A 72,089-nucleotide genomic window follows, 5' to 3' on the forward strand; every position below is an offset into this window, starting at 1 on the left:
CAGAAAGGTAGGACGAACAGTCGCGCAAAAGGGTAGGCACCGCGCCAGGCACCAGCGACGGCTTTCCACGTGGAAGTCGCACTTCGGTGCCATTGATAATTTGGACGTAATCCCTTAAAATATATCGAGGCTCGAAGTGGCGCTCACATACCGCTGAAGATGCAGTGAGAGGCTTGTCTGACCTTCGCAGATTGCGCTCGCACTTCTTCCGAAGTTCTTCTTCCGTTGATGCGGAGAACAATGACGCTTTCGGAGCACCCGGATAACCACTGTGGCAGCCCGGAGCGTAGCAATAGGAGTCCGTCTTTCTTTTTAGCATCGTGCCTCCTGTGGTGCATTACATGCAGAGAGACGCCTTCTTCTTCAAAACAGCCAGTTTTTCACCAGAATGACCACGTTGGACGTAAGCCAGCTCGAAAAACACACGGAGCAAACAGCCGCAGAGCGTGTCTGAGCCAGCCCGACCGCGCGCCGGCCGCTAGAAAAAGGCGCTGCAGCGCCACCGGCGGCGGCTACTCGCGTTTGCTTCAACCGGCCCATTGCCTCTCCCCATAGAGTTTCATATTAGTATACCTAGAGGGAAATCTGGCGCTGCGATCGTTCAACCATCATGGGAATGATGGGAAGTGCAGGCTTCGGATTGGCGTTCTGTTGACTGGCGAACCAGTCTACAAGTTTTTCTTTTCAGTTTTGGTTTCGCTTCAACCTCAATTGCTATAACCTGCAGTGGGACAGTGCAACGCAAAGCTCTCTGCCTTTGTTATGTTGCTCGAAGTGGCGATAGCGCGCTGGGCCAGCGACTGAGACGATGTTTGTGTCGCGGTGTGGTGTCGAAGTCCTGACGAGAAAGCGACGGCATCGTAAACATTGAAAGAACATGTTTTGAGCGTTTGGACTTTGGTTTGTTAAGTGTGTTAGGTTGACGCTGTAGCGTTACGTGCTTTATGAAACTTCAGAATAGGGAAAAGAAGGCATTACTGACACAAGACATATACAGTTGTACTTCTAGTGGCTTGACAATCAAATTTTATTCACGGCTTCATCATGCATTGCTGGTTTATGTGCTCATTGAAATGCGTGTTTTAGGTCTCTGAGAACACAAACTTACTTGTGGTAGGACAGGTTGCTGCTTCCTGGCTGTAGTCTAGGGTCGCAAAATGGGTAATTTCAAAGCCATGCCATAACGCTTCGGAAGCGGTATCTCAATATAATGTATGATGAAGCATACTCGTTTGAGGCCACTAGCGTCCTAGCTAGCACTGCAGCAGATGTGCTTAAAAGTACTTGAAGATGTTCAGCAATCGTGACAGCTGACGCAGCCTTTCGAAAGAGCAAGAGAGTTCGCAAGTGCCTGTCGTCTGCGAGAAATGTCTCGCGTTTGTAGCGAGCAGGTGTCGTAGCAGACGACACCTGCAGCATTCCGCTCAAGGGCGCAAAACTTTCTCACAATACAACATTTTTATTTCCAATAATACTTGACGAGTATTTTTATATAAGTAAATGCATGGTTGTTATAGCTGTTGCAAAAATAAATAAATAAGTATTCTCTGGCGTTGAATCGGGAACATAATCGCACAAGAATGCATACCCTGGTGTGTCCTGCTGATAAACCATAGTAAACCATGCTTCCATCTCATAGTCATACAAAGTTTATGTAGCGTGTTGTACATTATGTGACATACTGCAGAAATAAAATTAGTTTTTATGCGATAATATTTGAGTATAGCTTCATTTAATGCGCCGCAAGCAAACGCCACTAGTCTAAAGATCGAAGTCGATCCGAAGCCTGTACTTCCCATCATTCCCATGTAGGTTGAGGCAACGCTCATAAGAACCTCCGTAGACACTAGCGCCGCATTTCCCTCTAGGGTATTATTAGAAACTCTATGCCTCTCCCTCTTGCTCGCGCCACTAGCACATATTCTAGTACGCTATACTGGTGAGTGTACATCGCTTGCTGTCCGGCCAATGAACTCCCTTGATAGGCCGTCGACCACCTTGACCAGCAAAAGGCTGTTGATTCACACACAAAAAAGTGTTTGCAGCATCGGCGCGGAAACCAAACGAACCCATCTGGACATCGCAGCCTTCGGCAGGTACAAACGAGTGAGCCAGTGAGCTGACTGCAGCGCCGGCTCTTCGGACGCCAGCGTCGGTTGCGCGTCCAAGGCATAACCGACGCCATACGGCTGCTTGGGAGCTCCGACGCAGGCTTCAAGGTTCGCTGTACATGACTTGGTACATGTCGGATGTGAACACACATTGATTCACGTCGAGTTAATTGTATCTGCCTTCACTAAAGAGGCTGTGCGAGGTTGCCGAAACCGATGCCGAGCGCGCACGGACTACATTGCGTACAAATACGCTCATGCGCAGAAGCTCCATACCCGTAGCTTTCGCTTCATAGCCAACAAAAGTTGTCCGGGAGTATAATAAAGATAGGGCCCTCGGTTTCGTTTCTTCACGGTAATTGAATCATATAGAATAATAGTTACTGGTGGTTTCATTATAATACCCTTAATAACGTGCACGTAGCTTTGTTCCCGTAAATTATGTCGTCCTTCCCTTGTGACTTGGTGCATATTACCTCGAACACCCAGCACACGTCACTGCCAAAATGCACAGTCACAGTTTGTTTTACATATTTGGAAATTCATGCTCTTGCGCATTGTCGCTAAGTGACATAACCGTCAGTTACTAGAAATTACCGGATACATATGATACCCTACACCAGAGCACTAAATAGTATACAACACATATGCATTTTACAGGGAGTTTTGCAGTGGATGTTGCACCCGCAAAATTTTCTTTGGGAAAATTCACGAACTTCAACCTCCCCTCCGGCCGAGCACGGAATGAACGAGCAGGTTGCACCTCTTTCTTTCATGATATGGTAGCGCCTATTATTTGGCACAGCTTGCCAAAACCTAGTTCTTAATTTTTCATGTCGGTGAGGGTTCTTATTTTGAATTTGTGAAAACATCTGGGGAACTGTTGCTGAGTCTATGCTCTCCTGGAATCATCCTTGTGATAGGTGTAACGATGACACGACGAAAACGACACTGGTTCGTCCTTTTGCGCGAGCGTCCTGCGGTTGCACTTCGCAAAAAAATTCAAAGACGATTTTTTTTTTCAGAAGCAGCAGCCACTGGCCGTTCAACACCTGCTTGTATTGTAGCAACCGTATTGCAAGATGTGTTTCTAATCGTTTGTGAGCTCTTGCAGCTTTTCATCGGAGATGCCACACTGCGCGCAAAAAAGAAAAAAGAAGCCTACAATACCTTCCTCACTGAGCTATTGTTAAACTGAAAAAAAAATGTCAGACAGCGTGCGTCACACCCAGGTTTGTATCGGGAGCTGTGCGTGTGAACCATTTGCCCTGTCACTGACTGAATCACACAATTCACAATAGTAGGCCACGCAAAGTTAAGGCGTAGATAAATATCCGAAATATATCTGCAAATACCTACACGGCAAACAAGCCTATAACGTTAGCCGTTTATATACAGCAGCACTTCACCATAGGTAATGGACACCGTAAGGATAGCTTTCATATATTGCCTACCTATCGTCATTAATGGAGCAACTCTTCATGATCTTAAGGATGTAAGTATATTTTGTTCATATTTACCCGCATAGCTCTAGGTTCTGTTGATGATGCATTGATGACGCCCTTGATTGTCTGTATGCTGCCGCTTACTTCTCTTCTATGGAGCTTCGAAATGGAAATTAGCAGATTGTTGTGGACCCCATGGCCCCAAAGAAAACAGCTTTTGTAGCTCCTTATAGGGTTTCCCAGTTCAAGGTCATGCCTTTCGGAAAGGGCAATGCCCCTATTTTGTCTCTGGTCCCCAGTTGCCGTAGAATAAATGAAATAAAAGTGGGGAAACCCGTTCGAATTGGTATGTGATAACAGGTTTAGAGCCAACAGACATTAAATAAATAAGACGTTGTTAAAATTAACCCGAAACGCTTATATTGAGATACCAAAGAATTAGAAAAATAATATGGGGTCAGAGTCACTCCTACTGTCCTCGCTTAGAGGTGCTTTCGTAGAGCGTTTAATGAAGCTGAATACCACATATGTGTATGAAAAGTGCAGTGGTGTGCCAGGATCAAAGTGCCCCTGTTATGAAGGCGGTAGTAGTACAGTCCTTAGATCCGACTCATCCCGCCTCCCCATGGTGCCATTTCCAGAAAAGACGTCCGAAACAACTTCCATCGTGGATTACATGACACGGGAGAATGACTGCCAGATTGCAATTTCTGTACGAATCAGACGGCGATTGCCTGAGTAGAGGGAAATTCCTACAAAGATAGGAATAGAACAATTTGGCATATGCTAAAATATGACAAATGGAACAAAGCAAACAGACACAGGTAAACATGGAGCGGGATTGGCAGTCGTGGCAGCAAGAGAAGAAAAAGAAAACTTTTCACAGGTTCAGTTAATGTGAGCGCGCACCAATATCAGCAACTTCAGCCTTCGTCCGTTTCACCCGCACTCAGCTCACGCAGGAGCAGAAAATAAAGAAAAAAAAACGAAACAAAGAAGACCAGCTTAAAAGAGCAAGAAAACAAGGAAGGAAACACTAAACAAAAATATTTGAGTTGTGAATCCAACGACCGATGGGATCCTGAGCCAAAGCAGATCAGGGAGATGCCCCCACCGTTGAGTAGAGTGCTGGGACCTGTATCCGAGGGCACTGGATCATGTCGGAGCCTTCAGGCGAACACGAGCGTCGCCCCACCACGCGGCGGACGCCGCGGCCGGACTGTGAACAGCGGGCCCAGAGCTTAGGCCGAACTAAGCAAACACGTTTCACGCTTGTGAATTGCCAATGTATATGTCCATTCGTGGTGCCCTTTGTAAATGCAAGGTAAGATGATCAGACACATGCACCTGCAACCGCATTCACCTTCTGGGCTTACAGATGCTGCCATCATCATCATCAGCATCATCATCATCATCATCATCATCATAATGTTGTGCCGCATGCTAGTGGTAACTCGCGCCCGTTTTCATCCGCCAACAGGGGTAAAGTAAGGCACAACTACGCTTCGTTGCGCTTCACAGAGGCATTTTTTTTTGGTCCTGAAAGTCGCTGGAGCGTAGGGTCAGCTACCGTCTCCCCAGCCAGCTGGCAAAGAAGAACAAATACCGCTTTTCGTTCCTTTTCCTTTCCAATGCCTACTTCCAAGAAGCTGGATTCGCAGGGCCAGCCACGGTCCCAGCGAATAATGCCCCAGCCATATTCGAGTGAATGATAAACTGTCTACTTCATGTATTCAAGCGGTATACGTGATTGTGGTATTTAGACAGGTAATTCTGTTTTAGCCTACATTTTATACGCACTACGATTGCGTCTCAGCTATTCCTGACGTATTCCGCCGTGCCGGCCTTCAGCTGAATTCATCGAAGTGCCGTTTTGGCTGTAACCGCATTACGATCCTTGGTCATATTTTGGACGCTGGCGGCGCAAAACCATACCCAGAGAAAATTTGTGCGTTTAAAGACTTCCCTGTGCGCAAATCTGCCAAAGGTATTTGCAGATTTGCGGCACTCTACACCTAGATTTGTCAGCTTGTGATGAATTTTGCAGTGATTGTGACACCCGTCACAGATATTCTGAAACAAGACGGCCCTTTTGCCTGGGGTGCTACATATTCCTCTGCTTTTTTTAGAGTCAATCATGCTCCTAAGAACGCTTTCCACATCGACCAGCCCAAATCGAAGGCCGCAATGACGCGACTGGTTACAGAATAGGCGCTGTTTCGGCCCAACGTCAAAGTAGAGTGTACTACGCCGTCACTTATTAGAGCAGGCTACTACTGTCCGAATCGCGGCCAAATTACTCAATTACGGAAATGCACGCAAAGTAACATACAACACCGCTCACCTTTTCTGGAGTCACACAGCAGCGCGACAGAATTTTGCCAGTAGACGTGGTGAGTACGCTATCCACCATAGTTTGTTGTTCGCAGCACTCTGGGTTGTGCGAAGTGAGTGTTCACTGCAGACGCACTAATACCTTCTTTTTTTCGAATCGGACGTGCGGCAAAGCGTCAATAGACAAGGAAAGCATTTCATTCGCCGCAGGTAACTGAACCCCAGCGTAGACGCCTTAAGTTAAAGATTTACTGAACTCCTTAGGTTCTATTTCTTCGAGTGTAAAGATCTTTTTTTTTTTTATTCATATGATATAAGGAGATGTTGGCGCGCAATTTAAGGCGCCGGCTACTCCTTATCTCTTGGGTGGTTCCGTCATACATCATTCAGGGTGCACGGTTACATATCAAATAGTCTTTTCACACAAGCACACCTATGGCTCCACACCTACGTAGTCGAAAGTCTCAAAAGTACAAACGATACTGTCGCCTAATAACACTGTCGCCTAATAACACTTAGCACACTATGTCTCCACACCTATGTAGTCGAAAGTCTCAATAGTACAAACGATACTGTCGCCTAATAGCACATTTTCTAGTCAGAGGGTCAGCGGGTCTCGAAAGTACAAACGATACTGTCGCCTAATAACACTGTCGCCTAATAACACTTAGCACACTATGTCTTCACACTTATGTAGTCGAAAGTCTCAAAAGTACAATCGATACTGTCGCCTAATAACACGTTGTCTAGTGAGCGGGTGGTATATACATCGTGTTAAAATATTAGCACATACAGTCACAACAAAGCAGTCAACATAACATAATTCCCAAACAGATGGATATATAGAGTGACATTCAAATGAACAGAACAATGAAAGCACTAATAACGTCCAACGATGCCACTGTCTTTAAAAAAAGTCTTTAGTGCTTTTAAAGCGCTCTTCTGCAAGGCCGTTGTTGGCCAAGGGCCCAAAAGTTTCCTTAAACTGAAAGGTCTGCGGTCTAATTTACTTAGCGCTGATTTAAGTCGGCATCTTGGTGTGTCGTGATGTGGGCAATCTAGGAGGAGGTGATATATATCTTCATCTACAAATCCACAATCACATTCGGGGGTTTCCGCTCGGCCAATTCTGTGTAAGAAATGCTTTGTGTAGGCAGTGCCTAGCCGTAATCGATGAATAAGCGTTTCCATAGTTCTATCTAATGACAATGAAAATTTGAATTCAATAAATGGATCAATATGATATAAGTCAGAGCTCTTAGAATTCTGGTCAAACCAAGTGTTTCTAGACATGTTGACAGACGTTGTCCTTATAATGCAGCGTAATTCATTTTTTGATATTGGGAGCGGAGCCGTATCATCTTTCAGGTGCGCTTGTCGTGCTGCTTCATCGGCTGCTGTGTTGCCAGGAATGTTGCAATGCCCTGGTATCCACTGGAGTGCTATTGCATGTTTCGCTTCGCTTGCCTTTGTGAGGTTTTTAAGTGTTTCATAAATTATACTGTCGCTGAATGCTGTCCCCTTTGTGCTGCAGAGTGATGTTAGAGCCGCCTGTGAATCGCTGAAAATTACCCATTTTTGCGCTTCTGTTACTGACAATATAAATTTTACCGCACATAGGATTGCGAACAGTTCAGCCGTTGTGGACGAAGTCGCACGAGATAACTTGAATGATTCTTGTTTGTTGAGGTGCGGTATAATGAATGATGAAGTTGAAGAGGTTGCTGTACTGGAGCCGTCTGTATAGACGTGTGTGTATCCTGAATACCACATATATATCTGGTATAGTGCGAGTTGTTGAGCAGCTTGAATGAACATGTCTCTTTTGCTGAATATTCCTTCTACTGACAATTCGATTTTTGGAACTGTAAGCAGCCATGGAGGATATTCGATGTCTGAGTTCCAAAATTCATTTCCTGGCAATATGTGAAGATTTTTTTGAATTTCTATATGAACATAACTTCTATCTCGTTTCATTATGTCTAGAGCCAATGGGTGGTTTTTATGCTGGGTTTGAAGACGGAAATAATGCCGGCATGTTTCTGTAGTTCGCATAACTGGAAATGGTGATTGGCGAGCCTCAGCTATTACAAGAGAACTCGAAGTCGCTCGTGGAACTCCTAGACATAGGCGTAGTCCTCTAGCTAAAAGTCTTTGAAGTCTCTCTTCTGACGTGTGGGAAAGTCCGTGTAAGATGGGCGCGGAATATGCAATTTTTTGTCGTATTAATGCATTGTAAACAGTCAGCATGGACGATACTGATCCGCCCCATGATGTGCCTGTAAGTCTGCGAAGTACAGTCACTGTGGCATTGACCTCGTTTTCGAGTTTTTTTAAGTGGGGTGCCCAGGATAGCTGCCTATCAAGTATTACGCCAAGAAATCGATGCTGTGTGACAATCATTAGAGGGTGTCCTTCCAGATTAAGAGTGAAATTTTTTAACTGCCTCCGAGTGAAGGGCAATACAGCAGTCTTTGCGTGTGATAGTACCATTCCTCTTTCTCTCAAAAATTGGTTGATGATATTTATGCCGTCTTGCAATGTTATCTGGAGTAGTTGAGCATTAGATCCAGATGTCCAAATACACACATCATCTGCATACAGAGAAAACTTTAACTGTGATGGCAGTCTTCGTGTTAAATCAGCCATGACGCAGTTAAAAAGGAAGGGGCTGAGTACGCTTCCCTGTGGTACTCCCTGTTTGACGAAATGTTCAGCACTCTTTCCTTCACCCGTCTGAACAAATATTTTGCGCCCTGATAGAAATTCAGAAATCCATCGCAAGGACCTGCCACACAGACCAAGTTCCAACATGCTTAGCAAAACATGAACGTGACTAACAGTGTCAAATGCCCTCTTGATGTCTAGGAATACTGCTATAGTCATGTTTCCACATGCACGCTCGTGCTCCACACAGGTTACTATATCTAATATTGCATCCATTGTGCATCTATGTTTTCTAAAACCAACTAAGTAGTTGGACAACACATTCGTTTCATTACACCACCATTGAAGTCGCGCGTCAATCATTTTCTCCATTACTTTGCATAAACAACTTGTCAAACTAATGGCGCGGAAGGATTCAAGGCACAAGGGCGTCTTACCAGGTTTTAAAATTGGTATGATCCGAGCGACTTTCCAAGAGTCAGGTACAGTTTCCTCTATCCATAAGTTATTATAGATGTCTAAGAGCGCATTTGTACCTGTCGGTCCGAGGTTTCTTAGCATATTGTACGTAATGCCGTCCGGCCCAGCAGCGGACTTTTGGCGACATGATGCAATTGCACATTGGAGCTCGCTTAATGTGAAAGTGTGATCTAATTGAGGATGTTGGGCCCAGTAGCAAGCAGTAATTTTTCGCTTAGCCAACTCTACTGAAATATCAAATTCTGCACATTGGGATGAAAAAGCAGATCTCGAAATAAGCTCACAAAATTCATCTGCAACTATTATTTCACACGTGTCCCGGGCTACAGCGAGAGCACGAAATGGGAAGCTTTGTGTTACAGGTCCGCTTAAAGAACGAATTACAAGAAAAATTCGTGGGACAGACGTGTGAGGAGACAGCGTGCCGCAGAAATCGCGCCAGCGCCGTTTGCCTAAGCTTTCCATTCGTCTGCGCATTACATTGTGTATTTTCTGAGCGTTTCTGTATGCTTCCAAACTTCCGCTCCGTCGGTAAGCTCTTTCGGATCGGCGTCGGATGGCTCTTAGGTGTTCATATTCTCCGTCAACTGCAGCATAATCTTTTGGTATTGGGACCTTCTTTGTGCATATGTTCATATTATCCTGCAAAAATTCTGTAAATTTTTCCACTGTTGCATGTTGGTTAACTTGATCCGTTAGGCGGTACCGAAAAGCTTGCCAGTTGGTTAGTCTGCTGTAACGCCTGATATCATAGTGCATGCTAGGGTGGTTAACAAGGATGGGAAAATGATCACTTCCGCGCGTTTCCATATCTGTTGTCCATCCCACACCATTCACTAGATCATGTGAACACAGGGTAACATCTATGCAGCTTGAGTAATTATATCCACGAAGGAATGTTGGCGACCCATCATTTAAAACAGTCAAGTTGCATTTATCTATGGCGCACTCAATAACATTACCCCGTGCATCACAATGATCACTGCCCCAGATGATGTTGTGTGCGTTGAAGTCGCCACATATAAATACATTAGAATGAGCTATTTTGAAGATATCCACTAACGCTTCTACTGAAACCCGGTTTGAAGGTTGTAGATATAGATTAATCACTGTTATACAGAGCTTGCCAAAGGATACTTTACATGCGATGAATTCCGGGAAGTCTGAATCACTGGACTGAATTTGATAAGATGGTAGGTCCTTTCTGACGCACAGGAGCACTCTGCTAACATTACCTTGACGAGAAGTCTTATATATCACATAATTCGAGAGGTGAAAGTCGTCAGTGATTCCCGCCTCTTGAATGCAAAGTATTGGGAAGTTGTATTGTACAAGCAATTTACGAAAGTCAGCGCACTTTCTTCGAAGACTGTTGGCATTCCACTGAAATATGGAGACATTTTTGTAGCGGTTATTCATGTAGTGCCTGCCGCAGTTTCGGCCCGGATTGTTGACACAACAGTGCTTCTAGAGGCAACAAGGCTTTTACTTCTGGTAGGTTGTTTGCTTCCGGCAAAGCAGATAGGATTGCCTTAAGAGCTGCGAAAAGCATCGGCAAAATCAGTTGTGTCACCGATGCTGTGGTATGTTCGCTATTAGCTGGTGTTACTTCTGCAGTAGATGCGTAAGGTCGCTGAGAGAAATGTGTGCGAGAACAGGAGCTTTCTTGTGTATTACTTTCTGCCTGTTGTCCTGTGGTTTTCCGTAGCACTGATGCATAAGACTGGGCGCTTGACTCTGATCCTCTTGATTGGTCTCTTGATTGCACTGTTGGTTGTTCTCTAGAGGAGGGATATCTTGTTGGTGCTCTTGGCTGTGGTGGTTCCGGTGCCCGCTGAGGTGGGTGATCTGGCACTGGATGCACGATCTCGAGGTTTGGTGCGGGTTCATTGCGTCGCGGTTGTCTTCCATGAATTAGTTCATGTCGACGCATTTGTGCCGCTGCTTTTTTCTGTGGGCAACCTGAGAAGGAGGCGGCATGGTTCCCCGCACAGTTTGCACATTTAGGTTGAAGAAGTGACTTGCACTCCTTGTGGTCATGGTCTTCTGAGCAGATTTTGCATCGACGTGTGTTACGGCAGGTTTTCGCTATGTGCCCAAATCTCTGGCAATTATAGCAGCGAAGTGCGGGTCCTAGGTATTCCTCGACAGGGTGACTGGTGAAACCCAAGTAAATTCTTCCAGGAATAGGGCGGTCGTCTCTGAAAGTCAGGATTACCGTGTGAAGTGGATATGACTTCACTGCTCCATCTTCTTGGCGGGAATACCTTATCTGTCTGCGTGCTGATATAACTCCTGCGTCTTTCAAGAAGTCTAGGAGTTGATCGTCTGTGTACTGCAGAGGCACATGTTTCACTTTCCCAACGTTTCGCGTGTACGACTGTGGGATGAATGGCTTGACTTCCAGGCCGCCTACACTTGAGAGCATCAAAAGGCGTTTCGCCGATGCTAAGGAAGCAACGCTGACACTGAAACTTCCATCTCTGGTCGTCCTGAAAGACTGTACTTTTTCTTTGGCAGCAGAAAATATTTCGGCAGACACTCGGTTTGGATTTACTTGCCAAAAAGTAGCACCTTCACTTGTTGGGCGAAAGACAACCGGAATGCCTTCGGCTCGCTTTTTCTTATACGTGACCACAGTAAATGGTGCATCTTCACCCATCTCTTCTTCATCACTTAGCTCATAAGTCGATGTTCTATCATCGTACTTGCTGTCTTCTAGGCGAGGTTTCTTGGTCTCGGCCTCACCATCAGCCATCATTCCTGAATTCGCTGAAGTTGATTCTGAGTTGGGGAGAACCAAACGTGCCGGCTTTATGAAGCTCTGTGACGCTTGCAAGCCTCCAGGCTTTTCATTACGGCCCGTAGCGTCATTCATATGGCTTGTTACGTTTGGACGAGCATAAGGCTCGTGACGATGTTCTCGGCTTCCGACCACCGTAGCGGCAGGGTAATAGTCAGGTCTTCAAAAAAGAAATGTCGTACCTGTAAGGCGCCTGGCTCGTTGAATCTTCACCCGATGTCTTGTTAATCAATCGTCGTCAAAGGTAACCGTAACTATCCAAAAAACCAGAAAACTCAGAGCACCACATAAAAACAGCGACCGAACAGATACACTTCTTCTTCTTCTTCTGTAAAGATCTTAAAGGTTTGAAACATGCTTTATGGGGCAGCTTTTTTTTCTTTACTTGATAGAAAAAAATCGCTGAACTTCGAATTAGAAGTGCTGGCGTGACATTCTGGGCCCATAGAAAAGACTTGCGTGCGCCATGCGCTCAACGACGGGCTTCAAGCTCATCTGAGGATATACGCATAGCGAGACGGAACGAAGAGTTTAGAGGGCATGTATGTGTGTGCAATTGAGCGTAGCCTTTGCGCCTTTCAGAAATGAATGCGCGTATCATATTCCGCCGCAAACGTTCCTGACTATTCGATAATAACAAGACTGCATATTTTACCCATCCGTAGGCGCTGGATACGCATCAGAGAATTTGGACTATTACAAGAAGTTACCATCCAGAAGGCTATGGTAATAAACACAAGTGCATATATTTTGAAGCACGTATAACAAAACGCGCGTACTACATATTTGACGTCCACTACGAGACTGATGAGATTTGGTAAGGAATTTTTATTTAAGCTGCTCCATTGGGGAGGGAGGTGCACATGAAGATTGCAATCAACTATATTGGCATCCACTGACAATCACATATTGTTTGCGCACTGTGATTCTAATAGGTGCATGCATATCAACGATTATTTCGACAACATTACCTCAGCAATTGAGTTATTCGCCAATCGTTGTTTTCTTCCGTGAAAAAAAAAACAATGGAAAACACCACTATAATATTGAGTGCGGTCAAGTAGGCAAGTAATTATGCTCGATCGATTTGAACATTGACCCCTTTAGCGGAGGAGTTCGTTCTAGAGAAACGAGACGGCGCTTTTGGCGGCGCGCTGCACGTCACCTCAGCGAGATCATTATTCAAAAGACTAGCGCAAAATAGCAGGGACAACGACAGAGAAGACGACAGGACGAGCGCTGTCTTCTCTGTATTTGTCCCTGCTATTTTGCGCTAGTCTTTTGAATAATGATGACACACCAAATAGCCCAGCTTTCTGCCTTGACCTAAGCGAGAGCGCGCGAATACGAAACCGTTGTCGCTACTACCTTGCTTGTGGGTGATCAGTTGTCGGCAATGCAACTGAGCTTTCGCTAACGCAATGTGCTCAATCATGCGGGATGGAATCATGTGGATTGAAGACGTGTGCAGTAGTTGGTTGCAAAAATAGTGACTGGCATATTATTATGTAGTGACTGACATGGAATGAATATGTAAGGCCAAGTTTGCGGAACGTTGCTACAACTATCCACACATCTTACCGGCACTTAGAGATGTACGGCTTTTTTAAAGGATACGGAAATTCGCTTATCCGCCAGTGTTGTATCGCCAACCTTCAACGAAAGAGATTCAGCCCCGGAACGTCGTCAAGAGTGAGTACCGCACGTTACACATTGACAAAGGGATCAGCGCCGCTTCCTGTGATAGTACGTTTCGCGCGTAGTATCTACAGACATATACCCTAACTGGCATGGAATCTTACGCCTACTCTATAGACAACGTGTGAATAAGTGAATGGGATCACACTTGAATGTATCTGCACAATGTACGCACAAGAAATTGTGGACTACACCGACAGAGCACGAATATTTAGCTAAATATTTCTTGATGGTTCACAAGAGTAAGCGGGTAACTAGCGATAATACATCTTTGCTACAATATATTACAATCTACTAAACGGCTACGTTTTAAGCCTTGCGCGCAGCAATAACAAATCCATCGGAACTGAGCACACCTGCGGGCTATTAGCCGGAAATAATCAGATAGTGACCGCACCAAGGAAATTTATCGAGTCAGAAATATGACAGCCGCTGCATCGAAATATTTGCCAAACAATGAACAAAGATCAAAATACAGTATTGCTTGTGCAGTTCATGAGTGGAAAGTTTGCATACCTTGGAATATATATTTAGCGTACATTTTAAAACAAGCACTGTATACGCTGCTCACACCGTTTGGACATAGTTGCAAGGTAGAAAACGCACTGCCGCAGCGTTTTTTCTCTCCAAACTATTCTGTTCTATAGAGTAATTCCTTTATAACGATTACCGTGGCGAAGTTGGAAAGCAGGCTAGCGCTTGTGCAGCCAAGAAACGCGCGGATAACACACGCTTGCGAGAGCGAGGGTGACTTGACGTCACGGCGATTTCTTCTCCCCTCACGCTACATATGGCGTGCCAGCACGATAGCAGGTGTTCCTGTTCACCTTCTGTGCTCCTTCGTCGTGGACACGTGACCTGGCATCACAAGTGATCGGAATTCAGGTGCCGTTTCGCTGCTACAACAGCTGGCTTTTTCGCACAAAGGTACATTGAAGATTTTGCATGAATAATATAGCCTACTTACACAGGCGAATCTGAGAGTCCTAAACTCTCTCCATGTTCATTTGCAACTCACAAAATGAATTACTATGCCATACAGAAATTCAGATTATCCCAAGAGACATCCTCCACCATGGCAGAACTGTTTGCAATCCTGTGTGCTTTGGGTTTCATAACATCAGAAAAACATTCGAAAAAATGGGTTATATTTAGCGATTCGCAAGTCGCTCTTACATTACTACAGAGTAATAAGAAAAATTCTTTGAACACTTTGCTATTGTATGACACACTCAAAGAACTTAGAAAATCAAGCGCAATGAACCACCTAATTGCATTCCAGTGGATACCTGGGCACTGCAATATTCCAGGTAATACTGCAGTGGACGCAGCTGCAAACCGGGCGCACAATAACGTGGAGACAACCAATCTTCCTCTATTGCGTAGGGAAGTCTGTCTGCACCTGAGACAGCTTTTTTGTCGCCTCAGCAAAACTACCTGGTTTGATCAGCAAACGGTGTCTGTAGTCCGCAGTGTTCTTGTGGCCATCCAGACGAAGATGTCCATCATCTTCTTCTCGAGTGCACGGTACTGCAAGCTAATTTGTTTATATTAGACAGAAGACCATTCACTCTAAAAAAGATACTTGGCCCATGGCCAACTGCGGGCCTTCTAAAAAGAGCGTTTCTTGCTCTGAAAAAGTTTTTAGAGGACACCAACATTTTGGGAAAATATTAGGTATCAGATGATCGGAATACGCTAAATGAGTAACACAAGCGTTGTTCGTGGTTCATAATCGGTTTATGCGGTGATCGCAACTTTTACGCACTATGTATAATTATGTTCTGTACTTGCATTGCATTACATGTGTTGTGTGTTTTGGCTGTTCAAAACATCTGACTTTATATAAGCTTATGTGGACTGAACTAATGCACAGAACTTGGCGACTCATGTACTGTTGGACTGTATATTTTTTATTCATCCAGTGTTGTACTGAGTGCCGTATTTCGTGTCACTATTCTCCCTTTTTACGCAAATTTGGTTCCTTCGCCAAGTGACAAGGAGTAGCCGGTGCCACCATAAGGGCGCCAACCTCTCCTAATATGCATTTCAATAAAAAATTGAAGTTGATGATATGTGGCATTTATTAGCGACAGGGCCAGCTATGGCCAAAGAGTGCCATCAGAAATAATGTTGTATAAACTTCAATAAATATTTTCAAACTTTAAATTCAACTTAGGATATTTTCGTATGACTGCCCCTCCCCCTACCTGCTGGCCTATAACCACTGGCTTATCTTGGCTTTCCTGATGCATGATCTGATTTATTAAAAAAAAAAAGAAAACAGGAAAGCTAAAACAAAATTTTTGCTCACTTTGGGCGGTTGCTGCGGTCGTATTAATAGGTTATGAGCCTGAGACATCACTGAAGCGATTTGTCATTTTTTTCTCTCAGGAGGAGCCAACGAAGTTACGCCAAAATATTTGTTTCAAAACGTGGTCCTGTAATGCGAGTTGGCCCGGATCTCGGTAAGCTACAACAAAACCGCGCTTTATCAGAGACGATAAGCGTTGATCATTGAATTCTTAGAGCTTCGACAATGCGCATGAACCACTGGAATTTTTCAAAAACATCACCCTGCACCAAGCCATTTCCTCTCTCCCTCTTCTTGGGATTTATTTGTTTTTATTCAATCTGAAGCGCGCTCACACCGCCGTTATGGATCAGTGTTTACGCCTTTCTGGTGCTTAGCTAACCCGGGCTGCATATCGAGGCGGGGAAACGCAAGAACTCTCGCACATGTATATTTAGATGAACGGTAAACCCCAGATTCTTTACTTTGGGGTCTCACAGACCAAGCTTTGCTTTGGGACATTTGTTACATTTCACAAAAGGGCCCTCAAAAAGTCCCTTCAACGATCAGCAACCAGCGAATGACTTCTCCTTCTCGACGGTTTTTCATAACGAAGAATTACAGCAATATGCTGAAGTAAAACTCTTGCTTGGGCTAGTTCCTGCTTCAAGCTTGCGCCGGTTCTGGCGTTTGTGTCGTTCTTCAGTCCTCGTCTTTTGCGCCTTGCCTTTACTCACCCAAGAATATATTTGAACAAACCGAAGGAAAATGCGGGACACGGCGAGTTGTTAAGAGGCACATCGAACGCTGCCCCACAATTGCTTTTCTTAAAAACAGGTGACACGTTTTTAATGTGAAGTGTTTTAGGCTGTTTCTTTCAAAGATGCTACATTGCCAACAATGTCGGATTCAGACTTTATGACCAATATAATCCGTACTGCCAAAGGTTTTGACGGGTTGCACAGGTGGTTTTTTGAGCAATAAGGGGCCCTCACGAGAATATGTTGATGCGCGCGGTTTACCTTCAAGTAGGTAAAGCGCGGATTACCCTCAAGTAGACAAGGTCAGGTAGGAATAGTTATGGCCTTAGTAATTACACTAGTATTCGCTACCAGTAAATCGGTGCCTCCGAATGGTTATTGCATTCCCTGTCTCCACACTGCGGCTAGGTTTCGTAAATTCGTATTTGAGCAAATGTATCCTTCTCTTCTCTTGACCGCGAGCGCCCTTTTCGTACGCAGGCCCGTTTTTGTTAGGGGCCCTACGCAAACAAATAATCTTGGGTAGAGTTAGTGACTGCAACAAATTATGCCCACTTTCTCGATGCGCCATCGGCTTTATGTCACTGAAGTTGGCACCGCACAGGTGGAAACCATTTCAGAAAACTACAAAAGGTATAGTCGTTTCGGACGAGGTTTTGCATTCTTTCTTTTTAGGAGATCAAACTCGTGCCGTGGTGGCGAAATGTGGAAGGCGTTCCGCTGCTAAGCCCGGCGGAAATCAAAACCTATCTTATTGGAGCTCGTTCTCCCACCACAAAGGCTCCATTGAATATTGAAATTGGATACCGTTGTACTATCGAGTTTTTTAATATCTGGGGGTCATAAAGAAAGCTGGGTTTATAATAAAGTGCGCGCCGAGCATGAATGGATAAACAAAGCCACCACCTGCAGCTGTTCGTGCCAACGTAGCGCGTACTAATAGTTAATAAGTTACAGTTGTATTTTGTGAAAGATGCTCAGTTGGTCCATGGCAGAAAGTTGCGCAACAGTGAACTGCAACATGATTTACGGCCTAAGACTGTCATACTGTTTTAACTTGAAAACACCGTCTGGTGGTGGGTTCCTTGATTGGCAGCGGTTCTTATAGCTTTCATTTCAATTCGGTTAAGGATATTATCACGCTTTACGGCCACGCGGGTGCATACGTACTGCAGCCTTCACGATAGGGAAGACCTAGTTCGCAAGGAATAATATTTCAGGATTACTTTGCTTACCTTGCTCCGACTCTATCAGCTTTTATAAAACCCAGCAGAGCACTTACATAAGGCGTTATCCTGTACCTACCGATAACGCTGACAAGCGCTACAAATTCTACATTTTTTCTCTCTGGGATGCTCCGTCCTGACTCTAGTTCCTAGTGGCATGACACGAGAAGAGCAAAGGGAAGTGAAACTGCGAAACCCGTTATTTATTTTATTGAAAGATATCCTGCACTTGCTAAAGTATACCTTTATATGGGCAACCCACGCACATCTGGACTAGTTGGAACCTATGCTGCCGAATTTCATTTTGGAACCTGCAGCAGCGGTCACAAACACACGGTTGACAGAGTTGCTGAAACCGCTTGACTCAAAGCAAGCATGTGATAAACAATGTCTCAATTTTAGTTTTGACACTGCACTGAATAAAATGTCATATACCACACGTACCATTCATGGCTGACAGGTAGAGCGTCAGGCCGCTTATTAATGCAGAAGCTTGCACCGTTATAGTACAAAAAATGATTTTGATAGAGCGACTGGGTTCATATTGGGAATAAAGTACAAGTTCTCAGATACAATGAAACAGGAGATATAACAAAGAACTAACCTAATTTACTCGTTTTTTTTCTAGCAAAAAGCAGCAATTTACACGCTTTCGTCATACAAGGAATGCCGTTTATGTTCAGAGTATGTAGACCCAACGTGAAGTGCTTCTATACGAACCTTTCGCAGTATAATAGTTTGACGATGCTGCTCCCGAGTTAGCTAGCAAAAAATTACAGCGCCAGCCGACAGGGACCAAAGCGAGAGCTAGACGCATCGATGCATTAAATGCCCTTTGTGTGGAAATTTCAAGCATTTATACATCATCGACAACATCGCCTCTGCTCGTAAAAACCTCGCACTCCTTTTTACAAAAAGGTCGTCGCTTTAACAAACAAGTCGATTGACGCCGTGCTAACGTACCTTGGAGCAGTCTGCCTGATTGTTTCTGCCTCTGTTTATTCGCATTCTTACTTATCTATGCGCGTGGTAAGAATCAAACAATCATTAAAGAGCCCCTCACCAGGCCCCATAGAAGATGTTGGTTATACGCCGGAAGTTGTTACACGCGTGTCCTCTATGGAGCGTTCTGCCTCAAAAATGTTTCAAATCGGCTCAATAATAGCCGAGATAAAAATATTTCAGTGCCGCGAACCCATGATTTCAGCAGGCAGGCTCCACGGCCGAACAAGACGCTCTCTCCACTCTCACCGTCTAGCCTTCGCAAGCGAAATTCCTTCCCTGCGTTCTCCCGTACTAGACCTCGAGGTTCTGTGACGCATACGTCACGCAACTTTTTTTCATTTTTTATCACGCTTTTTTTTCGGCCCTACGCACTTCCGCCAACGGCACTACGCGCGATCTGTTGTCTCGTTCGCGCAGCGCACGATATTGCGCGGTGCATGATCCCGCGAGGGAGCAAGGTAGAAAATGGCATAGTTTCGGCACTTATCCATCTCACCGCACGACCGTGGTAACAAGCAGACAAAGCGAAAGTACATCTCTCTTGCTTCGGTGGAAGTAAAAAAAAAAAAAAACACGCAGACATACTGTTTGTGTGTTTCATTATTTCTCTCAACTTCAGTTCGTCAATTAAAGCAACAGATCGCGCAGATAACAGATGTTGTCTTGGATAATTCTTGAATTCACGTATCACCAGGAGCGACTTCACACTGCGGACTCGAGTACGTAGGCGCAGGGAAGCGAGTACATCATCCTCCGGCTTGGAGCGCGGCGGTCGCGAGGAGAAGGAAAAACGGCGTTCGGTTTGAATTTTCACATTCTTCTGCGGCGCGTAGCGATGCAATACTTTGCCGACACGATCGTTATCGCTCAATCTACGCTCTGTGCTTGTCAGCTCAAAATGGCTAGACCTGATGAGGGGCCCTTTAAAGGAAGAAGCGCCGCGGAAATACTTTTGTGTGAAGGGGTATGATTGCCTGTGGTGTGGCAAGGTGGCACGGAAAGTCAACACTTGAGAAGCCTGAAATACACTTTCGTGGATAGATGGCGTTCTGGGATGAGTGATGATTCACCAAGGCAAACGAATAGAGCGCGCAAGTTCTCTGCAAGGTTACTTTGACATGCGTTGGCAACAAGCTCCACAGGGTAAGCGAAAACAAAGTCCAAACATCTGGCAACCTCACTAATTCTCCACTAGGTCATGGCGGTTGTCGCAAGACGAAAGGCATCCTAACATACTCGAATAGGTGGACCGTTGTTGGAATGGACGCATTCGGCATATTAGCAAGATCTACAGGACTGTCGTTTTGCGCATTTGCGATGTGTCTATTCGAAAAAAAAAACAATATGGCCCAATCAGAGAAATTAGATGTAGAGTGTTTCTTATGCGGATTAGTATAATTGGTCAGGGAGGTTTTTAGCATTTAGCACTCGAGAGTTGCTCCAATACCTGCAGTCACCAGGACACTTCATTGGGAAGATAGCATGACGTGAGGCGAAGTTACTCGAATAAAGGCGTAGAATAATCACCTAATGTGAGCATGTGTGTGAATTCAGGACGAGCGATGGCGCGGTGTTCTGTTGTTAAATGTCAAGGACATAAAGAAACAGGACGACCGGTGATAACAATGTCGTGGGGTGCATTACCGCGATTCCCTAGTGCAGGGCCTTGTAAATGGAGGAAATTCTTGAGGATATAATCAAGCCTGCAAATCCTAGAATATTCCCTTATTTCTTTTGATGCGATAGAAGAGAGCGCCCCATTGAGTTTATAGCAGCAGCAGCAGCGGCAGGGTCGCATTAGAATTACGCAGACGCTCGCGTCTACATGTGACCGGTGCCGCTGGCACACGTCGCCATGGACTAGCGTTTGAGGATATTAAATATAAGTTAAATGTGCCTGGTAATATCAATAAGCGCCACATGAACGTCCATATGGCACATTTTTATAGGAAAAAAAGTCAACATGGATGATTGCTTCTTTTATGACAGCAATTAAGAAAAGCCAGTGAAAGTTGTGGCGTAGACAAAAGTAGAGAGCTGGTCGCGTTTGGGCATCGAAGAACTATTGACGACTTGGAGCGGAGAGATGTGTCGCCTGAATCGCGACTTGTCGACCGACTTCCGATCTCGTGTCTACAAGAAGACAGTAACCGGCAATGCGATCTGTGACGTGGGTTGAGGCGGCTGTCAACGACTGTCAAATCTCCTGGTTATTTGTTGTTGTTGTTTTGCCTTGAACATACCAGGGAGCATCCTGCGCCGTTACACCTACGTTACGGTTGCACCATCCAGAAAGACATCCAGAAAGAGCCGACACTCATAACGCGCATCGGTCGAACTGACTGTAGCGCACCAAGCAGGTGGGGTTATCACAGTTCGGTTTCGGTTTAACGCTAGCTGGAACGCGTTACGCCGGCTGCGGTAAACGGTGCGGCATTGGTTTATTTCTTCTTTTTTTTTTTTTGCTGCGGCTGCTCAACCGCGCGCGGTCTCAGTGCCGAATCGATTTATTTAGTAAAATAATCGATTGCGAACGATCTTTACAAGCCTGCACCGAATCTGTGCCACGTGCAGGTTTGTAAAGTAGACAGCAAACGCCTTGTAAATGAAGAAATGTTTATTTGGCTCTTTATAAATGCCCAATCCGGGCATTCTGTGCATCCATCCAACGCTGTGGCACCGGATAAGCAGCAGTAGTTCCAGTACGAAGCTCCACCGGATGGCATCAGCTGAAAAAAAAAGTAAATTACAAGCACATGCCATTTTGGTGTTGACACATTATATAATGACGCGTGTACATGCGAAACGTGCGAAAGTGGCGAATGGGTGGCATTAGAAACAAAGCCAATTCGCTTTTACATACATGGCGCAGAAAATACCCGACTCATCTCAAACAATACCATAACATATGAAGAAAGCATGTGATTTGCAAGCGGTGCTTCATTCCCGGGCATTAATTCGTGCGCTTCAAGGGCACAAATACAGGGGCGGAAGCGCGTTTCTAATGGAACTTGCTCTCAGCCGGCGTGAGAGTGCGCTACATACACAGAGGTGGCCAAATCCCAGGCAGACAGCCATACCATGCTTGACATTCGCAGAAAGCCTTATACTCGCGCTTAAGACGAATGCGTGCGCGCGAAGCCTGTTTTCATTCGCTCAAAAGATAGTTTTTGAGTGCTTCGTTTTTCAGCTGCTCAGCGTTATCTTTTGCGCGCTTGGCCGGCGCAAGCAACACACACTGGTGTTATCACTTGTGGCAATCACTCGTCGCGTTTTCGACAAGCGTGAGTACCGAAAGAAGGTATATGTTGCTGGGCTTTAAACAGCGTCACAAACTTGTCTCACTAATGTTATCTTCGACTGGTCGCCTGTATGCCCCGAAGCAGAGTCGGGTAGATCGGTCGTTTCCCGAGCTCAAAGGTAGGGGACAAGCGCGCAAGCCGAACGTGCGACTCGCTTTCGGAGGAAATTGCTGATGCGAAGCCACGTGACTACTGCCAACGTCCGATGTTTCGCCTATCCAAAGCTCCCGGCGCTGCCGGAAAAACCGGCGGACGTGCCGGCGGGACGAACGTTCCTCGAGACGCCAGCATGCAGTGGCCTAGGTTGCCAAGGTTACGGTGGGCCGTCGCCAACAGCAGCGAAGCGGGGCTGCGATGACGTTTCAATCTCGATGACTGCTCCGACGACAGCGCTCGGAGCGCCTCAGAGCGCTCCACGATAGAGGAGAGCAATCGAGAAGAACCAGCCGAACGCAGGGCGCGCACGCTCTTTCAACCAGCCGAAACAACGCCGCTCGCGAGAGCGCTCCAGAGTGCTCAGATACGACCAGCTGAAGATAGCATTAGAATCAGTACACGACGAACTTGTCACCACGACCGAGTTGCTTTATTGCTTACTGCGTCATAAAGCAAGGGGCAGTAATGTTGTGCAATAATAATAATAATATTTGAGGTTTTACGTGCCAAAACCACTTTCTGATTATGAGGCACGCCGTAGTGGAGGACTCCGGAAATTTTGACCACCTGGGGTTCTTTAACGTGCACCTAAATCTAAGCACACGGGTGTTTTCGCATTTCACCCCCATCGAAATGCGGCCGCCGTGGCCGGGATTCGATCCCGCGACCTCGTGCTCAGCAGCCCAACACCTTAGCCACTGAGCAACCACGGCGGGTAACGTTGTCCAAAGCTATCGAAATAAGTTGCAGTAATGTTGCGGCTCATAGAAATCGTCGCTAACGTCTCCGAGTTCGAGTCATAAATTGCCTACGCCAGAAAAGCCGAGCTGTATTTCGCTAACTGCGTCTCAATGCTCGGTTCCGTGCGGTAAAAGCCTAAACTGCTTCAAATGTGTCGCAGACTGTCAAACACGACTTCTCACCTTGCCGCATTCCAATAGTGCAGTAATGCTGTGTAAAAGTGCAGAAGCAACGCAAGAATGCGCCGTGAGCCCAAGAAACCGGCTACATGCGCAGGCCGCCACGCTCGCCTTGGTGGAGTGTCTGGCGCATGACGCATGCATTTGACGCCTCTGGCATGCAGTTACATTGTTGCTGGGTGACGCAAGAAAAATAACGCAAAATATTAGTTCATTTATACGCAACGCGTTTACGTTTTATTTTTAGCAGGAAAGAATGTAAGATAAGACATCTGCCTAGTTCATTTCACATTGTTCCTTTGCAATGCTCGCGCCAGCTAACGCCAGGGGTAAACATTAGGAGTGACGTGTTCCTGTTGCCAGTTTTCACCATGTCCCCTCTTGTTGAATTTCTTTCTCTATGGTTGCACCAGCAGGCGCCATGAGCCACAGTCACAGTGTCGAATGAAATGCCTGGAATCAGGACGACAATAAGTGACGTACGCGAGAACTGCGGTAACAGGGTGTCGGAAACGTACTCAGGCACCGAGCTTACGGCTGAGCTCAGCAAGGCGGTTGTCAATGAGTGAAAGTCATGGATCGTCGGAAGGACTAGTTGCTGTCTGGCCACCTACTGCAGTGATACTAGACGAGCGAGAATAGTAGGGTACTCGGACGGCGACATAATCGAGCATGTCTGCTCTAGAGTTTGTGCCACGGCCTGTACCGTACGCTTCCTGTGCGAAAGGCGTTGGCGAAACAACTCACGCAAGAGGCTACTGTTGACCGCATTCTGGTCGCCAAGAACATGTCGCATGTGGTGTAGAAGCTGACTAGGCAGCTTGTTATTTAGTTGTTAAGCAGTTAGGAGCTGATGCATCCTGCTGCGCTTGGACTCTGTCTTTCGCTTGATGGCGACATCCTTCAAGTTGTCGAAGGAACGCTTCCGGGATTGAGAAGGTCTGATATTAGGAATTTCTTTAGCGGCGCCAGGTAGTAGAGTCCAAAATAGTGTACATGTACATCATCTCTAGGTTAGTGATGCCAAGAACGTGTAACTGGGTTTCGACTTGTAGAAACCAGATTCGTGGGTGGTTCACTCAGTAATGCGGCAGAGAATCACTCTGGATGATTGAGACATTCTGACCATCACATGAAGTTGCTGCGGAAGCGTCGCCAAGAATTATTTGCTTAAATCAAGGAGGAAACTCAAGTTTTTTTTGTCCACAATATCTGTTAATAACGCATGCGATTAACTTCTTGTTCGGCTTGTTTCTTCTAAATGGCGATATGCCTTCTTTTCGTTGTTCTCTTTGCCGCTCTACAGACGCGGCATTTTCCTCGCTTTCAAAGGATGCATCGGCACGATTTGAAAGTTAACCGTGTGAAGGCACGGAACATTAAAACGGGAATCACTTGGATAAGTACGATTTTATAGGCACCGCAAAATGTAACTGCAATGTAAAGAGAGCACGTATCAATGCTGCGCGGCGGGCCTGTGACATCGCGTGTGAAACAAAGGTGATGCCATCAAATCATCATCATCATCATCATCATCATTATCACAGTAGTAATAATAATCGTCATCGAGATTTCTCGCCCGCTAGGCGATAGCTGCGACTGATACCGGCGGCGGTGGTGGCGGCGGACGCCAGCGCCAACCGAAACTGCGTTTCGATCGAAATCATAACAGCTTACGCTGTGGGGCATCATGAAACAATATGTATTGTTAAGTAAACGCAGGAGTTTCATAATGACTAATTCAATTTCTAATCGCTAAAATACATGAATAGGCATTGTTTATGTTTTTCTATTGCGAAAAGATATACGTTAAACAAAAATATTGCGTCTAATTTGCCGTGAGGGATGCGTACAGTCGAGCGTAGACGTTTAGGTACCACGAGATCTGAGGAAAAGCTGAATATTTTGGTAGCCCCGCCACATAGCCTGGTTTTCGCATTTGCATCCTCCATACTCGTATGGGCGAATGACGTTGTAATTTAAGGTTTTGCTGGCTGCGTTTAAGGCCGCTCCGAAGTTCAGCGTTTTATGAAATTCTGTGTTCCCCAAAATTTTGTGGTTGTCAGTACATTAGGCATGTATAATCATATTCTCGTAGAAAACCTAGTTCTAGTTGAATTGGGTATCACGGAAGGAGCAAAAATGACCAGTGTGCGATGAAACCGTTTAAAAACGGTAAGTAATTGAGAACAACCTGGTTGCACCATGCGTTGCCAGAAAAGCAAAGGGTGCCACGCTGCATCATCAACGGCTCTCTTGTGGCCACACTATCATTCGGAACAGTGACACGTTGCAACAGTCTTTCTCCCCGGACACTTCAAGACGTGTCGTTATTCCTACCATTCGAAGAGAAAAGAAATGTTCGACAATCTTCAGTATTGAATTCTCGAATCGAATGCGAACTGAATAGCAAGCGCCATCACACTTGTATTCAAAATATCTAGTATTACAACACCATTACTTTTCCATAAAACTGCAACCGCAAAGATTGACAATGGCGAGATCAAGTCTACCTCGCCCGTGGTGCCACCGACGCACAGTTGGGAGAAACATTTTGTGTCATAGAATATGTGCGTGTCAAATCGAAATTTTTCCTGGCAAAGCGGTGGCAATGACAAATTGTTGCAATACATTACATCGGTCGAACAAGCGCACGTGAGCTCTCCGACTTGGAGCCCCTTACCATGCTGCGAGGAACAATAAGAATAGTGCTGGCTGTCCCCTAATCGAGAGTCGATGTAAACATGAAATGGGAACCGACAAAGCAGATTGGTAATCTTAAAATGGGTGTAGTGCATTTTCACAACGGCACACGCCACTGCACCATACAGCACCCCACCGCATCACACCCTACTGTGCACTGGTCCATATGGACACTGCCCATCTAGAAGAAAACACAGCAGCACACCAAGCAGCGAAAGATTCCAGGGAAACAGGGCGCACTGTACAACTAGAAGATGAGAAGCGCGTGGAGGGGTGCCACACCGCATGGCGCCATCACTCGAGGCGACGCAAAACCTTTGCCGCGGAAGTAGCAGACCATCGGCGTTCAGAAGAGCACAGGCAAACCTGTCTTAGCGTCAAAAGATGACAATAAAGTATATGATGCTATGTATCCGCCTTTCGAACGTGGCCCCCTATTGGAAATGGCAAATATAATTTCAGCTTACTAGAAGTTGCAGCTTGAGTGACATCCTGATGAACATTAGGAAGAACTCAGACGTATATTTTTTGTAACTCGTCTAGGCAGTAACTAGAGCATGTAATGCGGTCCTGTACGAAGGGTTGGGGGCCAGAGACTGCATTTTCTTAAGTTTCGACTGGTAACCCAGATGATGTCTGGTTCTCGCAACTTGCCCGTATGTCCTCGTTTGAGTACCGGAAACACGGCTCGGGCTTTTGGCTAAAGGTTAATTGAAGGTCGCCGACAACGGTAGCTAAAAAAATTTTATGCTTAAAAAAACTCTGTTCACGGTTCGTGCCTAAAATTTTGCTCGAGAGCGCGCATGCTCCTGCCTGGTTCAATTAGTGCATTTTGAGGAAGTTGCAATAGCAGGACTGCGATAGTATATGTACGCCGCTCAATCTTCTTTGTTTGCTACTGGTCGTGCTAGTCTCCCTGTATAGGCTTCCAGAGGGAGCCCATTTTCATCGAAAGCTATACGTTAAAGTCACTCCTCATGCGCGAAGCCAGACTTACCAAGGTGGTAGAAACGTATGGACGTGGTTCAAATAATTTTTTTTTCTATATGCGAGTTGCGATGGACAATATACGAGTTCTTCATTCGCACGTAGCGCACACTTTTGAACTTATGATTGCGAAACCAACTCGAAAAGGTTCATAAGTAGCCGGTATGTTGCAATGATAACTAGGGCATAACGTTTGATCCAGCATGCATACAAGGTATCCTCGCCGTGACGCCAATGTACAGAATGTTTGCTTGAAAGTTAAAAAAACTCTCCGCACGCCGCCTGCACTATTTCATGTTGGTGATTTCGCAACTTAACCGGCGACACGAATAAGTAGAGATAAAAAATGCATTCGTGTGCGCGTTTTCTTTTTCACAGCTGCCGGCCAATTAGACAATCACCAAGAAAACTCTTCAGTCCTGCGGGTACGCTATTGACCATTGGGAGAAGGTCAGTTACTGCTAAGCATCGTTCACCACCGCTGCGACACTTCGGACCATGTGATGGCGCCTGGCTGAGTAGCGGCGCACGAACAACAGTCGCGCTACTCTGGTCCCTTTGGGATCGTTTACCGAGACACTGCATCGTCTAATGTTGTGGCCCCATTGAGCATACTCTCGGCGAATTGTTGTGATTGCGCGCGATGTAGTGGTTCACGTTCTTTCGAATCCTTTTTTTTTCCTGCACTCATAGTGTTTTCGCCAATATGTAGATACTTTACACACAGGAATCTTTAGACAAGTTGGCATGAGCGAGTGTAAATCTCAGTGTAGGTCACTGTTGCAAGTAAAACAGTGGCCATGGCGAAGAAAAGCATTGTCACAGCCTAATTATGTTGCCTTAGTGGAAGGATATTCTGGGTAAATTGATTCAAAAGATCTTGTATTCTTTCTTTTTTTCTTAGCAAAAGGAACGTCTGACTACATTCTCTATCACTGGACGCCTCGAGAGCGATGCGCCGTTTTGCTTCTCATATTAGGAGGTGAGATTATTTTCCTGGTGTATCTTTCAATCAGCACAAGATATGGACACTGCTTAAGAAATGTGGAATTGTAATAACTAATTGCAGTCGCTTATTTGTAAACATTCGTCAGTCAAAAAGGGCAGCGTGGCAAAAGCGCCATCTGACGTATGCAGCATCGTTGCATAGAACTTGAGTTTTAAGACGAAGGTTTAGCTCACGGGCTTCTATCTAAATACATGGCAAAAGATAAATCGTTTCTGACGGCAACCAATGCACGTAATTTGATGAGCTTTCCTGCATTTAAAATAAAAGTTCAAAAACAAGTTGTATATTAGGTATATTTCTTAGACCATAGATTGCTTCAACAAAAAAATGTAAGATTGCAAAATAAAAAAAAAATATCAAGTTTCAGTCTCTGTTATGAACATGGAAAATCGATACTACAATTCTGTCAACTTATCCGATAATGCATCTAACATAAATACAACTGGTTCCACACGAACTGCTTTAAATTCAGACGCTAGTAGGTGAATAAACGTTTGCAAAACCCTTCAGAACATTGTAATAGTTTTACACAAGATATAACTTCATACAATAAATTGGTTCACTTTACGCACCTCAAAAAGTGCGCGTCACTTAACTGCGATACTAGTTTCTTTGGTTTGGTTTACAAACTTGTAAATGGCGTCTTATTTTTTTCGTACCAATTTTTTAAAATTCCGAACACTAAATCCAAATTCCGCCTAAATGGGGGAATTGCGCAGTCATTAGAATTTTGCCTTCGCCCTCTACTACAAAGAAAAAAAATAATTTAGGTTGGGGCAGCGGTTTTCTCGTAAAAGCACTTTTGTGTTTACATGTATTTGAATACGAAAATACGAGTTATCCCCCACCTAAAGTTTACTCATAACGTTGGTAAATGATACTTTTCACGCAACGTACAGAGTCAGATAAAAATAACAAGTTTTCCAAACACGGAAACGTAAGCGCACATCTTATTATATTATGTAAATAATAACTAAAGCTGGCAATAAACTTTTCGGGCTGCATAGTGTATACTTGGGACACTATAATGTAAAGCTGTTCCAATTTGCTTCTATTTCATTTCGACCACTGGCCCACCAAAATTGGTAAAACGACGTCGCCTGTCCATCACGCGACGTCTTTACTATCTCAAAAATTCCCCATCTGATATGACGCGTTCATACCGATTGTGCCTAATTCGCTCAAGAAAAAATAATAATTTCCAAGTGTACGCTTTTTCCCCTTCAGCTGTCCAATATTGCTGAAAACATTTCGCGACTGCGCCTCCTTCGCCTCTCTGTCATGCTACGTTGCCAAATCGCGAGAACTCACCGTGCCAAAGAGACGTGCAAAAAGTTGCATCATTATCCCGCAATAAACTCGTTTTTTTTTCGCAATAACCGGAAATGGCCCATTTGAAGAAAGAATTAAAAGATGATAACCCGCCGATCGCTCTGCCACTGGCCACTTGTAGCTGCCAAAGAAACTGGATTTAGTTGCGTAAGGTGACAATTTTTAAGCGGCAGTATAACTTTGACGAGCACTTCCAGGACGTGTGCAACTTATTTGTGGCAACTCTTCTCCGCTTACAGTAGATCTTATTGGTGTTTTTAGCCTTCCGTAGCACGTTTCTGTGACTTTCGACCAGCCATTGCAAGCTAAGGAAGGGGAAGCGGCCCAATCACAGATCGTGCCACCACTATCCTAAACCGGTTATCTGTTTTCAGTGCGATAGCTCGGCCTTATCGAAACCCACTTCAGTTCTGCGCCCGCGTAACGTGTTTGGAGACTATTGATAAGAATCTGTCAAGGTAGACAATTCCATTTGCTTTTCAAAGCAAATAAAAGTGACCTCCTATAAGTGAGGAGAGCGTTTGTGTTTTTCAAGCTACGGCTGCCCGTTACCACCCGATGCTTGCGTCATTGATTACGCAAATTGGATGTCAGGATATTGAAATACATTGCCAACAGAGTCGTTTAAATTATGTACCCCCTGCGCACCTATTGAAGAATACTTTGTGCGAGCAAAACAATAGATTTCTACGAAACATGAAAGAAACAGTCAAAATGTAATATTTTTTCCTACAAGCGGCACTCAAGAGTTTCTCTGACGAATTATCTCATAGTCGTCGTATTGTGACAGGCACTTGAGCCGTCGGACCAACAGAACAAGTCCAATGACCTGTGTTCCACCCGGGCGGCTTTCCCGTAATTTTCCGCGTAGCGAGAACACGACTGCGGCAACGGGTCACCGCAGCCATGAAACTATTATGTGTAAATTATTCGCTATCAAAGTTAATCGAAACGCGCTCCGAAGCATAAATGCACGATCATTCTTCATCACCAGCTTTCTACGCAGGGCTCAAACCATCTCCAATCTGTTTAACGGGGGTTAGGCGTGGTAAAGCCGAAGAGAAAGAGATGGCACAGCCACTTCTCTTGGAACTTAAAGAAAGATATGCATTCAGCAACGAGGAAACTGCTTCTGTACTTCAGTTTTGTTCAAGAGCGATGAAAAAAGAAACACTCTTATTTCGTACAAGCAGCGGCGATACAATGCAGTGCCCACACAGGTACGGGCCTATTCTAGATTGCAGGCTGTGGTTTACACTGGTTGTCATTTTCACGAACTGTTTGGATCGCACCGCTTGTACGATCTGTTGGGAACTCGGCGCTGACGCCCGTGGTTGTACCTGGGTCGCAAGCCCCAAGGGTAGCGTTGGCCTGGCGGCCTGGGGTACAACTGGAAGCATCCGAAGGTCCCGGCAAAGCATGAGTCGACTGGTAACAACGAAACAACTTGTTTATTTTAACATTGCAAAGAGTTGGCGGTCAGGTTTGACCGAAGTAGAGAGACGGGAGAGCACTTCACTCAACTGAAGAAATCGGAGCCCTCCTTTTGGCGTCCGGGGGCAGCTGTTTTTATACTCTCGCAGTTGAGGGCAAGAAGGAACCCCTCAAAAGACGAGCACGTGAATGTACAATGGGCTAATGGTGACGCACACTGTCGTAGCGATGCCGTAGCACCATGTCGAGCACGATCTCGTAGCACCCTGTCGTGGCGCTGCCGGTCGGACACAATGACTGTAATGAGAGGATGGTCCATGCTTTGGCATCGCCTGTTTCGGGCACAATGACTGGAATGAGATCCCTGCTTTGGCATCGCCTGTTTCGGGCACAATGACTGGAATGCGAGGATGATCCCTAGGCGGTCGCATCGCCGCAGTCGCGCCTGGAAACACCTGGCGATGAGTGTTGCGGCGACGACGATCGGGCCAAAATGTCTGCCGCCCCGCCGCAGTCGCGCCGGCAAAACCACGTGTCGCAGGCGAAACGCAACAGAACGAAACGCGACTACGTAGAGTGCTGGATCTGTGTATAGTTTTTTGGCGACAAATTACAAAAATCTGGACATGTGATACTTACCTAGTATGCCGAAATGTCAACAAATGGCGCCTTCTTCGATATTGCAGCGTGAACAAACCCATGGCTTGTTAAACAACAGGAACACGTTTCATAAAGAAATCAGTTACGGAGTTTGACGTGTCAAATCCATGATCGGATGATGACGCACGCCGTAGTACGGGACTCCGGAAATTTCGAACACTTGGAGCTTTTTAAAGCACTCGTGTTCATTAAAGTTGAGAAAGAACTATGCAACTGATCGGTAACACACCTGTTGCTCTACGGTGTTGCCGTCGCCCTTTGCCGAGGAGCCCAGGCGCCCATTTGGCTGGTGTCGGTCGAATGGGACTGTACCCATACGTCTGACATCGTATAATATGCAAATTTCACACAATAATTCTTGTCGCTGCTGCGTGGTTTCCATACATTTGAGAGGAAACAAATTCGCCCTGCGGGTAGTTTAGTGTTAAAGCTTGAAAACTTGTGTTTGATGATTTTGTGCAGCGAATGGGCGGAGTGCCTTTTTTGAGCGAGAAACAACTGTAGAACATGGCGAAAAAAATCACAGCTTCCTAGTAAGCGCGCTGATAATGCCATCGTGGAATTGCAGTGCGAAAAGAAATTCGTCTGACTGCCGACAAGTCTGCGCTCAGTGATTCGCCACCAATAGGGCTGTCCACGCACGGTTTGTCTACTGTTGCCATTGGCGCAATTTGGTCGGAATGCAACTGCTATGGAGGCTACATACAGTGATGGAAACCCCATCAACCGAAGTCGGTGTCGTGAGGGTCCAGTGTCACCATGCCTAGGCAGATTGTTTTCGAAGAAAAAAAAACAAGCGACAAACAAACAAAGAGAATAGTTGCGGCCATGTCCTGCTGAGCTCTAAATGGCAGGTTGAGTCCCTGCCACGGCGAGCGCATTTGGATGCGAGGCAAAATGCAAGAATTTCTGTTTACTTAAGAACAGGTGCACGCTAAGAAATTCCTGGAGCTCAAACTCATTCAGGAATCCCCCACTACGGCGTGCCTCATAGCGAGATCGCGCTCCCGACGCGCAAAACCCCAGAATTTAATTTAAGATACTATGAAGAACAAGGAGTTGCAGAATACTCAAACACACTAGGCAAGTTCGAAAAAACAAAACAGGGCTTCATCGAGACGTTATCAATGAGACAAGACGCGAGCGGTAGGGTACTACACAATAATTTGACCAATAAAATGCACGCAATTTTGCACTAGTTTGTATAGTATATCTTGTATAGTCACATTTATGCTTTGTACAGTAACTTCCTGTAGGGGTATACAGTATAAAGATAACTGAAGCAGTAGAAGCTTGATGTGGGCGAGTTGGTTTTGCATACTTGATGAAAAGAGCGCTACGAAGACGCGGACTAAAAGAAAAAAAACATGTACGACGGACAAGGCCTTGTCCGTCGTACATGTTGTTCTTTTAGTCCGCGTCTCCGTGACGCTCTTTTCATCAAGTATAAAGATAACAATGAGACGCAAGTGGCGAGGTATTGCTAGAGTGCCCACTTTCGTGCTTCTGTATTCTATCTGAAGGGGTAGAATTGAATACATGAGCTTTCACGCTCACTGACAAATTTATTGTACAGAGCTGCAATGGGGCATTGATTACAGGAGTTATGCAGTCAAAAAGTTGGTACCTAAGTTCAATTTCACAATGTCGTGCTGCTTTTGTCGCGATATTAGCCTGTTTTTAAACACGCGTGTCTATTGCTCTCTAAAAAAAACACCTGCAGTGAGTATTAAAAAACCAGCACGCGTTTCTCAAGCTGTGTTTGATTTGCAGTCGGGCTACCATGACAGTTCAAAATGTAGTTTCACATCACAGATTTGTTTTTTTTATGGAATCAGTTTGTCCATGTTCTGCTTGGAAGGTTTTGGGTGTTGCTCGTCCTTGTCAGAAGTCCATGCTGTAAACGTCCCGCCGATGTCGGCTCCTGCATTCTGAGGCTGTTGAGCGCCGTTATGTGCATGGGTTTATAGATAACTATGTCTTCTTTGTTTCCTTTTTAGGAAAAGTGGAGTGTGAGATGCACATGTGGGAGGATCATGCTAAAAGAATCGTGCCCCAGTGTCAAAAAGCGTATGAAAGCCGTTGTGGCAAAAGAAAATACAGTATATACAGCTCACATTGCCATCCGTGAAAAGAAAAAAATTAGCACTCCTGAGTTTATTTGGGAACGTTTTATAATGCAAAGTACTATGCAATAAATTGAATTGCACGTCCTTGCCCTATGTCTCCTTGTTTCTGTTGATTTGCTCTATACATTCATACTGCATTATGGAACAGCGTATATCCCAATCTCGCACCCGTCTCAATTACAGGAATGAAGGTTTTAATCAGCATTTTAGTGCGACAGGAGCACTCTAAATTGCGTCTACCTTAAGTTTGCCCTGGGTTGTCGAGCTGTGGCAACGTCCGCTACGTTGCGCTGATGACGCCATTGTCGTCCTTGACGGTGCCCAAAGACGGTTTTATTTCGCTAGGCCACGTCGAAAACTCACGTTTCACGAGTTCAGATAGGGCAAAGAAACCTCGTTTGTCCCTAACCGCCACAGCTGGGCTTTCAACCCACGTCAGTGCGCATTTCATTAAACCATGCCAATAACCTAGTGTGCATTTCCGAGTTCGGCGCGCTGAGCACTGACGCCGAATTCAACTTCTCTATTTTATTGTAGGCCAACCAAGCCTAATCAGCTGCACTGAACAAACCACATACCGGGTTAATAACTGTGGGGTTTGTGTTCCACAAAAAAACTTTCAGACAGGTGTCGTCGCTGCATGCATTTCGGGGTCTTAAATAAGCAATAGTGTAACGGTTGAGAATGCCAATTTCGGCATGACAGAGAAATTAATTTCGACAAGATGGTGGTAGGCTATCTGCGATTCCCGATTTTGTTGCTTCTGAAAACAGCGTCGACTGCACAGGGAACGACACATGACACTAATGATTAAGGTGCATAGATCGCACTTGCGCAAAATAGGTAATGGGCCTTGGAATGAGGCGGTTGGGTGAAAAATAACAATGAAGCATCCACGACGTCGCTACTAACAATACCGTCGCTATGAATACGCCACACGTGCCTCGCTTATTTCACTGCAGCAATGCGCCCCAAATAGCAGCATTCAAAATGTAGATAAAAAAAGTTGGCTATTGCCTACAGCTCATAAATGCCAGTGCGTCATTTCCCTCTTGACAAAACTGTAAAAAATGTTTTGGCCTCCGAGTTCAATAAACTGAGACCCGAGCCTTTAAAATGACTCATTGAGCATAGAAAATAAGAAGCATTTATGTCAGCTACTGCCTCCCTTTTGCGTTGTGAATAATGTTTTACAACACTAAATTGCAAGATCCTATAAGGAGTATTAAAGTTTAAATGTATCCTATGCAACGCTGCGGCCACATTGGGGAGGTCGGCTATGGGGCGTTGACCTACTGTATGATGGAAACAGAAATTACGACAGTTTACGCAACTTGTCCAAGCCACAGAACCACAACACCACCTGAGCGCAACAAGACCACACCCATTCCCCGGTAGCTACTGAGCGCCATTTTTTAAGCAAAAGGACGCAAACAAGAATAAGATGGCGGCCTTAATAGCGACAGAACGCTGCTCCCGCAGTGTACACCAGATCACTGTTTCTCCAACTTCTCTGACGCATCAACACAGTATCGGGGAATATCAATTACGTCGTAATATTCTAGGATTAATGTTCCCCATCTCACCTAATAAACAAACATCATTGCCTTAGACCCTGATACGTACATCAAACTTCTAACGTCACGACTAAGCAGACATCGTCATGCTGAGTCTATAACCTAACTCCAGAACGCGAACAAACACATTCACGTTCTCCTTTTTGATCTCAAGAGTGCGGACTAGCTGGGACGCATTGATACAACGTACGGTGCCGAGAGGCGAGTAATCTGGCACAATACGGTCATAATATGAGGTGTTGTTATAATTATCTTGTGGGGTGCTTTGATAATATGCCAGTAATATTTGTTGTCGCGATTGGTCAGTACTCATGCTTAACGTAGCATTTATATGTTGCACTACGGCATTACTGTACTACATAGGTGCTTGTTCCAAAATTCTTTCTTGTCCTTCCTGCAGAGGCTGCAGTATTGTAAATGTATGCAGAAATTCCACTGGCGATGTCTAAGTATGCGTAAGCCTATCCCCATATTTCAGTTGTTCACATCCAAATTTAAGTTGACCCACCCGCAAGTTTAAATTGATCCACTCGCAAATTCCAGTAGACCCATGCCTACATTTCAAGTTCTCCTACCCCCGAATCATCAAGTTGGCCCACCTCCAAAATTTTGTTGGCCCACCTTCAAATTTCAGTTGGCCAACCCATACTATAGGCTTCTCCACGCATTTTCTAGGAGGCCTAAGTATCTCTCTGGTATGAAAAAATCTGACAATGAAAGTATTCGTGCTGATCAATATTTTTTTTCAATTGTTCCTTATCGGTTATAAAGCTACCAATCAACTATATTTACGTTATTATAACGTATAAAAGACTAACTTCGCAAATTACGCCTCATTGTGCACATACAAGAATCACACGTTTCGCATGACAGGCAGATTTTTCTCGGGTACTCGTCAAAGAATGCCTATTCAATAATAAAAATCTGAGGACACCTGCCAGGGGCGCGATAACGTAATTATATTCGAAACGAAAAGTATTGCAATCTCCGGACGTCAAAATGACGCGACTGTTGATGCCTATGGAGGCGGGAACCTGCGACGTTTTTCAATTTGCCCAATCAGCAGCCTCCATCGTTGCCGAAAGCATGTTTTGCTTGTTTTTTACTTGCAAAGAGACCGTATAGCAACTGACATGTAGATATAAACGCCTAATAAAAGAACGAATGCATGTCGCTGAGAGTAAAGTTGTTTTATGATCTTTTGACGCAAGATAAGCTGAAGCGCGCTTGAAAGTAAACACAAATATTTTCATTTTTTCGAGTCATAGCCACACATGCGCGAATTCCGCATCTAATCAATTTCGCTACGCATACGTAAGATGGCGGCTACGTGAAAACAGCTGATCGGTTCTGTGGGCCGCACTTGGTGTATTTTTCCCGCAACGCTGCCCGATTAGGTAAAGTCTCGGCGTCCGAGATGTACTTTCCCCTGAGAAGAATGTTGGAAGCTGTGAACATCATGGAGACTGTAAAATACTAGTGCTCGGTGAGTAAACACATGATTCTTTCTTGTGCTTAATGACTAAGCAGTAGCATCTGGACATCTGCGGTGATCGCGTGGTGTTCACTTTTGCGTTTATTCACATAGGGTACTGAAGAATCGACGAAGGTTTCAAGGCAGTACATCTCAACAGATAGTTGGCAAGTAAGCGTTTTGTATCAGCGATCGTAACTATCTCCGAATGTAGGTCCTGATTTAAATCGAAGGTGGTCTGTAACAGGGGCTCGTTTTTTTTTCTGTCAGACACTGCTGCGCAGTGATAGATTCCCCCTGCGGGCGGTACAGATACTTCTGCTGGATATAACTTGCACGAGAAACGCTTTCCTTTTTTGGTTACTCAAATGTGTTAAGTTTAACGTAACACTTACCTCATGATAAAATAACAACACATTAAATTCATGTAACTGTTATGTTTCAACGGCTTAGTGATATCTGAAACGGCACGATTTGCTGGTAATAATTCACTGCAGTCCAGCGAAAATTGAGACCAAGAAGAAAAAATGGCGGCTGCACCGAGAAGCGCGCGAGTTTCGGCGGCGCAGGCCACCATGCTCAATGAGTTTATTGAGCTGCACTCATACTTGCCAAGAGGCGCCACTAGCCTCTCGCCAAGTATGAGTGATGCTCTGAAAAAAGCACTCTGGGAGGAAGTCGCTGCGGCGCTCAACACCGATCGGTCCGGCAGTCAAAACAGCCCGTAAATGGCGACTGTATTAGGCGCGCGTCTGTTATGACTGCCGGATGATCGCGGCGCAGGTGGGCGCCGAGAAGAGGTGAGCCCGCAGAATTGTTTCCTTACAATTCAGGGCAGCTATAACGTAAAACTATTCCAAGCTTTTCTATTCCAATTCTGCAATAAGCCCACCGCGATTAGTCAAAAACTTTTTGGACCCACCCACTTCACCTGTCTGTCACGAGACTTCCCGAAAACCGCGGTAGCTCCCCATCTGATATGACGTGTACACACTGATTATGAATAATTTGACCGAACAAAACAAAGGTAGTTATTTCTGATTCGACGCCTTTTTGCCATTAGCCCTCGGCTATTGGTCAAAAGTTTTCGGGATGCACCCACTTCACCTGCCTCTCACGCGACTTCACAAAACCGCAAAAACTTACCGCGTCAAAGTGACGCATTCGCGTTAAAGATGCATTATTTGGCGAACAAAACTGAATTTTGCTCGGAATAGCCGCAGGCTGCCCCGTTCCGAAAGGAATAAAAGATGGCTGCCGCCGATCGCTCCGGCACTAACTACTCGCGCCTGCCGCAAAGCGTGGGTTTATTTGCGTGTAATAAAACTTCTTGAGTGGCCGTGTAACGTTTTCGAGAACTTTCGGCACGTTTACAGCATCGTTCTGACAGCTCTTCTTTACTGGGGATCTGCTTTAGCGTCATTCTTAAGCTTCCGTTGCATGCCGCCGCGTTTGTCGACGAGCCACGGCAAGCTAAGTAAGAGAAAGCGGACCAATCGCAGACGCCGGCAGCAGCCTCTTCATCCGGTTATCGATATTCAGTGCAGTGGCTCGGCCCCAGCGAATCCCTCTCCACTTGAGCATGCTCCTCGCCTCTTGTGAGCCAATTAAATAAGACAAGCCACTCAGTGCAGGCAATGCTATTCGTTTTTCAAGCAAACAAATGTGACATCCTATGAACGAGGGGAGCATTTGATTTGTTTGTTCAGACAACCCTACGGGTGAACGCCCGATGCTTGCATCAGCGGTTATCTAATTTTGACGTCAGGAGATTGGAATAAAACATATTGGAATATTATTACGTTATAAGGCCCCACCACACATGCCAGCACATGATATCCGTACTTTGCAGAAATGTAACTGTAGCCCCACTGCTGGTAAAGAAATGATGTTAGGAAACACCTTGTGATGAATTGCATGGCTCGGTAATCCGTAAAGCATTAGTAACGAGTTGTGAAAGCTCTAAGTCACTAGTATGTCACATGCTGCTTTAAGAATTTTCTGTTGAAATTGAAAAACTGTAGGTGAAATAGACATTGCAAATAGTTGATGGAACTTAATCAGATTATGCCTACTGTACTTTATTGTCCCAGCAGGACAGATCCAGTGACGAAGAGCGTCCTCCCGCTGTTCCATTCCGCCCTGCCCCACCAGCTGCTGCCCGCGTGTCGATCGTCACCGAGCCGGGCACAAATGGCACTGCACGTAAGGCACTTCAGCAGCTATTGCAATACGAATACATCAATCAAAGCAACAAAGCAGTGTCTCTTAAAACATTTTGAACATAAATTATATATTTCTATTATATACTGGGCAAGGAAAAAGTGCCTGCGTAAATGTCACTGAGAAATGGAAGAATATTCTATTCGACTATTAACACCATTTGTAATGCAGCGTCTGAAGCCTAAAAGCTGAAATTACTATCAGTGTAGAATTTTAATGATGCTGTAGTGCCTTCTTGTTTACGCAAATTTATTGTTCATTTTGTGAACGTTTTGTGGCTGCAATTACTTTTCTGGGCTTTCACCTGATAATGAACCAGTAAAATCTCTATGCAGGACGGAGCAAAAATTTTTTTAAACTGTTTACTGATTTTATTTTTAAGGACCATCAACTCGGCATGAGCCCCGCAGGCCACCTCGGCAACAGCCACTGGAAGGTGCGGCCTGCAGCCCAGCCGATGAGTATGCGCAGCAGGGGCAGCTGGCCGAGGCTGCTAACGCGGAGGCCGCCAACTTCCTCTCCACCAGCTGCTGCTGCAGCAAAATAGGCAGCTACGTACAACTTTACCACGTCATTTTATAAGAGGGGATTAGTGGCATGGTAATGTACGTTACAGCCACATCACATATGAGAGGCATCTGTAGTCATTGGGCTCATCGGCGCATGCGCGCTTATACATCTCCTTCGATGTGTTGTTTAACACATAGCAATTTACAAAACATTTATTTCCATGGTTTGCATGTATCACCACAGCGTCATCATCTTTTGTATATAAATTCAACCAGTCATCAATACTGCCTTCTTAGAGGCAGAGGCGCCTTAATAGGATTTGCTATGTTTCACATTTGTTTAACATAACAGACCATATCAGTTTGCACGGTCGTTTCTCATGTCATATGTATATGATCCCACTGCCCTCAGGAGTAACCTTTCTGAAACTATAACACTTGCAAATAGTTCGAATGAAACATTTACATTGCATAACCTGTAGCTGAATTCAGGCAATATGTTCCGTAGCATCATCAGCAGCAGGTGGGAGAGCTGAGGGCGTCCCGGGTGGCACAGCAGCAGCTGATAACAGAGAAGCGCGGATTGCGAGGAGCCACTAGCCTCATCGCGACCACGCTGCGCCAGCTCCTGGCTGCCCTGGCTCATGGCCTTCGTGAGCCGCCTCAGTCATGAGGGACAGATTTTTTTCCCCACCCCCCATATCATCGTTTAGTGCGAACAGTTACAAGTGTTGCCTATCTTTATGTTCAAATAACCGCTGCAGCATTTAGTGGTGGTGCCCATACGTCCTCACACGCTGTTGTGACGAGTTGTAGCCAGCCTTTTGAAATCATGTGCAGGTCATGCATGACCAGGTTAGCAAAAACTGATAGTGCTGTGATGTCACTTGAAACACGAATGCACGTGTTTTTTTTTTTGTTGGTATGTAGCACTAAAGGATGATATGACTGTTTCCCGTACATTTCTGTCTCTACGTCATATTTTTTTCGGAAGTTCATTTTTTTCATGTGTATCTTTATTTGCACTGCATGCTTGTCCAAGGGAGGCATTATAAATTATATGTCGATTTTTAGCAATATTTTCGTTAGGGGTTGACTGCTTTTGTTTTGCTGTTCTCATGTTTCAATGTGCACTGTTTTTCCAACTAAGATATACACTATACAATCACTTTTATGTCAACTTTGACATTGTTTCGCACACATGTAGGTGCACTGAACTAGAATGCTATGATAACTGGAATTTAATTTTCATGGCCTATGTATGTCATGTTTGGAATGTCAAATATTTCGTGCCTACGGAAGGCAAAGTGGCCAAATTTGAATTTTTTAAGACCAAGCGCCTGTTACTTGTGATAGTTATTGTGATATTTCAGGTATCCTTACCTATGATAGCAATACAATCTAGTTCCCATTGTAGTTGAGCACAGTGTGTGATATACGTCACGTAGCCATCGATGTGGCAACTATTTTGACATTCACTGCCAGGCTGTTCATGCAGCCGTTGTTATATGAAAGACCCTTGAAGTATCAATCATTTTCTCACTTGTCGTACTTTAACAGCATGTGACAGCTGTTTTGTATTGTGATCTTTCCTATTACGGCACTAGTCATTGAAAATAAACTCTATTTCGTGCTACAAACATGTCGACTACATAACAGACAAGACACATCTTTCTTGCTGTGAAGTTGCTGGATGAAGCTAAATGGTTGTGTACGAGTTAAAAAAACATCATTACGCTCGTGCCATATTTATGGGATTTAACATCTGCCAATGGCTCATTGGTAGTGTACTGGGCCCCACGTAGTGAATATCAAACTGATATTTTGTCGCGATGAAGCCATGCTCTGTGTACTTGTCTGTCATTTGCGTTTATGAAAGACGGCATTGAAGATGGACGACGTTGTTTTATTTACACTGCAGATATAAATAAACGATTTTCAACAGTACAACTGGCACTTGAAACGAATATTTACAAGCCGTGTTCCTCAAATTTCGGAAATATTTACAAATGTACACTCTCCCAATGGACAATAATGCGTTTGACATGCCAGGCGATGGTTTTCGGCATAACTTGGTCTTTTGTCAAGGATGTGTGCGGGGGTGTGTGTCAAAACAGCGCAGGGCCTATAAGGTGCGCGAGCACCGTACACATGGTGGAGCGAAGAGTGTTGCGCTTTATTTCAGCCAAAATAGGAAGCGAGGAGACGAAAACCGATATCCTCCCATGCACAGTGCAGATGGCGGTGACAGTGCCGGTGATGCTAAATGCATCAAGATGAAGCAAGCAAGCAAGCAAGCAAATCATTTGGAAAACCCCACCTGCCCAGAGAAGGGGCTACAACATTCTGCTGATGAACACAAAACGCTATCCACATGTACTAAATGAAAGGCTGTCATGTAGTGTCACAGTGGAGTGATGCAATTATCTCCGCTAGTGACAGCTCACTGGCACATGATACGTGAAAACGCTGGTTATGATTGAACAGATTCGACAAAAAAAGAACAGCATGCTATCCACTAATTTCTTCACATTTCTTCACATTGGTTCCTGCTCTCTATTAGGCGTGTAGACAGCAGTATTAAACATATGCCTGCAGTGTCAGGCACGTCTTTATTGCTGCTGTTGGTGCTGCCCTCGATGCGGCCGCCTTAGCACCCTTTGAACATAGTGCTGGTGCTGCTGCCGAGTTGTTCTAAATGATCTAATAACATTGTCCCGGGCAGCACAGCCCTTCAGGTACATTATGCGTGCTGCCCTCACTCGGGGAACTCTCTGTGGGGAGGGCTTGCCATTTCCATCATCATTGCGGGTCTTGCTGCTGTCATCAGTGATATCATGTGACACGTCACCTTCATGAACACACATGTTTTGCAACACTGCACATGCTGCAACAATGTTGGTAGCACGGTCTGGTTCGTAGTGGAGAGCGTGGTACCGCTGAAGGCAACGGAAGCGGCTCTTCAGAAGCCCAATGCACCGGTCCGCTACGGACCGCATGAGAGCATGTGCAGTGTTGTACTTGCCTACTGCAGTGTGTATGGGAGGGTGGCCTGGGACCGGAGTCAGGAGCCATGGCTGCCGTGGACGAGCTGCCGCCGCCGACGGCAGCTCATCAGGAAGGCAGCCATTTTCTATTCCAAACGGAAGGAGGCAGTCACCAGTTATTCCACGGCGTTGCCGGGTTTCTTCGGCATAATTAAGCGTAATGAGTGCGAAAACGTCAGAAAGCTGAGCTAGTTGGTCAGGATTCATTATGTAAAAAAGGTGAGGCGTGCAGACAGGACGCAAGAGAAGAAAAGTGGACTACACGAACGCCGGCGTTCGTGTTGTCCACTTCTCTTGTGTCCTGTCTGCACGGCTCACCTTTTTTACATAACGTAAACGTCACTTTGACGTGTCGGTTTCAGAGCATTCCTGACGACGCTTGACAGGCAGGCAAAATGGGCGCGGCCTGAAAAATTTGGGCCAATGAGTGAGCGGTGATGGCGGATTTGAAATGAAAACAGAATGGAATAGTTTTATGTTATACCGGCCCTAAGGACTACTTATGACCTGGTAGGGCTAACGCATAACTGTGCACTGAACGCCGCAGTGCTGTTCTTTGAGTTATGAACTCCTCGCGGGTGAACGAGCGTGTTGGCACGCTTGACGCGTTATGAATTGTCGTTACAGAGGCGCCGCTAGAAGGCAGGCGAGCGCGTGCACGGACAAGGAACGCGCGGATAACAGATTCTTCCGAGAACGATAGTGGTTTGGCGTCGCGGCTGTGCCCTCTCCTCCCACGCATACGTGAGGCGCTACTGATGCAGGAGGGGCTTCCGTTAATCCGCTCGGCTCCGTCGAGCTGTGCTCCTGACGTGGCTTCGTAGCTAGTCGGAATTTAGGTGCCGTTTTGCTGCTACAGACGGCGGACGCCGGCTTTTTGCTGAAGGAGACAGTTGATACATTCGCTTCAAAATAAAATAAGTGAATTACTTTAGAGCCGAAGCAACTGCGTAAGTGTAGTCCATTTTTGATTGTCTGTTTACGTTGGATAACAACACAATATAAATATTAATTATTCAACAGCATGAAAAATACCCGAGGTTTCCATAATGTTCAGAAATCTGCTACACATAAGCGGCCCCCTTTGTTGAGGTGCTTGACTGCGAGCCTAAGCGCTTAAGCCTCTGATGTGAAAGGGGGGCTCCAAGTTGTCCCTTCACACCATAAAGGAATTGCATCTTCACTGGGCAGTAGTGATTACGTTACTGAATAATAGGTTATGATCTGGAACCAGGCAGTTACTGCCCACAATAAAGTTACCTATGGGAAGAAGTACACCGTGCAGGTAAGCTAGATACCACAACAGTTCATGGTATCACGATGACTGGTATCATGGTATCCTTACTTTCGTTGGCAGTGTAGAAATTGATTTGCTTTTCATGTGTATATTCATTTTTCTTACGTACTCACGTTGTTCGTGCCTCGTTTGTACCATGGGGAGGCATTATCTTTTAGACTCAGTGCTTTTTCTACGCCCATAACAGTAATCGTGGGGCTGACAGTGTCAAACAATAAAAAATCAAACGAACCGAAACCGAACCAATTCTTGTACGCAGTTCTACCGCATACTTCTCTTCATTTCAGCATTCCTGATGGCTCGCTGTTTATATTTTCGGCTTTCGTTTTCAGGTACTACATATTTAGTAGCTTTAAAAATTCGTAAGAAGATAAAAGCACTAAAATACTAATACCGTGATACCATATTTTCAAAAAAGACGTATGACCGTTAGAAGCACTTTGCTGATAACCGAACCTGCCGTGGCGGTTAAGCCGCTATGGCGTTACACTTCTAATGCTGCGGTCGCGAGTTCCATTGCCTGTCTTTGCGGCGAAGTGTGAAAGCGCTTTTGCATCGTGCATTGGGCTCGCTTTAGAAAACCGCAGGTGGAGAAAACAATATGGTGTTCCTCCACTACGAAGAGCCTCATAATCGTATCGTACTTGTGAAACACAGCATACCTGAATTTTATTAATAATGATATCCCAGCTAAGTATTTCTTCCAGTGGGAACATATACTCTGAGAAAACGCAAGCAACTGATGTGCCGGAAACACGAATACAGCTTGCGCTGTGAATAAGCAGAGTGTCCACGAGATGCTTTTTTGGCGCACTTTGGCTGATGGTTTGAATGCATGCAAAGAATAACCTTTCCACGATTTTTAAGCGCTAGCGTAACCGGTCAGCTCTTAAAATCGATGGCGTTTGTCTGAAGCCGCGAAGAAAGAGAACCAAGAAGGCGCCTAGAGGTGAATAAAAATTTGTACGCTTAAGCTTCCCCTTTAATAGCGGAACGCGATAGCATTCAAACATCCTTCACCGCTTCTCACGGTTCCCGGAAACCGGAGCGTATGTAATCGCAATGCTTACCAGTAAACAAAGGCCGCGAACGCTATGCTCAAAGGCGGGCTCGTTGGTAAAGACGCGGGCGCTTGCGTGGGCCGCGTTGCGGCTGAGGCGACCGCCATCCGGAGGTACTGCAAGGAAGTGGGCCCGCCGTTCCGTAGCCTCCAAGATGCTCGAGCGCCGGCGCGCGCAAATGGCGGGCGCCTTGGCGGGTCTATGAAAAGGAGAAACGCTGAAAAGGGGGTTTCTTTGAGTTTCGGCAGAACAGAATTATGTTTTCTCGTATGGTCAAATGAAAGTACGACATTATCAGGTCTTTAAGTTGTGTGTGTGTGCCGTACTTCACGATTTTTCTACGTATTTTAGCTTGAGAATTTAATAAGTGCAGTAACTTCCTTGATCCACCTGGACGGCCTGGGTGTGGGTGGTTCGAAAATATTTTTGCCCAAACGACGTCCGACGCTGGATTTCCTGCGACACAGGGCCCTTCACGCTATCGCGTTAAGATTGCGGTACGGGGATAGTACGACGAAGCGCGCTCAATGCCTGACAAAGTATCATCACCAAGAGGAATGTGTCGTTAACGCTGAGGGAAGTAGTGATGGAAAAACCAGGCGAGGCGTCGCGGAGTAGGAAAGTAGGCGGATGCGCGTTGGGTTGACTTCCTCTGCAATCGCTACTGGTTTTCTTTGCGATGCATATGTAGTGGGTTAGTCTCCTGGTAACGGCATCCTTCTGTACGCAAGGATGCCGCGTGTGTGTACGCTGTGTGTGCGAGAGAATGCACGCAACGGTGAGCCGACAATGGTGGCTTCATCTCGCGTGCGTAAGGGGAGGAAGCGCGCCGTATTTCGTCGCGCGCAGTTCACCATGGCACCGGACAGTAGATGGAGTGGGGGTGTTGTGTTTCGGCCGCAGTCGCGCGCGCTTTATCTTGAAAACGATCTGCTTTGAGGACACAGTCTACGTGGGCCGAGAGCTCGTAGTTTTGCGTGCGCTGTGTTCTCACCGCTGAGCTTGCGTTGAAGCGAGGCAGCACGAAGGGCACTTCGCTTTATGCTATCGCAATGCTCCACGCCAGCGTTTTACACCTAGTGTCCGCGGTCATCGATTGCGGGCACTTGCTGGTTGCCTTTACGCGCTGACACCATAATAAGTAACTTAAATAGTGAGAGAATGTTGGCAATGGGGGGCGGGGGGGCGTTCAACTCCGTCGGATGCGGCGTCTGGCACGACTGCACGAGACCTGTCTTGAATACGGTCTGTGATGAGGACAGTGTAGGCGTCAAGGCACACCGTTGCCCGATGGCGCCATGGGCTCTATAGCACCGATACGCTTGAGGGTCACCCACGTTCACAAAGGGAGACGTCACTGTAACTTTATGTAGTTCTACGCATTGCCGATGAGAGTCAGATTTTCATCCAGTACCTTCGAACTCTATAGAATAAAGTAGTGTTATAATCCTCGTCAATATGTTACACTTTCTAGCATAATTTTACGGTGAAACAAAATTTGCGGGCAGTAGAGCTATATCCATATGAGCCATTAATATTTGGAATGCCAATAAAATGGAATAAAGCCCCACAAAAGCATTGCCATTCGTAGAAAAGCATATCGTGTGCTAGTTCGATACAGACTTCATAAGTTTCATGATTTTTTGTGTTCGACAGTTGAAGTAGCGTGTGTCAATGTGTTGCAGAACTATATTGAAGCTGACATCCCGAGGCACATCGCCATGGAATACGGTGCGATTACGGCATGTTGTCGTTGCATCAGTGGTGCAACCGTCAAGTTTAGCGTAGAAAAGCTACAAAGAAGGCTCCTCAAGGTGAATTTCAAGCACTGAATAAATCTGAAAGGACGGATAACGTAAGTCTTCTTGCGAATAGTGCAACTCCTTTTGTAATGACATGTGATATGGAAGAATAAATAAAACTAGTGGCCGCATTCTCGAGCAATGCAAGTAACATACAGTTATCGATTATTTTCGTCGCTGCCAGGGTCGATGTTTGCGAGATGCAGCTTTCGCCTTTTCGTAGGTGTGAAAAGCTTTGCTTTTTTTCCTGTGGCACATTCTTCATTTATCATGCTTCAAGCCGCACCTGCGGCATCGATTTATTGAATTGTTCACGCCACAAGCCTTAGCTGTGCCACTGGCCTTGTCCCCAATAGCGTTGATAAAGTTTCGCGGTGAGGAAACACTTTTTGTACAAAATTGATAGTGGGACGAACTGGTATAGATTGGTACAAAAATAATCCACAAGCTCACCTAGAAGACGGCCGCTTAGAAACCGCTGGCCAGTTCGGCAATCAGCGGCGGCACTAGTAGGGACCATGCAAGTGCGCGTCAAAGTACCAACCAGCGAGGCCTTGCGCCTGACGCCTGACGTCGACACTTGGGCTTCTCTCCTATATAACTGGTAATTATGCCCATTAACGAGCTTCGTGTAAAGAATTTAAAATAATAAGCAGATGATGTAGCTTTTACAGGTACATGCATGCAAAGGCATTCCGTGTGCGTCGTGAACAACGATAACTGTTTATTATTCCACCACTGTTCACAACACCCGGCCGAAGCGCGCCTTGCCACCGTTTAAGAGGATTGATAGGTTGCTACAGGGCATTTGAAAGCCACCATCAATCCAAATGCGATAGGACGCCAGCGCCAATGTCGATGCCAGGTGCGTCCGTGTAACGCAGCGTTTGGCAATGCCTGTGCATTTTGAGAAAGTAGTGGCAGCACGGAACGGACGACGTTTGGTGACAACACGGGATTATGAGAGTGAATGTGAAAACAGAGCAAATTACGGCCGTGTGAGCCACCCATCAAAATTCAAAACTTCAGTGTCAAGGAAAAATTATGGCCGTTCTGTTAATACTCGTGAGTACATAAATTCTATATGATGTGCCTAGATGGCTATTTACCCATGCTTGAGCTTAGTCCAATGCAACGCTTGCGTAGTCACAGATTAGTCTGCGCTTGCACAATGAAGACTTGATCAAAAGGGAAGAATGGGCATGCTGGTGTATTCATTGGTGTATCCAGTGTCTTTCTCGTGTGGGAAAACATATGTGGGCCCTAATGACTGATGTAGCACTAGTCTGAAGCAACATTCAAATTCAGCAAAAGGGTTGGCGCAGACATATCTTGCGACGCACGTAAGAGACTGCAATTCACAATGTAAATGCACACCCCATTTTGAAGATACAACAGTCCTTTATAAGCCCAAATATCGATCAAGACAAGTTGCAGAGGCCCACGATATTAAGAAAAAGAGGATAGGGTGTGTTAGTAATGCTTCTATAGCGCTTCCTGTCACTGAAATGTCTTTTCTAGGTGTGACATAACAAGGGGCGGCTTTTTTTTTGTGCGTGCTTACGCCGATTAAAATTCATTGTTTTGTTTTACCTGCTCTTATTATGTCGTTTGATGACGTTTGATAGCATAGGACCTGTCGGGTTTATAAGGTTTCCAACCTTTCCAATAAACCTCAAGTAGCGCCGTGTCCTGTCTTTTCTCGTGCCTCAGCTTGTGTCCCGGTAGTTCGCGCTCTGAATTTACCCATGTGTCGAGATTTTGTCACTAGGAAACGCAAAGAAGTGTTTTCTTTGAACAAGATTTCTTGTCCTCCTATACTGGCTTTACCGCAACACCCCGTTACCCGCTTTAACATATCTTGCAATGGGGTCAGTGATCATCAACAACACACCCTGGATATGAAGCCCCTTAGTTGTGCTGTTTTACACATATTTCCTCATTTACACTTCCTGCGTTGGCTAATTTTCCGCCAAACAAGAGACCGACGTTCCCAGCAACGTTCTCAGCAGCATAAAACGACATTACCCCCAAAAGGTTTCTTTTTACAATTTTAACCTATACAACAGTATACATACTGTACTACCTCACATCCTTGCAGACCACCACTGCTAGTGGTCACCTTCTCCGTTTCTCTTTAGGAGCAGCGGAAGCTGTTTTAAAAGGTTATCACGCAGTTCTATAAATTGCCTCAATTGCAAGATGTAAGAGGGGAGGGGATGGCTGGTGATAGCTGCCATCATAGAAGAGGAGGGTCTGGTGGCTCAGCTGTCTATGTAGCATCAGAGTATTTCTAAGGACGGTACTCTGGATTCCCAATTCGCTGGGTTATTCACAAGAATGTGTGCATGGAGCCGTTGAAAATTCCGATTGTGAACCTTGCGCAATTTTTGGGGAATTGCTGCTGATGAGAATGTCGTCGCCGCCGGCCAACGGAAAGGCTATGGGTGACGACGCCATTGAACCTCTGAGACTTCAGCGCTGTGTTCTTCATATCAATCAGAAGTTTAGAAAATTCGAATAGGCCGAACGGCTTAGCGCTAGCAGGTTCACGTGTGGCTTGTACTGTCATAGGGGAAACACGGAGAAGGCGGAAGATGGAAATTCAAGACCCCGAACAAAATGAGAACAGGGTTCTTCTCTCCCCATGGCTATACATTCAGCAGCTTTGGACATCAATAACTAGTTGCAAGAAGCGACTCGCCCTGTTGTTGGTTTCTTCATTCGTGTGCTGCTTCCATTGGCGCTTCATCTTAAAGAAAAAGGGGGGGGGGAATGTTCAACTTATTATTAGCGAAGGTGGTCGGCCAGTGGCAAACAAAACTCGCGAAACGAAATCTTTGTGAATATGGCCCGTGATCTGCAGTATTTCCTTGGACTGGAGCTTGGATATACGCCACTTCTTCGGCGCTAGAGCTGGTGACGCGTGGAAAAAGTGGCTCCGGGTGGTAACATAGTGCTCCATAGCGTCAGCCACTGGTTGAGTCACGACCGATGCAGCGATCAAGGACGGCAACTGACGAAGAAGCGGAGAAAAGGTTTCTCGTAGCGTGGTGGAAGGCTTGGCCATGATGGACGTTAAGGTTGAGGAAGCCTGTGCGTACAAAAGGCCATATATTCTGTTCAGTTGTTGAGTGGACCACCTACTCTTTCGCCCCGTGTATCAGTAAGATATCGTTCATAAAGGCCAACCAGCTGCTATACTCGCGGACAACTTCCTGTGGCTATGAACGGAAAGCTATAGAGGCAAAGCGCGCACACGCGAGAACGTTTCTCAAAAGAGCTCAGCGTTTTATTCCACTTTAGTTGAGGCCGCGGAAAACAGAACATCAACGCCTTATTAGCACCAGGTTAACGAGACAGAAGACACCACTCCGTTAAAGTTTATTTGTTTTGTGGCTTTTCCCTTCCGCGTCTGGTTAAACACGAAGCCGTAGTACGTGGAAGCTACGTCCATTAAACTTCTGTTCCGAGCAAACAAAAGCGCGGTCGGACGCTGTCGGACTACTCGACGCGGTAGCATATGAGCATCAGCCACGCGCTAGGAGCTTTCCCTTCACAGCAACAGAAAGTTGTCCGCGAGTATAATGTAGGGTGAATGACAGAGGACTGAAGAAAAGACAAAATGAAGCGTACTAATAAGTGAAAGATTGAGGATTTGCTAGCTGAGGCTACAGACTTGCGTTGACAACTTAGAAATGAAGAGTCAATGCGCAGTTCTGGCTCAAACCGGAGTTTCTATAGGAAACTTAAGCCGGCGGCATAGAGAATTTGATATCTTGTCAGTGATTGCGGCCAAAGCTGATAAGCTGAGGTCACGAGCTCAAGTAAACAACATGCGGGCAGCGGGTGGCGCCCGCTATCGAAAGAGCTGTCTCAAGAAGCCCCTCTTCAAACATGAGGTCCGTGCCAAAAGCAAGCGTTGGGTTTGCCTGTCAAGTTAAGACGCTCGGCGGTAGTCCTGAGCAGTTCCTGCAGCCGCTTCCTTAGAGAGTCAATCGTTCACTCGAAAATTTCCCTTTACAGCGTATCATAATGTGTGGCTGATACCGGTGCTTTCAAGATGACCCATACTTTTTTAACCAGGTCCAAAGATAAAGCGTATCCAGCGGGATATCGCAGTGGCTATCCTAGCTGTCCCGGCGGGGTATTGCGGTGCCGGCTTGTGGTCGCGATTTCAATGCTGGCCACCTAGGCTGCATTTTGATGAGAAGAAAATGCGACAAAGTTCGTGTGCCGATTTATGTGCACCTTAAGCGTATACATTCAGGTTTACATTGGTACACGTTATTCCCGAGTCCCCACTATAGCTTGCATCATAAGCATATCGCTATTTTAAATAGTAATTTTCGTTTTATTAAACACAGAATATATTTTATTTATAGGAGACAAAGTAGCAACCTAGCTTTTGGACCGGATCGTCTGGGACGTCATGTTTCTCTAATTTAAGTGCGCTTTTACATTGGAGATGCAAATTCCGGGCAGCTGCTCCCTCCCCCCCCCCCCCCCCGCCAGAGCAAAACGGATTACAATTTGGACCATGTACGGCAGCTGGGCCCCACAGGAATCAGCACCTACAGCGCGTTCTACTAACCTCGTCGCCACCTGTCGCGGCGATATGCTCAAATCTCAATGAGCTCTATAAAAGAACCACCGTCCATCGACTGCAACAGGAGGCACGGCGCAAGCGGAACGAACGCAAAGTTCACAATGCGCCTACTTCTTCACGTACAGCTTTGCTCTCGTCAGTCAATGGAGCCCGCTCGTTGCGCTGGTCTCGCCGCTACCAGCTCTGAGGGTATCAATCAGCGCAACGGAGATCACAGGAAGTGACGCTATCGTCCTAGATAAAGCAATGCTACTCTATTCTACTGTTCTAGCTGTAGGGTTAGAGGCTTTCATACATTGGCGTTTCTTGATGAGATCTTTCGTATCCTTCGATAGCTTACTGGTATCCTGTCTAACGGAGTTGCCACCGACTTCTATTGCACACTCCTTAATGATGCCCATAAAATTGTCATTCATTGCTTGAACACAAACCTCCTTTTCCTGTGTTAAAGCCGAATACCTGTTATGTAGCTTGATCTGGAATTCCTCTATTTTCCCTCTTACCGCTAACTCATTGATTGGCTTCTTATGTAACAATTTCTTCCGTTCCCTCCTCAAGTCTAGGCTAATTCGAGTTCTTACCATCACATGAACACTGCAGCGCACCTTGCCGAGCACGTCCACATCTTATATGATGCCACGGTTAGCGCAGAGTATGAAGTCTATTTCATTTCTAGTCCGCCATTTGGGCTCCTCCACGTCCACTTTCGTCTAGCCCGCTTGCGGACGAAGGTATTCATTATCCGCATAGTATTATGTTCTGCAAGCTCTACTAATAACTCTCCCCTGCTATTCCTAGAGCCTACGCCATATTCCCCCACTGACTTGTCTCCAGCCCGCTTCCTGCCTACCTTGGCATTGAAGTCGACCTTCAGTATAGTGTATTTTGTTTTGACTTTACCCACACAGAAATGAAAACGAAAAATTAGAATTTTAATGGGCCTGCACAGCGACAACAATTATTCTGCACCCACAGTTAAAGAAGCATATTGCTTTGGTTCAAGAAAGAAGTAAAATGAAGCAGCTAAAAAGGAAAGAAAATGAAAATGAAAGCCGTAGGTGATGCGCCAAGTTGAAGTACCCAATATCCGAGTCAGTTTGTTGCGAAACACCGCATGGGCCGGGCGTTCAATGAACAAGGCCAGTCAAACTTGGTTATTGATATACTGGTAATTGTTGTATTCGCATGATAATTTTGATCATGTTGCTAACTGTTACAATAAACGGCAAAAATATCTGCAGTTTTAAAAGCTAATAAACAGTCTTACATTTTGATATTTACGTGTTTATGGACCTGAAGGGAAAGAGCTTCTTATTTGCATTGGTTTTTGCTGCTTCGATGTCACAAGGAGAAACTTTGCTCGGCAGGGAAGTTTAGCGAATTGCTCTGTGACTTCGAACACTTTGATGTCTACGTCTCTGTGGGTGTATAGAAGCGCCAGCGCAACCATGCGTTCTTCAGACATTGTAGAGCGCAAGTAGGTTTTTAGTAATCTAATGCTTGAAAATGTTATCTCTGTGCTGGCAGTGGTCACTGGAAGGGTGACTAGCATCTGCAGCAGTTTCTGCACAATTGGATAGATCCCGCAGTCGCAAAAGGAAAGGGCATCTGTTCCTGTGCTGAGGCACTGGTATGCTGCTTTGTTCGCCCACCTTGTTGATCATAGTCGCAGTTTTCCCCGAGAAGCTCTCGCATCCAGGTCCTGCGCAAAAATAGGCTGCAAATTTTCTTCTCCTTTCGCACTGTCAAGATGCATAGGTGGTATTGCGTATGGTACAATGACAGAAAAGTCCTTTAAGATTGCCCTGTGCTTTGCGAACCGTCGGCATAGCTCTGCTAATAGGCGGTTCACGAATGTAATGAAAATAGTTCTCCGGAAATATTTGTCAGAATTTTCTGATGCAACGCTGCCCTGATCCTGCTGTCGGACGCCAGCTCGTAGGCTGGTGATTTTCAAATCCAGTTTCTTTTTCGCCAGTTCCTGTAATTGTGCAAATATTTTTGAGAATGAAGCCGTTTTCATTCCTGCGGTCCTTTTTGATCGCCTCCTGTACAACGTCTGTGTCGTCAATGGTGGTACTTATCGATTGTTCCTGATCTGCAGATTCTTTTCTAAAGGCAGAGTCACCGCTATCACATTCTCCGCGACATGCAGGCTCACAAGGAATGCTGGTGACAAAAGTGCCAACTCTAGCCTATTTGAATTCAATTATGAGGATTTACGTGTCAAAACCACTTTCTGATCATGAGGCACGCCATAGTGGAGGACTCCGGAAATTTCGACCATCTGGGGTTCTTTAACGTGAACCTAAATCTAAGTACACGGGTGTTTTCACATTTCGCCACCATCGAAATGCGGCCGCCATGGCCGGGATTCAATCCCGCAACCTCGTGCTCAGCAGCCCAATACAATAGCCACTGAGCAACCACGGCGGGTAGACTATTTGCAGCAACTGTACTTTTGCCATTGCCGTTTAATTTTATCTACTCTAGTGCCGCGGTCACCGGTTCAAACAGATTCAGAAATGAAAGAACCGTATCCGGCTTTTCCACCCGCCGCGTTTCGCATAATCTCAAAAGTCTCTGTCTAGTGGACTCAGGATGCATCAAAACTATTTCTCACAAAACGTGTGAACGGTTAGGAGATTTCGCGAAAAAGTTCGTCATTGTGTTTAGCACTCAAAAACAGTTTCGTAGATCTTTAATGGAGCACGCCGCGCGGAGAACTAGATTGAGAGAATGGCTCGCACGTTGGAGTGTGTATAGTGAGGCTTAATATTTCTCGCGAACGGCAGCTTGCACACCATTCGTTTTAACAGTGATCAATTTCGCACCGGCATAACCTTGGCCACCAAGATGACGCATGTTAATTCAAAGGTCTTGCAGAAACGTTATAATGGCGTCGGTGAAGGGGCCTGCCGCTTCGATTGTGCAGTGGCCCAAAACCTAAAAACACTTTTGGATCTCGTTAGCATCGTTGTATGATACCTTCTAGAAACCGTCAGCTGCCCGATTCTAGCACTATCCGTCATTTCGGCAGCAAGTAGGGAGAAGGAGCCTGCAGAGTTAACTTTTGCAAGTAGGTTTCTTTTTGATTATTTCACCGATAAATTTCTCCATTTGCTTTTGTACATCTCGGTTTAAATATAAGCCTTTACTGGGACAACTGTCGTTCTTCCGATCTGTATCTTCACAATAAACTCGCGTGCGTAGACGCGCTCAAAAAATACCAGTAGGCTCAGCGGGGGCCTTGCTTAAATCAATAGGACCACTGTCAGTATAGCTATGATGGGCCCGACCTTGTAGCCCGCAGAATGTAAGTGCCTCAGTAATAAGCGGTAATATTTTTCTCTTTTTCAAGTTAAGCATGCACTGGGGGGGGGGGGGGGAGGGGTCACTTGTTTCGGCGTCGGTGTTACTGTTAGCATACGAAAAAACCCAAGCCGCGCAAAAATAACATTTGCTTGCGAGGTTGCCGATTGAAACCACCGACCTCCGCTTGGCGAGACCACCACGCTAACCGTTTGTGCCACTGTCGTTTCATCATACGAGTCGTTAAAAGCGCGATATTACATGCATGAAGAAGTAGATGCAGCGCAAGACTCGAGCCAGTCACAAGCGTCCGCTCACTCCGAAGGAGAGAAAGGTTGTGCTCGCGATTTTGCTCGCCTCGCGCCCGCCGTTTCCCACGACACGTTCATCTGAGGGATCGCCAGCCGTTAGTGCGCTGGCGCGAGTAAGAGCGGGCGCAACAGAAAAAATCTGATGGCTTTTGCTCCTCGAGTATATGACTCTGCCTAGGCACTAGGTAGGACGTTTCTTAGCGCGTCTTGTATGTCTTTGTGCCCTAGACATGCCGGCATTACGGAGTGTGGTCGAGTTTGTTTACGCTGCGCCGCTGGCTGCCCACGCGGGGAGGTAGTGGGCACGGACGCCCCATTTTATGATCACTGTGTCTGAAGGGGCAAGCTTCTGACTGGTGTTGTATAAGTCGCGGGTCGTTTCTTTCGTCGCGACGATAAATTATGTTTTTTTTTTTACCAGCACTGCTCCTGGAGGACACATGTAGCCGGCAAACGGAGGCCTTAGGATAGCACCCGGGGTTGTATTAAAGCAGGCGGCGCAGGATCTCCAGGGCACCCAAGGGGTAGCGGGGGGATCAAAGCTGGAAGCAGGGCGGCCCGTGACATGGGGCCGCGGAGGCCGAAGTGTGTGGTAAAAATTATCGAATCGGAAAGGGAAAAATTAGGCAGCGGCTGTGAGTGGTAGCTGTTTTCGATGAACCAAGGGGGTTTCCATGGTCGGCGGAAAAGCTACGTTGCCAGCCGCACAAGAAGCCATCGGTGTTGTTTTCTTTTGTTATTCTCAAAACGTCGTGAATAGCAGTAGTATACCGTGTGAAAGTGTTTTTGCCTCCATGAGCAAGGCCCGTCCTACATACTCGTAGCGTTAGGCGCTGGTCCGTAGTTTCGTGACTTCACTGGAAACAAACTGGCGGAAACCACCCGCGTTTAGTTTTATTGTAATGTTGTTACGCCTGCGTGCTGGCAACACAGGTAGCGCGAAACTTTCCGTGATATTTTGATGCGGGAATATGTGTAATGAGTGACAAAACTGAGGCGGCTGATTTACTACGTTGCCAAGGTTCATAATGCCGTCTCTGTAAATGTAGCAGCGCTCTTATCGCGGTGCATCTTTGTCTCTACCCTACCTGAGAAATACTTAACAACAGAACGTAATTAATTGGCTTGGTCTTACCTTTTGCACCATTCAGTCAGTAGTGGTGTACACAGGTATGCTACCTCACTAGGGAGCTTCACCATCTCAGAATTAAGAACGCTATCAAGAACAGAGTTGGTAAAGTACCAGGAGTAGGTTCCTCATCCCCTTGAAGGAGCCCGACTTGCATGATATCTTCCTGCCCAGTATCACCTTCAGTGTGGGGCTGTCGCCGCAGGCAAGTAATTGTTTCCATTGCGAGTTTCACAAATCTTTCGTACGATAAACGTATTATTGAAACTAAGTACAAGAATTACAAAATGTGTATGTACTCTATCGCAAAGCAAGTTGCTTTTTAAAACGCCGATTATTCGAACACTAAGAAACATGGCCGAAAATTTTCAATCAGTGATGACTAAACATTCGAGTTGTCAAACTGTCAGTAATTTTTGTATTATAATCACGCAGTTGCCCGTAAATATTTGCCTACATTATTTTTTAATTCGAAATCTTGCCCTTAAGCATAATGGGCCTGTCTTTTAAATAAATGACTTAGGGCCATGGTGTGGCTGGAAGAGTTGTGGGGCATGTTCAGAAAATAAATCGCAATGTCCCCGGAAGAGCGAAGCAATGAATGCAATAACAGTGCACTGGAAAACCTAATCAACGAGCACGGAGCCACGCGCGCACAAACACAAACACATGTCAGTCGGTGACAGCCGACACTCGCCGTGAAAACGCTCACGTGAGCAAGAACGGTAGCAGCAGCTATCTTCGTGCTGCCACTTGCTTCAAGGCGAACAAAGCGGACAACAAAGAGGACAGCACAATACACACTGTGTCTCCTGCGTCTCCATAGCATAGGGCCCGCGCGGCGGCCGTGCCATACGCAGCCCGCTCCCTCTTTCTCCTCCCACTTCCCCCGGTGCCTCGCACGCGACGGAAGGCGGCGCATTTCCTCCCTGTTTCGCTCCCATGCGCACACAATATTCAGCCACCATCGTCGGCTCACCCCCCCCCCCCTTCCATACGTTTTCACTCGCAAATACAGCATACGGCGTGTTTATCGGCCTTCGACTTTAAACGGAACATGACGGTGACGGCAACGGCAGGAATGAGCCTAGATTGTCCATATAATTGCTAACGCAACATTAAATTAAACGTATCCGGAATTTGAAGATTCCCGCGACGCATTACATGCCGCAAAAAAAAAAAAAAAAAAAGAAATCGCTCTTTCACCATCCGACCGTTCGCTGGGCTGCAACAATGTTTCTTTTTTTTTCTTTTGTTGGGCAGAGGAACCGAAACAAAAAAAAAACGCAAAGAAAAGCTTTTTGGCCAAAATCGCAAGCTTACCTTGGGCACCTAATCTGGCTACAGAAGGAATGTCGAACAACAAGTGAGACGCTTATCCCACAAAGAACCATACACGCATACTGCTCTGTATCCTGCACTGTCGAGACAAAAGTGTTTCCGGGTAGGTTGCGATAACATCGAAGCGAAGGTGGTGTCCTCAGTAAATGCGTTGCAATTACTTGAGTCCCCACAGTGATGGTGGCGTGCGACCAATGTTTATTTTTCCCGTCTACTAGCCGGAAAGCGTCAAAAACGCTTCCAGGGCGAAATCTGTACAACGAGCGAAAAACGAACGTGCACTGAAGTGCGCCGCGCGGTGGTCTAAGCAACGAGAAAAACACGCATGCGCTCTGGCTGCCTCTGGCAGCCTGCGAGCATAGAGAACAAGAAAATCGAAGAGGCTCAATGTGTCCTCGCGAATGGAAGTCAAAGTAGAAAAAATACGTCAGAACGTAGTTAGCTTTGCTGGCTTTAGTGTTTTGCCATGGACGCCTTCGCTCAGGCGAAAAAAATCTCGATATCCATTTCGTTGACGTGACGGTACAAATGAATCGTCACAATGCTTCGTCTCATCGGACCTGGCTGCCTGCTTTGTGACTTTGTCTGATAGTGTGCTGATTTGGCTTGCCTTTTTGTATGGTCCGATGTGCGACCTTAGAAAAATCAATGCACGTTTGTCGTCAAAAGTTTATAAGAATGTTAAACCTGTAATGTTCCCGAACTGAAAATCTAAAACATGACCTTGGAAACGTCAGTGCTTTGTTCGCGTCCAAAGTTTATGATAACTCTATACCCATTAGGTTTCGGATTTGAAAGACATGCGCTCCGAAGATTATGCGGCCGCCGCAACATGCCGCAATTAGCCGCTTGCCATTAAAACGCCTTTGAATCTTTGTGCTCGGATGTGACTCCTTGGGTTATGTGACTCCGGGGGCATGGGCGTTGCCACAACATCCAGCCCAAGTTCGCAATGTTCGCGCCGTCACGAACACGTCGTCACGTCGTCATCATTGTCTCACTGTCTACATGTCTCCATTTTCACACTCGTCGCTCCACCATCGTCATAATTTAAGAATGGACATGTCATTATCTTTATACTATCGTCGTTAGATAGCTTTTCTCTTCGCAATGCTATCATTCCTCTTCGTCACCTCATTGTCCCTGCGTCGGTGTCATAATGTCGTCGTGCCGCCATACTCATGGGTCACATTGGTAAGCGAGCGCCATATCAAATTGGTATGATATCGAACAGTGCAGCATATAGCCGAAACAATCGAACTTTCAGAATCACCAGTACACCTATTAAATAAATGTCACTACAGGAATGCAGTCTCTCAGTGCATGGCGCGATTGCTGTTCGCCTTTATGTTGACAGCCGTCGTGAGATGAGTTCTGCCTTAATTTCTTTTAGTGAATATACAGAACCAGTCCATCAAGATACATTACAGTTTGTGTTCTTTCTTAAAGCGAAGCTTTTCTCCTCTCTTCCGACTTTACGGGCGTTGCTGAGATGGTCTTGCAGCGCATGCTGCTGGGTTTCTTACAACACCACCAGATGGCACTCGCCTCTGCGCATCCCAGCTGGCGTAGCAGCGGCAGCGTTTCACAGCTTATGCATATAATACGTGCTGTGCTTGTTTGACTATGCGATAAGAATGCACGTGCTGGGCTGTGGAGGTCGCGTGCTCGACTGCAAAAATTACAGTCGTCCACAGCGTGAAGAGGCCGCTTGGAGGTGGCGTCTCAACAGTGTGCTGATCACGTATGCAGGCGGAGCTCGTAAACATGCTCCAGGAAAATGAGGCAATGATAATGCTCAACCATTTCAGATATTACGAACAATGACGCACAACAGCGCCGCAAGCAAGCACGCCTCTCTGAGTGTTCTTTAGACTATGCAGACCAAGAGCAGTGGTTCACACAGGGTAGCGGTACCCCTGGTGGGTATTGGATTAAACGCTAAAGAAATCGGACCTTCGCAGCCCAAATCAACGTGAATTATCTTTAGTCAAAGCAAACACCAAAGAAGGCTTCGCTTACATTGATTCTCACACTTCGCTGGATCGCAATATTTTATATACCTTCTTGCACACGCACCAACAGGAACACATGTGGTAAACTGTAAAGCATGGCTTTCGCGACCACTACAGTATGACAGCAATCTTCAGCAAAGAAACGCTACGGCCTCTATTGCTACGTCCCGGGGTCAATCCTGAGAGCAGTAGAATTTTGCAAGGCATGCCAAAGCTCTTGGCATGCTATGGCGGCAAATTTGGTGTGCTTTATTCTTAATGTAAGTGTCAGGTGTCCCAAAAGATGCCGCGATAACCATACTGTTGCGGGGAAAAGAAGCAAGACGAGAAATGCATTTACAGTATACACACAATTCACAACGATGAGTCCAGAGCAGGTCAATTAAAGAAGCATCGTCTTCTTCACCCGCAAGTTCATGCTTGTGATCCCCAATGTTCTGCAGAGCAATGTCACATGTTTCCAAGCGGCGTGGTAGCGCCGAAACGCTGGTTGTTGGGCATAGGAGGACTGGTAGCGGTTTAGGAGGGTGACGCGATTGATGTCATGGGAAGTCTGGGTGGTGAGAGTAGTAGGTGTGACCTGATAGATCTCGTAGATTACGTTGGTTACCTGGTGGAGGACCCGGCAAGACCGCAGTAGCGGCACATTAGCTTGGCCGAGAGGCCGACGGGGCGGGTCGGCGACAATAGAAGAACAACATCCCTGGGAAAATAGTCCGCGTCACGGTGAAGTCCTTCAGAAATGCTTCTCTGTTTGTTCTGATAAGCACAAAGGCAACGGTCAGAAACGCGGCGTGCTTTTTCGGCTTGGGCAATGACATCGCGGGTATACTTGGACGCGGACTCTTGAGAGGCACTCAATATTGTATCAAAAGGCCAGGCTACGTCCACTTGGGAGCACCGTCCAGCACAGCGGTACTTCGCAGCTCCACTGAATATGTTGTAGATAGAAGAAGCAAAAGTGAAATCGTTTTTACGAGCACGTATGTACACAATTCACAGAGACAAGTCTACAGCAAATGTAGATGTAGAGCTTCGATGTTAGTGGCACACACGCAGTCGGGGCATTGGCGAAAAACTGGGTAGTTCAATTTAGCAGAGCAGTAGAGCGGCAAGTTGGGCTAGTTGGTAGTTCATTTAGCCGCAAGAAAGATCATCAAATAATGAAAACAATTTTTATAGATATAGGGAATGAATGGATAGATCATAGCTTGAGATTTTATTTGTATTAAGGAATAAATGAAAACACGAATAAATCTATTCTAATTGATTTTTACATTCAACGAAACTGTCTGTTCTGATTTCATAGTTGAAATCTTTCTAACCCTGCAATAGAATCCCGGGTGGCATCGGCCCTGTCACTGAAGCGTAGTGTTTTTTAGCACCAAGGTAGTGCTCCCCTTCCTCAATGTTCTGCAAAGCAGTCTAACAATATCATGGCAACTACGTGCTGCAATATGTTACTATATTTGTTATAATGAGCGTTATTTGATCTAATCTGTCTTTTGCTCATTAGGAATGCACTGCATATTTGTGATTGATTTTTTTTTCACATATTATATTAGATAATTTCTTATCAGCATAAGCTATCGTGTGTGCATATTCGCGACAGGAAAAAATGCTATCATCGTGTTCAATGTGGCAGGAAAGCTGTTGTAAGCACTTTCAGAAATCTCTGAAAGACCTACAAAAGCTTCTCTTGCATGGAATACCTCAGCGATTTGTTGAAAAATTCAATTAATTTAAAAGTGGAATTGAAAACAACCTCTGTTTCGTAAGGTGCATAGATTATTCCGGGTGTCTTTAATACTCGTGCTACATATGAACTCGCCACATAATCCCGCCATGCCTGCTATTTACTGTGGCAATGGGAAGTGCTCAGGCAACATTCTTTTGTTGCCGCGTTTGGTATGGCTTAGTAGAGCGTTGCTGTGTCGGTAAGCACGTGACGGGCTCCAGGAGGGAGTACTCAAAAGAGAGCCCAAATCGAGGGCATGCGCAGATCCTGCGGTGCTCGAAAACGTGTTTGCACTTGGGCAAGAGAAAGATTAGCGGTAGCTCAATTTCGGGAAGGACACATAACATCTTTGAGAGCGGTGTTTTTGCCCGCAGAACTGCGCTTTGCTTTTCTCTGCCGATATAGCCACGGAGACGGAACTCCCCCCCCCCCCCCCCCCCCTTATCGGGTGCTTCTCGAGTGCGACAAATTTTTCTCGTCGCAGAGGACCAAGGACCGCTTCGGACTTGCTTTGAAGTCTAAGAGTGGTGCCGGCGTATAGGTCGATAGTGTTATGCAACGCAATACTGTCACCGGCATCTAAACTACACGCGGTAGCTCTCATTGTAAGAACAATATTCATCCCTCACTCTGTTCTCATGTTCTCTGTGATGATCAGATTATTTACGTCCATGCTCTTGCTGAGGTGACCGCAGCGATTTATTCTACTGATCGGTATCCAGCTGTATAGTTCCTGCTAAAGAAGATTCCATCGAGATTCCGAAGTATGCCTATGTTATTACTTTATGTCAGCCCTAAGACGTTGCATGTCTCTTATCTGATGTGCGTGTCCGAAGGCGTGCGATAAACTCTCCACCGCAGCGACCTTCTTTAGATGGCGGCAAAATGCGAAAATGCCCGTGTACCATGCATTAATTTGGTGCACGCCAAGGAAGCCATGGTGGTAAGACATATCCCAGAGCCCCTCTGCCCCCCCCATGACGACGTGCCTCTTATTCATATACTGGTTTTGGCACTTAAAACCCAACATAATTTTGTACTAACATACATGTGTGAAGCCAATACATACATACATACATACATACATACATACATACATACATACATACATACATACATACATACATACATACATACATACATACATACATACATACATACTTACATACATACATACATACATACATACATACATATATACATACATACATACATACATAATACATACATACATTTCATACATACATACATACATACATAGATACATACATACATACATACAAGCAGACAATTCTTGTCTAATATAGATACTCGGGAATCCATATATCACCTACATTTTACGATCAGAATATACATATGCTCCATTGGATCACTTACGGAACACTAATTCAAAAAGCTACATTTAAAAGCTGTGCACTATTTTAAGCTAACTATAGAGGTTCCATCTTTTCGTAGTTATAAGTAAGTGCTATGTTTCGCACTAAGTGTTACGTAACACCAATTTTATTATAACTGAGTTATGTTATGTGTATTTAGATTCAGCGTGAAGCGATGTTTATTTATTTATTGATTTATTTAGTTAGTTAGTTAGTTATCGTCAACAATTGCATGGCCCGAGGGCATTACAGCAAGGAGTGGGGAAATACAAGCATCGTTCGGAAAACGAACTTCAATACTAATGAAAAAAATAACGTAACAACGCACAAAAAACAGAGCCCCTTATGAATGGCAGCGTTGAAGCTCTTTGCGTTGTGGGCAGCTGCAATGGACACAGGAAGGCGGTTCGATATTATGCTGGTATTGGAGATGAATTATTTCATACAAGCATAAGCACTGCAAAATAGCAGAAACATTTTGAGGTTATGCTCCGAGCTCCGTGATAAATACCAAAGAGGAGAAAAAAGAACACAGTTTAGAACTGAAATGAACTGATATATTTTATAGAACAGTGTAAGGCGAGAGCGATAAGGACGCGATAAGATGTCAGCTAAGGCGAGCTTTCTTGGAGATAAAACACTGGCCTGACTACCGCGCTATGATAAAAAACATCAGCGCGATTCTGGAAGGCTTCAACAGCAACAGTAAGTGTTATGTGTTTAGAATCACACATACCGCAAGCATTTTCTAGTTCAGAGGGAACAAGTGTCGTGTATCAATGCCGCTTAAATTATGATGGTGATCTCGAAAAATTATTACATAAGAGCACGCAGTTTCCGTTAGCAACTAGTCACAAGATATGCGCCCAAGCAATTTGGTACTGATGTAGATCCAAGACATTTGTAAGACGTTACAGTCTCTGCGGTTATGTCACCAGGACACTACACACTGTCATTAGAGAAGTTGTGGTGAGTTATTCGCATGCTTTTCCAGTTCTTGAAGTTGCGTTTTATGATCCATTTTTTACACCGTGAGGACACATTGTTAGGGTATTCCTGATTGTTCTGAGGATCATGGGGTTAGATAGTGGGGTATAACTAACACAGCCTTCAACGACCGATTTTACTAATGAGAAAAAAATATACTCAGGGAAGCATTTAAAGTAAACAAGGAAAAGCAAGGTAATAAAGAGAGACCCTTCTGGGACGCTAGATAAAACCGGGGGTACAGTTTATGAGCAGTCCTTCACAGTTACGTATAAGGCGTGGTTATAAACGGAGTCTTCATTCGAGTCTCATAACTATCTTTTAAGATTAGGCTTCCTAAAGAAAACAACGATCGAAATCGTGCGTCACTGCATCAAAAGATTGGACATAATCTTCGTTTGATCAAATTTATGGGTCCTAATTCAAATAAATTAATGCGCGTAGTCGACTCCGACGAAGAACACAACGGCAGGATGGGCGTCTGGGGCCTGTCCTGTAGTTGTGTTCTTTGTCCTCGTCCAGTTTGCGCTTTGAATTTTTCAAATTAGGATACATTGAAACTTTAAGGAAATCAAGAAATATTCGGTCAGCATCAAAATTATTCTAAGTGCCTCAAAAGAGATGGGTAGTGAAAGATAAGAGCTGCTTCTGTTAGAACAAATTTTTTTATTGATGCATGCTGGCCCTAAAAAACTTTTTTCCCAGAAACTTTGAGAGACAAAACAATACAAAGCGCTCCAAAAGCTTATATGTATGCTTTTGAGTGACATTTGTTGGTAGCTGTCAGGAAAAATATGCGTAACCTTATTTATGAACGGCAACTACTCTCCTTACTTTTCATTCAGCAACGACTGTAATGTACTCAAGGCATTAAGCAAAAAAATAAAAATAATAACAGAGGTATACACCTCCGTCATTTTCAACGCTTTTTTCAGTAATAGGTATTACAACTCGTCAATGAAGAACCCTGAAGGCTACTACTAATATCAACAATGCCAAAGAAATCGACGCTAATAGAAGCCACGGAAAGGAGGATCCGGTCATGTAATATACCTTGTGTAATAGGTGTTTTCATTAAAAAATTAGGAGGACCCACGTAGGTGTTATGATCGTTTGTGAAGTGAATAGGATGATTAATGGAGCTGGGGCCCTATAACGTTAGGCTATTCCTATCTTTTTTATACTAAATTCATACCCCTAATGACGCCAAATTAATGATCCCAAACTTAATTACGCACCGACGCAGGCATGGGGCCGTTACTCGTAGCATTATTTAATAAAACGCTCTCCTCCTTTACAACAGGTCACTTTTGTTTGCAATCAAAGCGAGGAGCGCCGCTTTACTTCACGGGTTTTTCGTGCCTAATTGGCTGACCAAACGAGAAGAGCAGGCCGAAATGGAGAGTTTTTTTCGTGTGGCCTGGCTAGCGCAATAAATGTAAGTAAGGGGATCAGGAGGGTAAAGCCGACATTTGTGACTGACCTGCTTCTTCTTGCTTAGCTGTTCGTGTCGGGCAGAAAATAACCGTGGCGTTCGACGGAAGGGTAAGAAGGAACTAAAACGGACCCTCAGGGAATGCAATTCTACAGAGCGATGTCGTGTGCACGGAAAAGAACCCCAAGTGCTCGAAATGATTTGTCTGTCTGTCACTACAGCCTGCCTCATAATGAGATTGTGGGTTTGGCACATAAAGCTCCACAAATTATTATTATTCAAAGCTACAACGCGAAATTCTTATCTTGCGCTACAAATAAGCAGCTACTGTACAATATAGGGATGTTTAAAAATATATATCATTCATTTATAACATCTGCCTTTCACGGCCAGCTGTACTCGGCCAGACGAAACGCGAAAAGGAATAGCACTCGAAAAAAATGGTTACATTATAAAGACCTAGTTCATGATTATAGAGGAAAGTTGATTGAAGGAGATCGCTTTTAGAATATTCAAACATTTACTAAAACAACAGTATGAGCTACAGAATGTGCTAAATTATAGGCCCTTTGGAATGCCAAAGTTCAGAATCTTCTTGCAGAACTCATGCATATGAGTATACGCAGCTGTGCTTTCACTGAGAGCAGCAAAGCTGTAGACATGCTGTTGTACTTCCAGATTATACTTTGGAACCAAACGTTAATTTTACTGGTGCACACTGAAATAACTCTTGGAATGGCCGACAGCGTCAAATCGGACGTTAGAAAGACGACAAAAACGCTCGAAGGGGATAACGCCCTGGAGATAGCGGACAGCCGTCTTCTGCATATGTGGGAAGCTAAGTAAAGCATGGAGCGTCATCTCAAAAATCAGAAATGGAACCGCAACCTCAGGAGAAGGATTGCTAGCCATAATAAGGAAATCGAAGATTATACGTTTACATTATGCGAACTAAATTGGGCCAACAAGTGTGACGAAATGGAGGGGAGCATGAACCTCTCCAAGACGTGGAACATCCTCCGGCACTTGTTGGACCCCGCAAGTTCGAAAACTCAATCCGGTATAAGACTGGCAAAAGCTAGGTACGCGTTCGTAGGGAACGATGATTATTTCAGGAAGAAATTAATTGAGACGTTCGTGGGGGAAACATCGCGAACTCCACTAGCCGAATATGATGGAGCGCCTAACGAGGCGTTGGATGCCCTCATCACAGAAGCGGAAGTGAGGGCAGAGATTGTAAGACTCAGAACGAAGTCGGCTCCGGGCCCTGACGGAGAAACGAACAAAATGCTCAGGAACTTAGACGATGATTCCATTAGTTATCTAACGAAGTGCATGCAGGAATGTTGGGATAAAGGCGAGCTCCCACAACAGTGGAAGACGGCAAGCATTATTTTAATACCTAAACCCGGGAAGCCTCCGTAGTTGGGGAACTTACCGCCAAGTTCCTTAAGAGGAAGCTTTAGCTCGAGTGCTCCTATCTAAATACATGTAAAAGGAGAATTCGTTTTTCTCGGCAACTACTGCACCAAATTTGACGAGGTTTGTTGCATTTAAAAGACAAACTTAAAATCTAGTGACTGTTGGTTTCGAATTTTTGAGTTAGGTCATCAATTTTTTATTAAAAATTGGCAAAAATCGAAAATTTTCAAAAAACGAAACTATCAAGTTTACAACTCCGTGACTCAACCACTAAAAATGATAATACAATTCTGTGAATTGCATCTAATAGTACATCTAAAGCGGACAAAATTGATATGTTACACATAAATATAAAAAAAATTAATCATAGGGAAATACAACTTTTGCAAAACCATTGTAACCAACGTAACACATTCACGTCAGATCTAAAATGACATATTGAATTTGTCCGCTTTGAATGATCTAATGGATGCCGTTTACAGAACCGCGATATCAATTCTTGATGCAGAGCTATGAAATTGTAAACTTCGTGCTTCTATCTTTTTCAAACGGTCAGATATTTGAAAAACGTTTTAAGAAAATTGAAGCCCTAAATCGAAATTCTGCTTCCAACAGTCACTAGAATTTAACTTTCTCTTTCAAGTGCAACAAATTTCATCAAAATCGGTCCAGGGGTTACCTCATAAAAACGTTTTTGCGTTTTACATGTATTTGAATAGGCCGCGTCGGAGTTGGGCCCGAGCTAAAGCTTCCTCTTAACTTCATGCGTGGGGAAATTGATGGAGCGCGTCGTCCAGACCAGACTGATGGGTTTCATGGAGCACGGCGATCTGTGGCCAGATGGGATGGTCGGGTTCCGACCTCACTTGTGTACGCTGGACGTCATGCTCCAAATCAAACATGATATAATAGCCTCAAGGTATAAATGTGCAAAAGCAATTCTGGGACTGCACATCACGAAGGGTTTTGACAACGTAAAGCATGAGGCGGTCCTGGAAGGGCTCAACAAGATTAATTTAGGTACCAGGACATATCGATACATCAGTGACTTCCTGACGCGAAGAACTGCCTGCATGAGGTTCCAAACGCTGGTATCCCCCACAATTGAGCTTGAGAGTAAGGGTACGCCCCAGGGATCAGGGCTGTCTCCCCTACTGTTCAACGTGGCTATGAGAGAGCTCCCCGAGCAATTGGCAAAGTTCGAGGGATTAAAATTTAGTATATATGCGGGTGATATCACCCTCTGGGTCTACCGGGGAAGTGATCCAGCTGTCGAAAGCGTGCTCCAGGCCGCCACCGACATCATAGTCGATTACGCGGCCGAGAGAGGCCTAGCATGCTCGCCGCAGAAATCAAAACTATTTATATACAATCCGAAACACTTAAGGTGCAAGACACCGTCGGAGATCAAAATTAAAGTAGCGGGTAAGGAGGTACCAATAGTCGAGCAAATTAGAATCTTGGGCCTCATTGTCCAGTCACATGGCCACAATGGCGAGACCGTCAACAGGCTGCATAATCACGCAATAGAGACCCTGAGCCTAATAAGGCGGGTGGCCAGCAAAGGCCGAGGGCTAAAGGATAAAAATTTAATTAAACTAATACAGGCGTACATATTCCGCCGGGTGAGCGATGCAACGCCATATCTCAATTTGAAGGTGGTGGAAAGAGAAAATATTGATTCTCCAATGATAAAATGCGTAAAAGGAGCGCTGGCACTGCCCATGTGTACATCAACAGAGAGACTGATGGCTCTAGGGATGCACAACACATCGGCAGAACTTGTGGAAGCGGTGCGAACCTCTCAAATTGAGAGACTTAGCACCACGAGGACAGGAAGTGCCATATTGGCCAAAGTTGGAATAAATCCGGACAGAGGCCCCACCCAGAAGGTAGAAGTAGATAGGGAAGTGAGAGATAATCTTATTATCCCCCCCCCGCCAAAAACATGCACCCGGAACATAGCAAAGACAGGAGCATAAACGAGCCGAAGCATGAAAAATTAGATTCGGTAATATTTCGGAACATGAGGTGGCCTATGTAGACGAGGTGGGAGGTAGCGGCAGTTTTACGGTGGCAACGGCCGTCCGCGGCCGGGGTATTCCCGTGACCGCTGTCACTCTGCCCGAGCGCAACACAGAAGTTGCCGAGGAAATTGCGATCGCATTAGCTTGCGCTGGAACCATAGCGAAATTTGTGATTAGGGACAGCAAAACTGCCATACAAAATTTTAGCAAGGGAAGGATCTCGCCCTTAGCGGCCAGAATCCTAGGCCTGAGAAAGTTAGAAAAATTCAAATTGTAGCGAAGAGAGACGCTAGTGGGTTCAGTGCTACTGGCTCTAAACGCTAGTGGGTCGAGCGCTCCTGCTCAGCAACGGCTCTCGTGCTTGAAGGCTGTGACTGCACTGCCCGTCGACGTTGTGCTGCTCGGAGCTCTGCCAAATAAAAGCCTATAAAATTGGTGGAGTGTGCGGGGTACCCTCAGACAATCATCCTGGAACTCCGGTCCCGTACCCTACCATCTACCATGCCCCAAGACTCCTCCCGGAAAACGCCTCCTCCTGCACCCACTGTGTGTCCCGGGGTGCCTCGTCATCGCGACCCTCCTATCTACACTGGAGCGGACGACAATGACGTTGACTAATGGCTCGCGGCGTACGACAGGGTAGGCGACCATAACAAGTGGGACGAAGCGGCCAAACTGAGCCATGTTCTGTTCTACCTCGCTGGAGTGGCCAGCCTGTGGTATAACAACCATCAAGCAGAGTTCCAGACATGGTCGGAATTTAAGACTTCCCTCGCCGATGTATTTGGTCGCCCTGCTGTTCGCAAGCTGCGTGCCGAGCAACGTTTGCGAGAACGAGCTCAACAGCCAGGCGAAACATTCACCAGTTATATCGAAGATGTCCTGGACCTATGCAGGAAAGTCGATTCGACCATGGCGGAGTCTGATCGCATCTGAAACATCCTGAAGGGCATAGGAGACGACGACTTTAACATCTTGCTGGCCAAAAGTCCACGCGCTGTGGCTGAAATTGTCACACTGTGCCAGAGCTATGAAGAACTCCGCAGGCAGCGGTCACTGACCCGTCGATCTCTACCGCGTGACGAACACCTCGCTGGTTTGGCTGCCATGTCCAACCAGGCAGCGTTGCTCGCAGAAATGAAGGCGTTCGTCCGCGAGGAAGTCGCCCGGCAACTCTCGTTGATGGAATTTGCACAGCCGCAGTCGGTACACGCGCCTACGCCAAGTTTTGCGCCTCCGCTTCGCCGCGTCATAGCGCAAGAACTGCACGAGGTTTTGCCTGAGCACCAACAGCGTGTTCCTGCGGCTGCGCCTCACAGCTACGCCGAAGTCATGGCCAGGCCCCAACAGGTCCCTACGGCTGTGCCACTCAGCTACGCTAAGTCGTCACCCAGCCTCAACAACTCCCTCAACGGGGACCTCTCACGTACGCCGAAGTCCTCGCTATGCCCCGACAACAGCCTGCGGTGCAATCACTTCACCAGCCGCCACGTCCAACGCGTCCTTCCACATGGATACGACCTGCCGCAACGACTCGGTGGCATACAGCGGACAATCGACCGATATGTTTTGCGTGCGGCTATGCAGGCCACGTCGCACGCCATTGTAGTCGCGTGCAGTCGCCTAGGGCTACACCATATGTGCCAAGTTCTATGGCGGGTTCTCCGGGCCCTTATTACGACGACGAACCTCGAGCTGCGTTACCAACATTCCGCTGGTCCGCAAACATCCGCCTCTCCACGCCGACGCTCCCCATTACCGATGCGGCCTCGTCCCGAAGCTCGGGACGAGGAAAACTAATCGTCGCAGTCCATGAGGCAAGGGCTGCGACGCCGTCGAAACGCGGAAGTCCTCAACGTAGCGCGACCAATGTGATAGACGTGTTAGTTGTCGGTGTGCGCACATATGCCCTCGTGGATACCGGAGCCGCTGTATCAGTTATGGACGCAAAGCTTTGTCGCCTCCTTCGAAAGGTTACGACACCCATTGCTCGATTCGCCCTCCGCACAGCAGGCCCACAGCGTATTCAACCGATTGCGGCATGCACCGCTCGTGTTCTCATCGAGGACGTTGTATACGCCGTCGAATTTATTGTGATTTCCTCGTGCTCCCATGAAGTTATCCTGGGGTGGGACTTTCTCGCCCGCCACGATGCCATCATTCATTGCGAACGGGCCGAACTAGAACTGTTGCCGATCTCAGATAAGGCGCTTGCCGATAATGCTTCTTTTGCAAACAAACTACTCGTCAGGCACAACACCAACGTTCCTCCCAACTCGTCAGTGATTGTATCAATGCATTGCAGCAGCCTCTCTGACGCCATCGCACTACTTTCTCCGTCGGGCCGCTTTTATACTCGAACACGTCTGCTGCTGCCTTTTGTGACTGTGAACGTCAAACAGGGCTCCACAGCTATTTTTGTCTGTAACCCCTTCTCATACCCTGTGATGCTGCTTCAAGGCGAATGTCTAGGCCACGTGGAAGTGATCCACGCCGTACAAATTACGGATGTTCCGGAAGACACGTCCTGCGCCAGTTACAACATGCTCGGTTCTCTCTCTACGTCCGACTCTTTGCCCACAGGTGTGTTCGATTCATCTATTGCCGATGGCCTCACCCCACCTCAACGTTCGCAGCCTCTGCGCACCTTAGAAGAATTTCGTTCTTCTTTTGATGTCGGGCAACCTTCCTTGGGCCGGGCGTCTGCTCTTACGCACCATATTGACACTGGCTCCCAACCGCCATTGCGGCAACGACCATATCGGGTCTATGCCACAGAACGTGGTGTGATTAATGAGCAAGTGGACAATATGCTTCGCCGCGAAGTGATCCGACCCTCGAGCAGTCCATGGGCATCCCCTGTCGTCCTTGTTACAAAAAAGGACGGCTCGGTACGGTTCCGTGTAGACTATCGGCGCCTGAACAAGATCACTCGCAAAGATGTATACCCGCTGCCGCGACTCGATGACGCCATCGATAGCCTACAAGGAGCAAAATTCTTTTGATCTCTAGATTTGCGCTCCGGCTATTGGCAAGTACCCATGGCTGACGTCGAGAGGCCGAAGACAGCCTTTGTCACACTCGACGGCTTATCCGAATTTAACGTCATGCCGTTTGGACTTTGTAATGCGCCAGCAACCTTTGGACGCATGATGGACACAGTTCTCCGTGGTTTCAAGTGGCACACGTGCTTATGTTATCTCGACGACGTTGTTGTTTTTGCCTTTGACTTCATCACGCACCTTCAACGCCTACAGCGTGTTGTGACGTGCTTAGCGAACACTGGCCTTCAACTGAACCTAAAGAAGTACCGATTAGCAGCGCGGCAGCTCAGATACTAGGTTATGTCGTCTCGAAGGATGGAATTCTCCCCGATCCAGCCAAACTTCGCGCCGTAGCTGAATTTCCTAAACCGACGTCCGTCAAAGAACTGCGCAGTTTTGTAGGTTTGCGTTCCTACTTCAGGCGTTTCATTCGAAATTTCGCCGCCGTCATATCGCCCCTGACGAAGGTCCTGGGCAGCAATGGACCTCTCCATTCGTGGTCGTCCGAGTGCGACGAGGCGTTCACTAAGCTCCGTCGTTTGCTGACGTCTGCTCCCATTTTGCGCCACTACGATCCAACGGCACCTATTGAGGTACACACAGATTCCAGCGGTGTTGGCCTCGGCGCTGTCCTAGTGCAGCGCAAAGAAGGGTTTCCTGAATATGTTGTGGCATATGCAAGCCGTATGCTTACTAAAGCCGAGACCAATTACACAGTCACGGAAAAAGAATGCCTGGCGATAATCTGGGCGCTTACCAAGTTCCGGCCCTATTTGTATGGTCGCCAATTTGATGTCGTCACGGACCACCATGCACTATGCTGGCTGTCATAATTGAAGAATCCCTCCGGCCGTCTCGCCCGCTGGGCGCTTCGCTTACAGGATTACCATATCCGCGT

The 72,089-nt window shown here is 45.9% G+C and overlaps 1 protein-coding gene across 2 annotated transcripts; it reads left to right on the plus strand.

Annotated features, from left to right (window-relative positions):
• Positions 1-12,511: 12,511 nt before the first annotated feature.
• LOC142589071 (uncharacterized) lies at positions 12,512-39,357 on the plus strand. 2 transcript variants are annotated; one of them, XM_075700855.1, is made up of 5 exons: positions 12,512-12,657; positions 15,933-16,006; positions 27,796-27,873; positions 38,603-38,711; positions 39,112-39,357. In XM_075700855.1, exons 3-5 carry the CDS (start codon positions 27,845-27,847, stop codon positions 39,274-39,276), a joined length of 303 nt encoding a protein of 100 aa, XP_075556970.1. In that variant the 5' UTR covers positions 12,512-12,657; positions 15,933-16,006; positions 27,796-27,844; the 3' UTR covers positions 39,277-39,357. The 2 variants fall into 2 exon arrangements, 1 of the variants encoding a protein (XP_075556970.1); XR_012829814.1 differs by lacking the exons at positions 12,512-12,657; positions 38,603-38,711; positions 39,112-39,357 and adding exons at positions 13,450-13,532; positions 33,327-33,531.
• Positions 39,358-72,089: the final 32,732 nt, after the last annotated feature.

This window comes from Dermacentor variabilis, chromosome 7, assembly GCF_050947875.1.
Source record: "Dermacentor variabilis isolate Ectoservices chromosome 7, ASM5094787v1, whole genome shotgun sequence".
Classification (NCBI taxonomy): Eukaryota; Metazoa; Arthropoda; class Arachnida; order Ixodida; family Ixodidae; genus Dermacentor; species Dermacentor variabilis.

Bases quoted from the DNA above. Each gene is read 5' to 3' on its own strand.
- LOC142589071 (XM_075700855.1), top strand. From the start codon at position 27,845: ATGCGCCGTTTTGCTTCTCATATTAGGAG. The intron at 27,874-38,602 runs GTGAGATTATTT...TTGTCCCAGCAG, and splicing joins TTTGCTTCTCATATTAGGAG to GACAGATCCAGTGACGAAGA. The intron at 38,712-39,111 runs GTAAGGCACTTC...TTTATTTTTAAG, and splicing joins GGGCACAAATGGCACTGCAC to GACCATCAACTCGGCATGAG.